We start from the raw sequence: 72,089 nt of genomic DNA on the forward strand, positions 1-72,089 counted from the left end.
GGAGGCCAGTATCATTCTTGCCCAGGGCTTTGGCCAGAATTTGGTGCTCATGTCGGTTCACATGGAAGTTGTAACCGTGCTCCAACTCAGCAATTGCCGATTCAGCGACCTGACTCCAGCGGATACCCTGTTACATCGGGATGCTCTGGCAGGCGGCTACAAAACCCATTGGAAACTCTGTACACATTGCAAATTGTTCTAACTGTGCTCAATCTAGCAGCAATGTTTAAGAAAGAACTGCAGATGCTGGAACAATCGAAGGTAGACAAAAATGCTGTTGAAACTCAGCGGGTGAGGCATCATCTATGGAGCGAAGTGGGATGAAGTTTTCGGTCGAGACCCTGCTTCAGACTGATGAGGGGGGGGGGCAGGAAGAAGAAAGGAAGAGGTGGAGGACAATGGGCTGAGGGAGAGTTGGGAAGGGGAGGGGAAAGAAGGAGAAAGCAAGGACTATCTGAAATTGGAGAAGTCAATGTTCATACCGCTAGGGTGTAAACTACCTAAGCAAAATATGAGGTGCTGCTCCTCCAATTTACGATGGGACTCACTCTGGCCATGGAGGAGACCCAGGACAGAAAGGTTGGATTCGGAATGGGAGGGACAGTTGAAGTGCTGAGCCACCGGGAGATCAGGTTGGTTATTGCGAACCGAGCGGAGGTACATCGAAGGCCGTCACAGTCAGACACACCGATCGCATGCCGGTGTTCTTCTCTGACCACTGCCTCCTGTCACCTACAGGAGGACCGGAAGGCAGGCAGAGGGATGTGGAAGTTAAATGTGAAGCTGTTGACCCCAGAGAACATTGAGAAGCTAAAGAGGGACTACGCATTGTTGGAGAACTGTGAGGCCCCTCTTTGACTCCCCGACACCCTGGTGGGAAGCAACCAAGGAGAACATTTAGAGGGTTTATAGAGCAAGACAGTCAGAGGGAATTGTGTCAACTCCAGACAGATTTGCAGCAACTGCTCTTCTGTAGTCAAGAGGGGTGGATGTGCGGGAGGAACTTAGAGAGTTGAAGGGCCGTGTGAGCTCGGCTCTTTACCTCTGAATCTTCCAAGATCATCTTCCGATCCACGGTCCGCCACGTGTAGCAGGATTAGACGTGCTCACGCTTATTCTTCAAAAAGGTTCACAGGGGGAGCTCTGTGATGAACAGCCTTAGGGAGGAGGACAGCTCTGTAACATCCATGCAGACGGATATGCTGAGGATCTGCAAACCCTTTTATACGGATTTGTATGACAGAAAGGCCACAAACAGCACTGCTTCGCAGAACTTCCTGTCCTCTATCACAGAGGCCTTGGAGGACAGCAAGCGGGAGAGTCTGGACCAACCACTGACCCTAGAGGAGCTGACTGGCTCCATCCGTTCCTTTAACTCAAGTAAAACTCCCGGAAGCGATGGCTTACTGGCCGAGTTGTATTCGGCCCTGTGGGATTGGGTGGGCCCGGACCTGCTGGAAGTGTACAACGACATGCTTCTAGCCGGCAGCATGTTAGACTCCATGAGGAAGGGCAGCATCACCCTAATCTACAAGCAGAAGGGGGAGATGAAGGATATAAAGAATTGGAGACCCATCACATTGTCGAATGTTGATTATAAGATCCTGTCTAAGGCCATCGCCAACCGGGTCAAGTCTGCTCTGGGACGGGTGATCCACCCGGACCAAACTTGTGCTGTACCTGGCAGGAAAATCTCAGACAGCCTGGTGCTGCTGAGAGATACCATTGCCTACATGCAGGACTGATGGGTGGATGCTTGCCTAGTCCACTTTGACCAGGAGAAGGCCTTCGACAGGATATCGCACACGTACATGAGGGACGTGCTCTCCAAAATGGACATTCGGGAGGGAATCAGAAATAGGATCCAACTGCTCTACACCGATATCTGTAGTGCAGTCCAAATCAATGGGTGGGAATCAGCTTTCCCGTCAGGTCTGGAGTCAGGCAGGGTTGCCCTCTTTCCCCTGTCTTGTTCGTCTGTTGTATTGAACCTTTTGCCGAGTCCATCAGGAAGGACGCGAGCATAAGAGGTGACATTGCCAGGCAGTGGTGGCACTCAGGTCAAAACCTCCCTGTACATGGGCGATGTCGCCATCTTCTGCTCGGATCCAGGGTCGGTCCACAGATTGATCAGCATCTGCGACCTGTTGGAGTCGGCCACGGGAGCCAGGGGTGAACCGCAGGAAGAGCGAGGTCATGCTCTTTGACATCTGGCCTGAACGATCTTCCGTCACCTTCAACCACTTGAAGGTGCTGGGGATCTGGTTCGGGGGGGCTGAGGCGTGTGACATGAATTGGCTGGAGCGTATAGCCAAGGTGGGGAAGAAACTGGAACTGTGGAAGCAACGCCTCCTCTCCATAACAGGGTAAAATGTGGTCATCAGGTGTGAGGTGCTCTCGGGGCTGCTGTACTGTGCAAGTGTGGCCTGTCCCTCCCTCCTACGCCACAGGCATCACCCGGGCCGTCTTCCAGTTCATCTGGGGGTCGAGGATGGCCTGGGTGCGACGGCTACAATGCACAAGTCGGCAGACAACGAGGATAAAAGTGTGCCCAACGTCGCCCTCACCCTGATGGCCACCTTTGTGTGTGGCTGCATCAGATGGAGCGGAGAGCCAAGGCACGTGGGCACCAAATGTCACTACCTGCTGAGGTTCTACCTGTCCCTGGTGTTGCGAATGATGGGCCTGGCGCAGATGCCACGCAATGTGCCCGTCAGCTGGACATTGCTGCACCATCTGTCATTCGTGGAAAGGTTCTTCAAGCCAAACACCTTTGACCACAAGTCCATTGGGCAGTGGTCAGCACGGAACATCCTGCAGGCACTGCAGGGAAATGACTCCATGAATCCTGTGGCGTGGTTCCCAGTGCAGGCTGCCCAGCTTGTCTGGCAAAATGCCTCATCGCCAGAACTCACCAACAAGCACCAAGACCTGGCTTTCCTGGTGGTGAGGGGAGCCCTCCATTCAGATCCTTCCTGCACCATCGGAACCTCACTACAAGCTCACACTTCGCTTGATACGGCTGCTATGTAGAGGAGATGGATGCCCACCTCTTTACAGAGTGTGGATTTGTGGAGAGAGTCTGGAGAGGTCTGCAAGTGTTCTTGTCACGGTTTATTTCCGAACAGCTCCATCACAGAGGACTCTGTGATTACGGACTGTTCCCAGGGACGCATTCAGAGACTGACATCGTGTGCTGCTGGAAGGTCATCAACTCGGTGAAAGATGATCTTTGGTCTGCCAGGGCGTTGTTCACCACCCAGCAGAGTGAGATGTCCGTTGGGGAATGTTGCCGACTGGCCCGCTGCAGATTGCAGGAGTACGTGATGAAAGACATACTGAAGCTCGGTGCAGCCAACGCCAAGGCTCGGTGCGGGAGGAACACAGTCTAGGTTCCTTCCGCTGCTGGACATGGGGGGCAGGATGTGGTGGAGACGCCCCTCAAAATAAGGGAAGGGATTCCACGCCAGTGGGCCACATGAGTGGCAAGGATGGGGGATAAATTTGTGAATTTTGAGCAATGTATGTAGACTATATTGAATATTTTGTATAACCTCCGAAAAAAAGTCGGATTAATTTTTTGCACGGTTCATGTATTGTATATTTATTACCTGAATAAAGTCTATTTTGAAATAAATTTTTAAAAAAAGAACTGAGCGGAGGTGTTGGGCGAAGCGATCGCCAAGCCTACGCTTGGTCTCACCGATGTAGAGCAGCTGACACCTAGAGCAGCGGATGCAATAGATGAGGTTGGAGGAGGCAAGTGGGACTAGTGTAGGTAGGACATTGTTGGCCAGTGTGGGCGAGTTGGGCCGAAGGGCCTGTTTCCATACTCTATCACACTATGACACATGAAAGAAACACATATAGTCACAAGGAGAACATGCAGGCTCTGAATAGGCATGACCAGTGATCAGAATTGAGCTTGGGTTACTTGAGCTGTGAGGCAGCAGCTTACCAGCTGTGTTATTATGACACCCTCTCTCATTTGGCAGTCTGTTGATCACTGATATCTGACCATTATGGAGCTTGGGTAAAAATGTGGGCAGAAACTGATCATTATCTTTTCTGTGCCAAATTGCAATAAGTTACAATGTTACCCCATTTTAGATTCCATTCCAATCATAATTCAGAGCACCTCTGCGACTATTGTAGACCCTATGCTGAAGATCTTGCACAGTCACCTTTATACAATCTTTCAATCTTTTCAGCAGTGTATTGCAAATGCAAAATATTTTAGAGCACCAAAAAAAATGCAATAACCTTCCCATGTAATTGATCTTCTTTATTATATTTTTGAGACAAACACTCCTTGAACACCATAAAATGGGCTAAAGTGTCTTCTATTATTCTTGGTATTGGAAGCAAGGGATAGAAAACAGCATTTTTTTGAGTGCCGTCCAGGGAAATCACACCTTACATGAGTACGTAAAGTTGCATAAAAGAGAAAATAACCAGAACATAGAATATAGTGTTACAGGGAAAGGGCAGATATAAAAAGTGCAAGGGCCATAACGAGGTAGATTGGAAGATCAGGAATTTATCTTTAGCATTTGAAAAATCTGTTCAAGAGACTGATAACACCAGGAAAGAAGTTTGTAGAGTCATAGAGTCATACAGCAAGGAAACTGAACCAACTTGTCCATGCAAAACAAGATGCCCCATCTATGTTAGTCCCATCTGCCTGCATTTAGCCTACCTTTATTAAACTTATTGGTTAGTTTAGTTAAGATATACAGCACGGAAACAGGCCCTTCAGCCCACTGTGTCCAAACTGACTAATGACCTGCGCACATTAACACTATCCTACACACACTAGGGACAAATCTTTGCTGGATAGCATGCAAGCAAATGCTTGTCACTGTAGTTGCAGGTGACACAAGTAAACTAAACTAAACTAAACACCCCTTCTTTTCTATAGAGCTGTTCGTACCTTTCTTTCGACTTTTGTATCTTCCATTTTGCAGCTTTTGTAATATTCCTGGCCCAGCTGCATTAAAATTTCATTCTAAAAATGAGAAGTTATGGGATGATATTGAAGTTAGCAAATGCTATGAATATCTCATTGAACAGAATATTACCATTATCCTGCTGCTGTAGAAATGCTGTGAATATATTTATCTCTGCTGGTCCTCTAAAGCCATTCAATTTGCCTGCTATGTTCACCATATGATGCATACAATTTACCGCTGAAATGTGTATGGACACTTTAAGCAGATTGTTGGACGATAGATCTGTGTCCATCTAGATAAAGCTATTTCAGAATTCCGCATCAATTTGCTACAATGCTGTTCAGAGATACAAATATAATTTGTGAGATGCAGCCGATGTTATGACACTTTTCTGAGGGTTGCCACCTTATTATGGTGGAGAAGCTTGAATGCTCCCATGAAAGTGAAACCCCATCTGGAGCTGTACCTCTGGCTGCGTCATCCATGATAATAAGGTTGAGGAGGATGAACCTGACAAAGCACGGCCCAAGAAGAAGACCTCAATAGTGAAACAGGTGGAGGTTGATGGCTGGTCAAGTTGCGGTAGAATAGTGTTAGAGAATGGCGTGATCGCAAGTTGGCATGGACTCGGCGGGCTGAAAGGCCTCTTTCCACACTGTATCTCTAAACTAAACTAAACTAAACTAACAGGGAGACACCTAATTGTAGTGGCTTTCATACCATTTGACCAAGATCTGTCTCTGTCAAGGACCTTAAGCGAGTTCGGTATTCCGTAAAACGCAAGGAATCATGGGATTTGTCAAAGGTTATTCGCCATACAGAAAAAGCGAATGAAGCGCTGGCTGAACAAACTGTGTATAAATTCTTATCTTTATTCATAATTTATGTGTAAAAATATATTTAATCTGAGGAACATGGGTGCCAGGTAGCGGGAGAGCGGGGTATAACAGCGAGAGAGAGAGGGAGACAGGGGAGAAACTGGACCGGTGGAGAGACATTCTCGGCTGCTGTGTGCACAGTCCCGCACCTCATCCATAACCAGGATCGAACTCGGGTCCCCGGCGCCGCAAGCGCTGCCTAACCGCCATTGGACCGTTCCATCCCCCCCGCCCCCGAGTGTCCCATCCCCGCCCGGGGGCCGGCCAGAGACGTCCGGGGTGACCCCGGACTGATGGGACACCGTCCCGGAGCAGCGTCCTACAGGCCCACAGCCAGCGTGGAGAAGAAGCTGCAACTCCAGCCCAATCCTACTCCAACTCCCGAGGAACCCACTCCCCGACTGGCCGGGGACCACCAGCCGCACCCCCTGCCCCACTCAACGGCCGCCGACCACTCTCCCCCTGGCGCCGGCGAAAGCCGAGCACTAGCCATCAATGGGGATATACACAAAGCACTGCAGCAACTCAGCTGGACAGGCAGCATCGCCAGAGAAAAGGAATGGGTGACGTTTCGGGTCGAGACCCTTCTCCAGAGAAGTTGCCTGACCCGCCGAGCCACCGCAGCACCCCACATGCATCCCCCCCGCCAGCACCGAGGGGGCCAACTGACAGCCACTGGACAAGGAGAGAGGTGCAGCCGATGGTCACTGACCCACCAGAGAACAGGCCCCCCAGGAGCCGGAGCAGAGCCGAACTAGAGCCAACATCTCCCCCGCTGACCCGCCGGCCTAGGGCCACCCCGGACACCTCTGGCCACCTCCAGCCACCCCCGGACAGGGACGGGACACCCAGGAGGGGACGGGGATGGCACAGCAGCAACTCAACAGCGCACGCAGCGCCGGAGACCCGGGTCCGACCCTGACCACCATCCCACGAAGCATCACAATCTCGCTTACTCACCGAAGCATAAAGAAATAAAGACAACAAAATCATCATAGTTGTTTACAAAGGAACAATAAATACAACTAAATCATAGTTTGAAAGCTGTGTTTTCTAACCTAGAAGAATCAAAGCTTGAAAATACGGATGAAATGAAGGTCTATATGTACACAGCTGCACTGATTCCAGCAATGTTTACGCAGAGTGACCTATGACCTGGGCATGCGCAGTCGGAATACCGAACTCGCTTTTTGTTCATGCACCAGTCTCCACTCATTAAAATATGGCATTCACGGACATCTACCAGGAAGGAATACCATCTGCACATACGTTGATAAAGTCTGTGGCTCCAGGATGCACTTCTTCAGCCATCTCGGGACCCACAGAAAGGACCACCAACATGTCAAGCCTACTAGACCTCTTGTGATCACCAGTGATGATTATAATGATATATACTGAGGTTTAGTATCAGAGAGGTTGAGGCAGGGCAGAGAGATCTTTACTCTGTCATTGGTAGTATAGTTTGACTGAAAGGAATTTCAGCTGAAGCGAGGTCTTAATCACCTGTCATTATTCACATTAAGTACTCTGCACACAGCTCAAAAATGAGCACTTAAAATAATTTGTAATTTTAATTGTTAATGGGGCAATATATTTGTGCTATCCTGAATATGTCCGCAACCAGAAGAGCAGCCTGTCCTTGTATACATGACCGAGTAGAAGATAATTGACTGCCTCTGAACTATTTATCATTGCTTTCCGTGGCATTGATGGGACTGAAATTATGCCAATGCACGCTCTGCAAAAGTCCATTCACTTTTTATGTATACATCTTTTTACCCATTCATACAAAAACATGTAAAAATAATAAACCTGAATAATATTATTACTGTAAACATATTCTCAGTAAGAACCCATTGGCAGGTGTTTTGTCAGAGGTCTTAGTTTTGCACCTAAACACACATCTTTGCTGTAATTCAGTTTCCTGTACAAGGTGGGTGGCTCAGACGTGTTTCCAGTGAGATGAGTTCCCTTCAGGAAATTCACACTGGAAATTCCACAAGGTTACTGGCAGACAATTGTGTCAAGTCTGTTTGCCTAGTAATTTCCAGAACAGGAGTATGTTTTAAAGTGGAATTAAAAATCCCAAGATAATGCCATTAGTCAAATTGGATCCATTAAGACATAAGTAGAATAAAAAGCTAATCTCTATGTAAGGCAATTTACACAAGAAAGCATTGAACAGGAAAAGGTGTTTATCAAGTGCGATCTTTCCTCAGGTTGCCTACAATCTGTGTTGTAAAATTTCTATCTAATTTCATTTGGGAAGCTAGTGGCAGAGTGGCATGTTGAATGCAAATTAAATGAAACTGCTGAAAAGATACTGACACTAAATCAATACACTTTAGCTTTAACCGGTTTCTTTCCTCGGCTTGATATGTTCAATGTCAGAATAGATCAGGACCCAGCATCTTCTACTTTGCGTTCAGTCATCTATGTATTCTGTGTACATTATTTTTAACAACGTACAAATTTACATTTTTAGTAAATTTTTCCGAAAGGCACTATTGATTTCATTTACTGTGTCACTTCAGATATCAATTTTTGTCCAATTCATGTCTTGCTGGATTTCATATGGCTTTAATTGGTTTCCGGCCAAATTATATGATAGATAATGTAGTTGAATACATTGTGTAGATTGAATACATTTACTACATCATGATATGCTAAAGTTGATTGGAGTAGGAATTAGTGGGCAAAGGACCATCTGGAAACTGCGATGCTTTTAAAAGTGTGATGACAAGAGTTCAGGGCATGCATGAGTGAAGGACAAGACAGGGCTCTGTTAGGGTGAAGGACAAGTCTTCGGTAGGCGGCGCGACTCTCGTCAGCTGCGGCCTCTGCAGTCCGTCTGCGTTTTTATTATTTTATGTCTATGTTTTTATGTAGTTTTTGTTATTTTTGTTGGGGTATGTGTGTGGGGGTGGTGTGGGGGGGTTGGGGGTAACTTTTAAATCTCTCCCTGCACGGGAGACCCGACCTTTTCTTTGTCGGGTCTCCGTTGTCGTTGGGGCTGCAACGAGGAGCGGCCTCCAACAGGAAGACCGGGGGCTGTGGTGCCGACTACTCACCTCACCTCACCGTCGCGGAGCTGGCCGAGTCCAGAGCGGGTGGAGCTGTGGTGGACGCTGCTGCGACCCGACCCCCGGAGATTCGGTGGCTGCAACTGCGGGTTTGGAGGACGGTAACACCGGGAGCCCGCGGGTCCCTGGAGGGAGACCGCTTTTCGGGGCTTCCGCAGCGGCGACTTCTCCCGCCCGAGTTGCGGGGTTGAAGAGTTCCTGGAGCGGGGCCTTACACCACTGCCCCGCGCGGCTTGGAATGGCTGCGGGTCTCTGCGAGCGCACGCCGGGGGCTCTAACATCAAGAACCCGGTGTGCGACCTTGCATCACCCGGCGTGGTTTAATGGCCACGGGACAATCGCCATCGCCCGCCGGGGGCTTTGACTTTGACTGACATCGGGGGGGAGAGTGCAGTGGAGAGAGAAGTTTTTTTGGCCTTCCATCACAGCAATGTGATGGATGTTTATGTAAATTATGTTGTGTCTTGGGTCTATTTGTTTGTAATGTATGGCTGCAGAAACGGCATTTCGTTTGGCCTCAAGGGGTCCAAATGACAATAAATTGAATTGTATTGTATGACAGCTGGGATTAATGGGCCTGTCCCACTTAGGTGACTTTTTAGGCGAATGCAGGAGACTATGCAGTCGCCACATGGTCGCCACATGTTCGCGGATGGTTGCCGGGGAGTCACCTTCATGGTCGTGAGGAGTTCCCACATTCTGGGAACTAGTTGCGGCCTCATTTTGGTCGCCGAGAATTTTTCAACATGTTGAAAAATTAGCGGCGACTAGAATGAAGCCGCCGTGGAGAGTGGTGAGAAATCTCGAGCCGTAGGTGGGTCGCAAGGAGGTCCTAGTGGGTTGCCAGGACGTTGAAGGTTCTCTTAGGTTCTCATACGTTGTAGCTGGTGCTGACCAGCACATTGGGGGGAAAAACGTAAGCAGTAGTTTTCAGAACCAAGGATAACTGACCGGTAATATTAAATGTCCGCCAAACTTCACAGCTGTGCATCTCTGGCTTCTTAAAAGTTGTCTCCACTCTTTCTCACTCCTTCTCCCTCTTTCTCCCCCCTTCCCCCCCCCTCTTTTAAAGGACTTACTGTACACTGTGCTAGCCGGCTTAATTACAGCGCCAACCTTCCTATTCATCGCTGTGTGTGTCTGTATTACCTTGGCTTTGCACCATGTGAATTTCAGACAGCCCCACTTGCCCTGGCCCCCGCCTTTACGATGTGTTTGTGTTTGTGCGTATGTGTGTGTGTGTTCCACTGTGACAGTCGCCGTTCCAGTTCCCGGTTTTTCAGGCGAGTGCCGACTACTTGACAGTCGCCGGCGGTCCGCTGAAAAATCACCTACGTTGGACAGGCCCATGAGGAAGGTTGGATGATAAGGGAAAATTGTGGGACCAGTCAGGAAAAAGGAGGCTTTTGACAGGTAATGGTAACTGGGATCAAGTGTATCCCTGGAGGAGTTTCAGGAACTGAAGAACTGAGGAGAAGATGGAAATCCAGAGGGCAAAAAGCGAGCAGCTGATGGCTCCGTCAGATAATATTAAGAAAAATCGAGAAATATTATATACAATAAGCGAAGGAGGGTATCTAGAGAGAGAAAACCAAAGAGGTCATCTATGTGTGCAGCTGCAGGAGATAGAGAAGATCCTCACTGTGTATTTCTCTGTTTTAATTGTGCAGAAAGACATGAACACTGGCGAACTAAGGACAGTTAATGAGTATGTCGAGGGTAGTGCCTATGAGGTTAAGAGGGTGATGAACATCCTAAGGGGTTTGAAGGTAGATAAATCTCCTGGGCTTGATTAGATCTATCCGAGGATACTGAGAAGCTTGAGAAGAAACTGCAGGCACCCTGGTAGAGATGTATGAATGATCGCTGGACAAGGGTGAGGTGTTTGAAGACTCAATGTTAATGTTGTGCCTCTATTTATGAAGGGCTGCACGGAAAAGCTTGGGAACTGGAAATAACTGAGTCTAACATCTGTGGTAGGCAAGTTACATAGAAACATATAAAATAGGTGGAGGAGGAGGCCATTCGGCCCTTCGAGCCAGCACCGCCATTCATTGTGATCATGGCTGATCGTCCCCAATCAATAACCCGTGCCTGCCTTCTCCCCATGTCCCTTGATTCCACTAGCCCCTAGAGCTCTATCTAACTCTCTCTTAAATCCATCCAGTGACTTGGCCTCCACTGCCCTCTGTGGCAGGGAATTCCACAAATTCACAACTCTCTGGGTGAAAAAGTTTTCACTTTTTCAAAAAGCCTCCCCTTTATTCTAAGACTGTGGCCCTTGGTTCTGGACTCGCCCAACATTGAGACCATTTTTCCTGCATCTAGCTTGTTCACTCCTTTTATAAGTTTGTATGTTTCTATAAGATCCCCCCTCCTCCTCAATACAAGCCTAGTCTTTTCAATCTTTCCTCATATGACAGTCCCGCCATCCCAGGGATCAATCTTGTGAACCTACGCTGCACTGCCTCAATCACAAGTATGTCCTTCCTCAAATTAAGGGGCGGCTGGGCTTGTATACTCTGGAATTTAGAAGGATGAGAGGGATTCTTATTGAAACATATAAGATTATTAAGGGTTTGGACACCCTAGAGGCAGGAAACATGTTCCCGATGTTGGAGGAGTCCAGAACCAGGGGCCACAGTTTAAGAATAAAGGGTAAGCCATTTAGAACGGAGATGAGGAAACACTTTTTCACACAGAGTTGTAAGTCTGTGGAATTCTCTGCCTCAGAGGGCGGTGGAGGCCTGTTCTCTGGATACTTTCAAGGGAGAGCTAGATAGGGCTCTTAAAGGATGCGGAGTCAGGGGATATGGGGAGAAGGCAGGAATGGGGTACTGATTGTGGATGATCCGCCATGATCACGTTGAATGGCGGTGCTGACTCAAAGGGCCGAATGGCCTACTCCTGCACCTATTGTCTATTGCCGGAGAATATTCTGATATATGGATATTCTGATATAAGATATATAGGCATTTGGGTATACAGTGGCTGATTAGGGATATTCAGTAGATTTTGTCTATATGGACTTCAGCAAGCCATTTGATAAGGTTCCAACATGATAGGCTGCTTTGGAAGGTTAGATTAAATGGGATCCAGTGAGAGCTGGTCAACTACATAGAGAATTGGCTTCATGGAAGGAAACAGAGCAAAATGCTGGAAAGGAGTTTCTTTACTATAGCCTGTGACAAGTGGTGTGCCTCAGGGATCAATGCTGGGCCCATTGGTGTTTGTGGTTTATAGCAATGATTTGATGACAATGTAGAAAGCATGATTAGTAAGTTTGCAGATGACATTAAAGTTGGTGGTATTGTAGATATCGAAGTTGGTAATCAAAAATTATATCAGGATATCAGTTGGGCAAGTAGGCGGAGCAATGGTCAATAGTGTATAATGCAGATACGTGTGCAGTGCATTTTTGGAAGTCAAACCAAGTGAGGATCTTCACATGAATGGCTCCTGGGGAGTGTTATAGAGCAGGGTGATCTAGTTATGCAGGTATCTGGGAATGCAGGGCAAAAGTGGCATTACGGGTAGATAGGGTGGTCAAGTGGCTTTCAGTACATTATCCTTCTTCAGCCAGGATATTGAGTATAGAAGTTGGATGTTACCTTACTGTTGTACAAGATGTTGATGAGGCTGCATATGGAATATTGTGATCAATTTGGTCACCTTGCTATAGGAAGGATGTTGTTAAGCTGGAAAGAGTGCAGAGAAGATTTATGAGGATGTTGCCAGGACTTGAGCACCTGAGCTTTAGGAAGAGGTTAGGCAGGCTAGGAATAAATAGGGTAAATCCACAGTCTTAACTAGAGTAAAAAAAAACAAGAATCAGAAGACATAGGTTTAAAGTAAGAGGGGAAAGAATTAATAGGAGCTTGTGGGACAATTTTTTTCACACAGAGGGTGGTGGGTATATGGAAAGAGCTGCCAGAGGAGGTAGTTGAGGCAGGTAGCATAACAACATTTAAGAGACATTTGAATAGGTACATGAATAGGAAATGTTTACAAAAAATATGGACAAATGTGGGCATGTGGGACTCATGTCAATGGGTTACCTTGCTTGGCATGGACACGTTGGGCTGAAGAGCTTGTTTCTATGCTGTATGATCCTATGTTTTTATGAAAAGTGCTATATGAATGCAGTTGCATAATTGTAATGCACAAGATATTTGATAGCATTATATTTTAATTTTGTTTAGATTAGTTTAGATTAGTTTAGTTTACTAGTGTCCCGTGTGGCGAGGCACAATGAAAAGTTTTTTGTTGCGTGCTATCCAGTCAATGAAAAGACTATGCATGATTCCAATCAACCTGTGTGAAGCGTACAGATGCAGGATAAAGGGAATAATGTTTAGTGCAAGGTAAAGTCCAGTAAAGTCTGATAAAAGATAGCCCATGGGCCCCCAATGAGATAGACGGTAGGTCAGGTCGGCTCTAAAGTTGGTGGTAGGATGGTTCAGTTGCCTGATTAGAGCAACTGTCCCTGAATCTGGAGCTATGCATTTTCACACTTCTGTACCTCTTGCATGATGGAAAAAGGGAGAAAAGGAAGTGACCGGGTGAGACTTCCCTTGATTATGCTAGTCACCTAGCCGAGGCAGCGTGAAGTATAGATGGAATCAATGGAAGGGAGATTTGTTTGCATGATGGTCTGGACTACCTTCACAATTCTCTGCAATTTCTTGCAATCTTGGATGGAGCTGTTCCCAAACCGTGATGTAATGCTTCCTGATAAAATGCTTTCTAGGGCACATCTGTGCTAGCCCAAGAGTTGATTTAAAATTACCTGGATTTGGGATATTTCAGATATGTTGAATAGAGATTCAAGCTAGGTGAAATACAATGTTGCATTTTCAGCCATTATACAGCAATAACATCAAACTAATTATGTTCCACCATTTAATTTCTCTAATTTTTAATAACCCTTGAGTTCCCTCTCTCTCCATCTCTCCCCCACCCGAGTTGTCTTGCTAGTTTCACTGTTCGTATCCCTCTGTTATCACCTACTCCACAGCCAACAATGGACCATTGTGGGTTCCTTGGCCATTGGTGCAGGTTCTGATCTGTTCTATACATTTCCATTCCTCTAGTTTCCCTCTCCTCTGACTCTCAATCTGAAGAATGGGCTCAACCTGAAACATCATAGATTATTTTTCTCCGGAGATGCTGCCTGACCCGCTGAGTTACTCCAGCATTTGGTGTCTATCATCGATGTAAACCATCATCTAAAATTCCTTCCTCCACATTTTGTCTGCCTTACTGACTGTCAACTAGGTCGTCAAGTTTATTGTCATATGGATAGTTATGGTGATGTACATGCCTAATGAAAATTGTGCATGCAGCAGCATCACAGGGTACCTCATTATCAAAATACTGAACAGTCCTCACATAATCTAAGGTGTACACCTGATCCTCAATCCTACCTCATTACAGACCTTGGACCTTTTCTCTGTAACTCTAATGATATAATGCTGTGACACTATATTCTACACTCTGGTACTTTTTCTTTGCACTACCTGTTGTACCTGTGTATGATGTTATTGTATTCATGTGTAGCATGATTTGACTGGAAGCATGCAAGTAAAGTATATCGGTACATGTGACGATAAACCAATACCAATATACATAGACACAGCCAAACACACTAAAACATAAATTATACATACATTATGTACACATTATGCAAATGAGAAAAGCACTGTGCAGAAAAACAAGACATTAGTGCAAAACACAATCTATATTAATAAAAGTCTGATCTTGACCACTTCCTGTTGTTCTGTATATTAATTTTAGAAAAAACGCTGCCACTTACGGCTCTGATTTATGGCCATCTTACTGAGAGCCCCCCTCTGTTGCGCAGGGCAAGAGGATTTTTCCCATTGATGAAAAATAAAAGAGTTATTAGTGTTTCAAAAATGTTGAGATTCAGCAAAATCTGAATGAGACCCAGGCTCAATCCTGACTATGGGTGCTGTCTGTTTGAGTTTGTAAGTTCTCCCCGTGACCTGTGTGGGTTTTCTCCAGGATCTCCGGTTTCCTCCCACACTCCAAAGACATGCAGGTTTGTAGGCTAATTGGCTGGGTAAAATTGTAAAGTGTCCTTAGTGCCTGCAGGATAGCATTCGTGTGCAGGGATCACTGGTTGGCAGGACTCAGTGGGCCGTAGGGCCAGTTTCTGCGCTATATCTCTAAGCTAAACTAAAGTAAACTTGATGGCTACAGGAAACATGGTGAACCAGGTCCTACACTACCTGAACCTGGTCGGACCTCATACTTCATATCCGATCATAGCAGGAAGAGGGTTTAGGCAGAATGGTGGGGATCCTTGATGATAGATGCGGGCTTCGTGTGGCCTCATGATTGTGATGTCGATGATGGGCAGGGTATGCCTGTGATAGACTGGGCTATTATGTTCCTGTGTCATTCACACCTTCTGCAGCCTTTCAGTGCAGCAAAATCTGACTGAGAGGCAGGTTTACTTGCCACTTTTACTTGCCACTGCCCCTGTCACTTGAACGGTCCAAAAAATGAGACGGGATTTGTACTGGACTCTGGGGCAAAGGGGTCCAATTGATTGCCTATCTTACGTTCCTGTGCCTTGGAATTGCAATACCAGGCCATGATATAACCATGATACAACTAACAACTAATAAGTCTATGTAAGGTTTATTTTCTGTTCTGGTGTTCTTTTATTACTTTCTGGTCCCAGGGCTGTGTCATTTAATAATGGGCCAGGTTATGAGGGTCCATTTAAAATTCCATGTTCCAATGAAAGCTCACTTTCCATACAGACTAAGGGTAAACATGCATTTGTTTCTGAGTTGTTCATTTTCCAGTTGTGGCAAAAAGCTATGCCTTGAATTACTTATGGTTAATTGTACTTTCATCCAAAATTTCAGTTGTGTTTTGATCTATTTTTGACCTCTTGAGCATTGGACAGAATGGTTCAGGATAACATATGAGTTGCTAAAATAGAAAATGGTCTCATTCTTAACTCCATTTAGCAATGGATCATCATGAAACAAATGGATATAAACAAGTCCATGCCTTACAAAAATTTGATGATATTTTGAGTTCCTGGTCAGTTAATGGGATGCTGAAATATCACTTAAAAGATAGGTGTAATTTAAAATGAGTTGAAATTAGGCCATGACAAATAACATGTTATAAGGTTAATATGAAGTTCCTTGATTCTCTTGTTTACAATGGCCTTTCATCTATTTCCAATTGAGGTTGAAATAAAAAAATAGTAAATATTAGGGCCTAGTTATGATGAATTGTCTTGATTTGAAAAGTTGACTCGGTTTCATTTTCTACAGATGTGACCTGACCTGCTAAATGTTTCGAGCAATTTTTTGGCTTTAATTCAATCTTCCAGCTTTGTTGTAGTTTTCATGATTTTCTAAATGGAGTTGTCTCTTTTCCAGAATAACAGATAAAGAGCATTCCATTGAAGATTTTAGCCAGAGGACTAATTAGTGTAACATTATTTTTGGGGGCAGTTGGAAGAGTAGTGTTCTTTCTGATTTTACAACAACTCTTGTTTCTCACTTCACTTCTGATTTTTCTTCTACCATGGCACCCATTCCAGCTGAACTTTCCCCAATGTCATTTAAATGATCCTGCCTTCTCTGTTTTCCTGATCTGAAATTGGTGAGCTGAAGGTGACACTTTAAAAAAAATGTAGCCGGGAAACAGGCCCTTCAGCCCATCGAGTCCTCTCCGAACATTGATCGCCTGTTCTCACTAGTTTTATGTTACCCCACCCACTACATACCAGGGACAATTTACAGAGGCCAATTAGCCTAAAATTGCATACATCTTTGGGATGTAGGAGGAAACAATAGCACATTCTCAACATTCCACTTCTCTCCAAAATCCTTGATCCTATTGTAGTTTTCCAAATGCCTGCCCACTTTGCTCAGCACTCCCTGATGAAACCCCCTCTAACAGGTTTCCACTAATACCACTAGTGCAGTGGTACATCTGTTAGTACTACTGCCTCACAACTCCAGGGGCATGGTTTCAATCTTGGCCTCAGCTGCTGCCTGTATGTAGTTTGCTCTGCTTGTGTGAGTTTCAACTGGATGATTTGCATTCCTGCCATGTCCTCAAGATGCACTGCTTGTTAAATGACTGTTGTAAATTACCCCTTGGAGAAGACAAGTGGCAAAATGTTAAAGGGGAGTTGATGGGCACTGTGACAAAGAATAAGTTGGAGAATAAGACTGATGGGACTGTTCCACTCAGAGCTGGTATGGACCCAGTGGATTTCTTTTGTGTCATAAATAAGTAACACATCTTCAAATACATTTACTTGTAATTTATTTTGTGAATATGATAACGTGTATTCTTCTCATTACGTTCATCTTGACCTATCTGTAGCCCTTGACAGGGCTGACCACATCAACATTTCTTCTCTGTCCTCCAGAAGGAAGGAACAACATGCTCCTGGTTCCATGCTTATTCCATGCTTATTTGATGCATATTTCATGCTTATTCCATGCTTATTCATCTATTCATGTCACAAACTATCCAGTTATGGATTCTTTACCATTTACCTCTAGGGTACCACATAGATCTATTTTGGGGTTCCTCTACTTTGCAAAGCTTGCTATGTCATTTAAATTCAAAGCTACTTCCAATTGTAATTTACCTCACAATCACCTCTTTCAGTCTTCCCAATGTTTCTAATTTTTCAGACTTTTTGATGTGGCTGATCAAATAAGCACTGGATAGATCAAAGCCATCTTCTTCAATCCCTGAATGCAAAATTATACCTACTTTTTGTAACTCTCCCTGGCTATTGTACAAAAACTAAGCCCATTTGTCATCAATTGTTCATCTAGAAACTTTTTAAATGCTGTCTGAGAAACGACTCTCAACGTTCTCTCTTCTGATCGAAATCCTCCACCCTTGGTGACCAAACCTTCAGCTGCAAACCCACAAAGGGCCAGAATTCTCTTTGCAAATCTCTCCAGCTCTCTACTGCTCTTTGCTCCTGTGAGCTCCTCTTTAGAATTTACAGTTTGACAACAATTTTAGATCATAAGATCATGAGATAGGAGCAGAATTAGACAATTCGGCCCACCAAGTCTACTCCACCATTCATTCATGGCTGATCTATCTTTCCCTTTCAACCCTGTTCTCCTGCCTTTTCCCCATAACCCCTGAGACCTGTACTAATAATGAATCAATCAATATCTACCTTAAAAATATCAATTGCCTAGGCCTAAACAGCTTTCTGTGGCTATGAATTCCACAGATTCACCACTGTCTGACTAGTATTTGTGTATCATTTATTTTTAATTAACCAAAATTGTCATAAACTACCATTCATGGATGCAAAAGCAATGCAAATAATGCTCCTTTGTAAAATAACGTCCTTTTTAATCTTTTTAATTTTTAATCCTCTAACTACTATAGTTCATAGTTTGATTTGATGGTGCTCAAATGAAGCACTGAGATAGTTGTAGCATTAATAGTATATTATAAGTAAAAGTGCTTGTGATAATTGCTCTAGCCATTTTTCTCTGTGGAAATGACCTCCTCTATTGAATGAAGGCATTGAGTCACAAATGGAAACACTCAGGTAGAGCTTCGTGAATTATATTATGACCTGATTGTAATTATAATTTGTATTTATCTGTGAATGTTCTTGTTTCTATAACAACCAGCCTCTGTTAAGCACAGGTTTTTGAGGTAGGTATATTTTAGATTTGTGCAGAACTAACACTTTCAAAGAAACACTCACCATGTACACATCTTACAAATAAATTGAACTTGCAGGAGATTCTCAGCCGTAACAGACTTTAATTTTCTCGAACAGCCAGCGAAATTGTTTTCTTAAAAAAAGTTAAAGTGTGCCAGTGCTATTTTGATTTAGAGATTTATTTTGTATTGATCCCTGTTGATTCAGAATGAAGGAATCCTAGAAGGATTTTCTCACCATAGATCATAACCAGGAGTGCATTATCGAATTCTATAATTAATCTAACGTTGTGTAAGTACCCAGTGCTACATCAACAAACACAATATGAATTGATTTCAATCGCATCTGAGTGGTACATTGAATAGCTGCAGCAAACCATCTGAGCAAAGATTTTATTGATAAAATTGTCTCTAGTGGAGATATACAGCTCTTTCTGCATCAGTCTAACAGAAACCATACAATTTTTCTCTCCTTGCAAGATATTCTCTTGCATCATGCAACTCTGCTGAGATGGGAAAGCAACATGATTTTGAAATGATCTCTATGGATACGATGTATGTTGTTATATTGACAACTCAGTGAAAGAAAGAGCTTCAATAAGGTGTCTGAGAAGGGTGATGTTATGTTGCTAAACCAGTAATCCAGAGTCATTCTTGCAGTAAGTGTTCTATAGCCATGCTTTTTCCCCCAGACACCCTCACATTATTCTCTCTCAGGTGCCAACCCAAATCTCTTTCGAAGGTGCTTAATGATCCTCTTTCCAGCAGTGCAATGCCGATCATAACTGCACAGCATTAAAAATAATCCCTCGTACTTATTGCCCAAAATGTACTGACTCAGTGTGGTCTACTGTCTTACACTTTTATACCTAGTATGATTGTGGTTAATGTATAATAGGATTTGTCACTGAATTATTTGCATTAAAAAAAATACACATGACAATAAAGTATTATCGAACCAGTGAACAAAATTTCACTTCACTTTCCACATTCAACAAGCAAAATCTTTTCTCTCTTCAAAGTATTACTGTTTGGTAGTAAAACAAAATTGGAGTGGAGAGGTAGCAGAAAAGATGCAATGGAATGATGCCTGAGATTAAACGTTTCATTGTAAGAAGTAACTGAATAGGCTGGGTTTGACAAAGAGGAGACTGAGAGGGCAATGGGCCTGTGTCACTTAGTCGACACATGTTCGCGAGTGGTTGCCAGGGAGTTGCCTTCATGGTCGTGAGGAGTTCCCGCATTGTGGGAACTAGTCGCGGCCTCATTAACGTCACCGTGAATTTTTCAACATGTTGAATAATTAACGGCGACTAGTATGAAGCCGCCATGGAGAATAGTGAGAATTCTCGAGCCTTAGGTGGGTCGCCAGGAGGTCCTAATGGGTTGCCAGGAGGTCGAAGGTTCTTGGAGTTTCTCATAGGTTGTAGCCGGTGCTGACCGGTGAATTTCATTGGCTCATTGGGGAAAAAAAAGTTAAGCAGTAGTTTTCAGAACCAAGAATAACCGACCGGTAATGTTAAATGTCCGCCGAGCTTCACTGCCGCGTATCTCTGGCTTCTTAAAAGTTGTCCCCACTCCTTCTCCTTCTCCCCCCCTTCTCCCCCCCTTCTCCCCCCATTCTCCCCCCCCCTTCTCCCCTCTCCCCCCCCCCTTCTCCCCCCCCCCCTTCTCCCTCTTTCAACATGCTGAAAATGTTTCCTCGACCAAACTGATGCCGCGAGTATGCAGGAACTTCCCTCGAGCATGAAGGAGAGTTCCAGTGACCTCATAGGACCTCCTAGGACCACGTGTCAACCATGCTGCGAGTTTGAGTCAAGGGCAAACTCTTCTAAACTCGCAGATTAGGTCTCCGCAATGGGGCAGCCCCTTTAACATTATCCTACACTAACTAGGGACAATTTAACATTTATACCAAGTCAATTAACCTATAAACCTGTACGTATTTGGAGTGTGAGAGGAAACCTAAGATCTCAGAGAAAACCCACGCAGACACGGGGAAAACATACCAACTCTGTACAGACAGCACCTGTATTTGGGATCTGTAAGTGCTGTATGACAACAACTCTACTGCTGTGCCACCGAGGGACCCCAGCTATTTACAATATATATTAATGATCTGGATGAGGGAATTGAAGGCAATATCTCCAAGTTTGCGGATGACACTAAGCTGGGGGGCAGTGTTAGCTGTGAGGAGGATGCTAGGCTGGGTGAGTGGGCAAATGTTTGGCAGATGCAGTATAATGTGGATAAATGTGAGGTTATCCATTTTGGTGGCAAAAACAGGAAAGCAGACTATTATCTAAATGGTGGCCGACTAGGAAAAGGGGAGATGCAGCGAGACCTGGGTGTCATGGTACACCAGTCATTGAAAGTAGGCATGCAGGTGCAGCAGGCAGTGAAGAAAGCGAATGGTATGTTAGCTTTCATAGCAAAAGGATTTGAGTATAGGAGCAGGGAGGTTCTACTGCAGTTGTACAGGGTCTTGGTGAGACCACACCTGGAGTATTGCGTACAGTTTTGGTCTCCAAATCTGAGGAAGGACATTATTGCCATAGAGGGAGTGCAGAGAAGGTTCACCAGACTGATTCCTGGGATGTCAGGACTGTCTTATGAAGAAAGTCTGGATAGACTTGGTTTATACTCTCTAGAATTTAGGAGATTGAGAGGGGATCTTATAGAAACTTATAAAATTCTTAAGGGGTTGGACAGGCTAGATGCAGGAAGATTGCTCCCGATGTTGGGGAAGTCCAGGACAACGGGTCACAGCTTAAGGGTAAGGGGGAAATCCTTTAAAACCGAGATGAGAAGAACTTTTTTCACACAGAGAGTGGTGAATCTCTGGAACTCTCTGCCACAGAGGGTAGTCGAGGCCAGTTCATTGGCTATATTTAAGAGGGAGTTAGATGTGGCCCTTGTGGCTAAGGGGATCAGAGGGTATGGAGAGAAGGCAGGTACGGGATACTGAGTTGGATGATCAGCCATGATCATATTGAATGGCGGTGCAGGCTCGAAGGGCCGAATGGCCTACTCCTGCACCTAATTTCTATGTTTCTATGTTTCTAACCAAGATCTTTACTTTCCTCTCGCAATCTAAAAACATACAGGTTTGTAGGTTATTTGGCTTGTTATAAATGTAAATTGTCACTAGTTTGTGTAAGATAGCGCTAATGTGCAGAGACCGTTGGTTAGTGCGGACTAGTTGTTTAGTCTGTCCTCACCTTCTCCATCATGGTCTGGTTTGGCTCCGCCACCAAGCACGACACCCAGAGGCTGCAGCGAATCGTCTGATCAGCTGAGAAGGTTATTGGCTGCAACCTTCCCTCCATTGACGAACTGTACACTGCAAGGGCCAGGAAGCAAACGGGTAAGATCATCTATGACCCCTCTCACCCTGGCCACAAACTCTTTGAATCACTTCCCTCTGAAAGGCGACTCCGGACTGTCAAAGCTGCCACAGCCAGACATACAGGTAAGAATAGCTTTTTTTCCACGAGTAGTAGCTCTACTCAATAACCAAAAAGCTGTAGCCTCCTTATGCTCTGGTATATTATTTAATTCACATGTTTAATCAATAATGTTTTATTATTAATGTTTAATGTTTTATGTATCACTCTTAACTGTCACTGTATGTCATGTTGTCATTTGCGGGCGGAGCACCAAGGCAAATTCCTTGTATGTGAATACTTGGCCGATAAACTTATTCATTCATTCATTCATTCATTCATTCGACTCGGTGGGCCAAAGGGCCCGTTTCCATACCGTATCTCTAAATTGAACTAAACTAAAATTGCAGATAAATGGGGTTTGTATAGATAGACACTTGACTGTGAGAATAGATGTGGTAGACTGAAGAGTTAGTTTCTACACCATTTGTCTCTATGACCTTATGTTTACGGTATATTAAAATTAATTATAGTTATTGTCAGGTATATATTTGGGCATTAATTTAACCATACTTTGTATTTTCCATATGCTTAGACCCATTTTGCAATCTGTACAAAACTGAACATTCAATTAAAAACTATAAACTAAATTCTCTCTCTTACTTCAGGATATGAAATGTCAAGATCTATTGAGGTATTGCGGTTATGTTTTAGTTTTAGAAGGTTTATTAGATATTTGGACTCAGCAGCTATTTTACCAGATAGGAACTATAGCTTCTCGAATAGCTTTCTCTTGGTTTAAACTGAAGAACAAATAGATTAGGTCCATTCTGTGAGATAAGCTGTTTTTTCTCCTTTCATATCCATGTGCCTCTGCTGAAATCTTTTGCAGAATCTCAGCTTGTTATCTGCATCGGCACATGGATATGAATGGTTTAGAGGTCAAATGAGATTAGCATAGATGGGGCATCTTGTTTGGCATGGATGAGATGGGCCGAAGCACCTGGTTCCAACTCTCTCTAACTTCTACAGATGCACCGTAAAAAACATGTTATCGGGATGCTTCATAGCTTGGTTTGGAAGCAGCAAATAAATTGTAGCAAATTGTGGACACAGCCCAAACCATCACACAAACCAACCTCTCTTCCATTGACTCCATTTATGCCTCATGCTGCCTCGACAAGGCCAGCAGCATAATCAAGGATGAGTCGCACCCTGGCCACTTCCTCTTTTCCCCTCACCCATCGGGCAAAACGCACACCTCCAGATTCGGGGACAGTTTCTTCCCAGCTGTTATCAGGTAACTGAATGATCTTACCACAACTAGAGAGCAGTCCTGAACCACTATCTACCTCATTGGTGACCCTATCGGGCTATCTTTGATCGGACTTTACTGACTTAATCTTGCACTGAACGTTATTCCCTTATCATGTATCTATACATAGTAAATGGCTCGATTGTAATCATGTATTGTCTTTCCACTGGCTGGTTAGCACACAACAAAAGCTTTTCACTGTACTTCGGTACATGTGACAAGAAACTAAACTGACACTGAAACTTGAACTGACTCTACGACTCCATTACCTTCAATGCATAGATGTACACATTTTGCATTCTAACAGGGATGCCCCAAGTTATGAATGACCTAACTTACAGAAATCTGATTTCATGGGCATTCTCCCATACAGTTTTAAATATGTTTTCAAGCTTGTAGTAGTAGTAATAATAATAATAATAATAATAATAATAATTATTATTATTATTATTATTATTATTATTATTATTATTATTATTATTATTATTATTATTATTATTATTATTATTATTATTATTATTATTATTATTATTATTATTATTATTATTATTATTACTACTACTACAAGCTTGAAAACATATTTAAAACTGTATGGGAGAATGCCCATGAAATCAGATTTCTGTAAGTTAGGTCATTCATAACTTGGGGCACCCCTGTTAGAATGCAAAATGTGTACATCTATGCATTGAAGGTAATGGAGTCGTAGAGTCAGTTCAAGTTTCAGTGTCAGTTTAGTTTCTTGTCACATGTACCGAAGTACAGTGAAAAGCTTTTGTTGTGTGCTAACCAGCCAGTGGAAAGATAATAATAATAATAATAATAATAATAATAATAATAATAATAATAATAATAATAATAATAATAATAATAATAATAATAATAATAATAATAATATATTATTATTATTATTATTATTATTATTATTATTATTATTATTATTATTATTACTACTACTACAAGCTTGAAAAATATTTCAAATTATTATTATTATTATTATTATAATGATTATATGTTTTATGGCATTCATTAATGACTGGGTACAATATATTTTCCATTAGTTTAATTGTGGTTAGTGTTAGGGTAATTATAATTAAATGAAATAATTACAGCAAGTGTTTGCAGAATGATACAATATGAGTAGGTGTAGAAAATTGATATTTTTAACTTATGTAGAAATGGGTTTACAGCAACAGAATTCTTACAAAACAGTGTCCCTTACCTCTACAACACTAGGGTTACTTTGACACCTTTCCTTTTTTCAGAACAATGCAAATGTCAGAAGTCTTCAAAACCAAGTCCCGTTTTTTTTCTGTTTTGGGCTGGCAGAATGTGAATGATTGACATTTACCATTGGTTTCAGAGGAGCTTGTGCCTGAGGTGAGTCACTTCCATTATCTGCTGACAAAAGCTCCACGAATAGACTTACCTTTCACAGGTTCCCAATAGCCACATAAATACTGAACATAACCCCAGTGGGGTATCCCTAGCTGCAAGCAAGACAATGCATGGCATACTTCTATCATAAGAGCATGCCAGAACAAGCCCTACCCATCAAATGGCTGAAACATATCTGATGTCTGCTTTAAACCATGCCCCAAAGATTTACCTGCTGTCAAAGTTGCAAGGGGTTGTGAAATTTGCCATGCCATGCATTTACACACAATAACATATTTTATTAACGATACAATTAAAAGAATCTTAAGAGTTATTTAAACTTTAAAGAAGTTAAAAATGAATACATCATTTAAAAGCTATTCTTCATTCTTCAAACACTTGTAAACAACTCAAGAGTCAAGAGAGTTTTATTGCCAAATTTCCCGTAACAGAACAATGAAATTCTTACTTGCAGTAGCACAACGGTCATAGTATTCTGTAAACCCACAATAAACAACAACAAAAAAGCCAAGTATATATATATATATATATATATATATATAAACAAACAGACAAATAAACAAGCAATAATAGTGCAAAGTAAAAAAAAGTGCCCCCAAGTCTATATAGTTCAGAGCCTTCTGGAGGTTGTAGTGTTTAATAGTCTGATGGTTGTAGAAGAAGAACTGCTTCTGAACCTGGACGTTACAATTTTCAGGCTCCTGTTCCTTCTTCCCAATGGCAGGAGTGAAATGAGAGTGCGGCCAGGGTGGTGTGAGTCCCTGATAATGCTGGCTGCATTCCTGTAAATCTCTTTGATGGTGTGGAGGTCTGTACCCATGATAGATAGGGCAGTGTTCACCACTTTTTGCAAACTTCTTTGTTCCTGGGTGTTTGTGTTTCCGAAACAGCCCATGATGTAACCAGTAAATATGATCACTATTGTACATCTGCAGATGTTCAAGAGGGTATTCGTCGACATGCCGAACGTCCTCAATCTTCTAAGGAAGTAGAGGCATTGATGGGCATGAATGTACTGGGTCCAGGGCAGATTTTCAGAAATGTGTTTGGAATGGCAGGAATTTGATGCTTTTGACTCTATCACTACCATCCTGTCAATAATAGCAGGTTTGTGGATCCTCGTCCTTCCTATTCCAAAGTCTGCATTCAGTTCATTGGACTTACTGACATTGAGACTAAGTTTGTTGTTCTGGCGCCATTTGTTTGGTCGATCTGTATTTCGTCCAACAATGGTGGTGTCATCGGCGAACTTGAAGATGGAGTTCGAACTATGTCTAAATATTCAATTAAATTAACCAACCACAATTCTCCCTTCTAGGTGTTCCTCTCCATTCAAATGAATAGGCTCTGCACTAATGAATATCAGCAAGTCTGTGCTGTACCTCTGGATTCCAGTGTTGGAGCCCAACTGGTGGAACCGACCAATGTTTCCTGACATTTAAAGGGATTGAATGATGCCCAATTGACATACAGCTGCCAGGACTTCACAGTAATGTAAGGCTCATAAATTTTTATTAAAGGTAATATGCCTCCATTATGGCAGTTTTGATGAAGGGTCTTCAACCTGAAATGATAACTCTGTATCACTGTCTGAATATAAGCAGTGAGAGTTTCCAGAGTCTTCTATTTTTTTTTGTCTCCGTTATTTTTTGTTATCCATCTTGCCTTGTTTAACTTTATACAATATGAGATGTATTTAAGCTCATTATGTGTGTTGTACAAATTGCTTCCAGCATGATACATTGGATTGTGCCAGTGTTACACAGATGGACAAGATGCATTTTAATTTAACATTAATGATTCAGTGCATTACGTGCTGGATTTAACCTCACATCAGATTAGCGTTAATTAATCTTTGTTGCTCGGATAAGTAGATGAACTATTCATTTATTTCCTGCTCCAAAAACTGGGTTATTATCAGGGTTAGCACGGGTGAAAAATAAATGATTTAGTTCTACTTACAAACATTAACAACATTGTGAAATATTTATATTATTTCATTCACAATGTGAGGCACATTTCCATTAAATAATGAAGTGATGTATTTTTGTCCATTTCCTTTAGTCTGATGGTACACACAAATGCTGGAGAAACTCAGCGGGTGCAGTCTGAAGAAGGGTTTCGCCCCGAAACGTTGCCTATTTCCTTCGCTCCATAGATGCTGCTGCACCCACTGGGTTTCTCCAGCATTTTTGTGTACCTTCGATTTTCCAGCATCTGCAGTTCCTTCTTAATCCTTTAGTTTGATATTGAGTCCATTGTATGAAATGGGCCATAAGAAACATTTTCCAGTCGTGCCAAAACATGAACATAATGTATATTAGCCAGTGCAGAATGAGCTATTCACAACAAGTTGGCAATGTGTACGGCTGATTTATGCTTGCCGGTCTGGACAAGGCATGAGGTTTAGAGTAAGAGGATTAGCTGCCTTATGCCTGTAGGGCAGATGTTAACATTGTATCTCAGGCTACGTGCTATTTTCTTTGCAATAGTGGTAAGTGTTGATAGCCCATGGTCTGAAGCCATGGTTGGAAATGCCAATGTTAGAAAGGTGTATTACAAGTTTCATAAGCAATAGCTAAATAGCCATTTTATCATTAACATCAACATCTCCATTTGATGGTGCCAAATCTGATGCAAGGCCAAAGCAAGGAATGCCTCATATGCTCACTAAGAAGAGGTGATGAGATAAATCAGATATTTGCCAAGGTTTGCTGCCAATAGACAAACTACAAGCAGTGTCCATTTGGCATCTTAAAAATCAGCTTCTCACTTTCTAGATTCCATTTCCCCCCCCACATTAGCAAATACCACTCTAATTTTCTAATAACCCATTATCATTTTTTAGATTTTTAACTTTATATCCATGCAAAAGTTATGAACTGATTAATTTAGAAAGTAGTAGCATTTTAAATTGCATTACGACTTGTCATTGGGTATTACCTTTTCAGCATTCTGTTTTTCTCATTCAGATGCAGCTGTCTGTATCGTTAAAAAAAATGTCACCACTCTTAGCTTTGTTAGGAAGTCGTCACTTTAGCTAGTCTGGCTTCTTTTCTCCTCTTTTGGAAAGTCCACTGGATTACTCTGAAGAAGGATTCTGACCCAACAAGTCACCTGTTCATCTTCTCCCAAGATGCAGCCTGACCTGATGAGATGCTCCAGAATTTTGTGTCTATCTTCGGTGTAAACCAGAATTGCAGTTCCTTTCTACACAGGAGTACTATAGATGGTCTTTTAGTTTTGTATTACGGATGAACCAGCATTACAGATTGTTCAACGGTAGGTATTCACTCCTTTTTGGTTGTTACATAAAGATAATTTGATAGATACCACAGGAAAGCTTTCCCACTTACTACAATGCAGGAGGAGGACATTCAGTCTATCCCGTCTCTACCAGTTTCTGCCAAAGCCACTACAAGAGTTCCAATACCCTCCTTCGTATCTCCCTGTGGTCCTGAAAATTATTCTCTCTCATGCTGTCCATGAACTCTCGTTGGATTCCTTTGCCACCTCTCTTCACTAGGGGTAAAATTCTACAGTTTCATACCAGAATTTCTTTGCGATGCGAGAGAATATTGGAGTACTAAAATATAGGTCCTGATTGTTGACTTCAGTAAGGGACTTGTCTTCATCGATGGGACGGCAGTGGAAAGAATCCACAGCTTCAAGTTCCTTGAGATGCATAACCCTGACGTCAATGGAGCTAGCACATTGATGTAATCATGAAGAAAGCTCATCAATGTCTCTACTTCATCCAAAGTTTGTGAAGATTCGGCATTTTGTCGAATACTCAATCAAATATTTACAGGTGTATGGTAGAGAGCATCGTGACTAGTTGCATCATGACCTAATGCAGTACCTCAAGCACCTCAGTTATAACCTAATTTATGACCTAATTCAGTACCTCAAAAGAATGATAGAGGCTACACTGCCTGGTCCATCACAGTTGACTACGCACCATTAAAGACATCTCCAGGAAGTACTGTCTCAACAAGGCAGCCAATATCATCAAAGACCCGCACCACCCTGACCATACTTCAATTTCACTGTTACCATTGGGAAGAAGGTACAGGATCATGTGAACAATGACCTCCAGGTTCAAGAACAGCATATTTCCACCAATCATCAGGATTTTGTATCACAACCCCAAACAAACCCTACCTCATCACCAACCTACCAAGGACTTTGTACAGATTGCACTACCTACTTTGGTTTGCACAATTATGATCTGGTTACCTAATATTATTAATAATGTATTAATAATGTATTGTATTATTCATTATTGTATTGTATGATATGTTGCGTTCTATTAATGGACTGTAAAACTGCAGCAAGTAAGAATTTAATTGTTCTGTTCCTGGTGCATTTCACACTTAAACACTCTTGAAGGGAAAGTGGTTGCAAATCTGGATTTAAATTTAGGGAATGAAAGTACACAAGTTGAAGGAATAACACTGGGAGGACACTTTGCTAATCATGATCTTGATTCAGTTAGATTTAGCATAGTAATAGAAAAGGATAAAGATAAAAAGATAAAATAGGAATAAAGCTTTTAATTTAATGCATGGGCAATATTGCAAAAGTGCAGAAGTAATTTTGCAAACGTGAAGTAGCAAATTAGGTTGAAAGTAATGTGAAGTATTTAGGAAATTCAGTGGGTCAGGATAAATATGTTTTCACAAAATAATAAATGGCAAATGTAGTGCATCAAACAAAAAGGGGCATGGAGGCTATTTTGAGGATGTGCTCATATAAAGCTCATAAAGAAGAGGCCAGAATAAATCATTGGTGGCAATGTGGTGAAAAACGGAAACGTATTTGTGCTCCACGATAAAAGTGATGATCTTGTTGACATACTTAGGTAAAGCCTGACTATAGAAACATGAGAGACTACAGATGCTGGAATCCTGAGCAACAAACAGTGCTGGAGGAACTCAATGGATCAGGTAGCATTTGTGGCAATGGACTGACAACTAGGTCCAATGGACTGGATAATGTGCACCAGCCCTCCATTTACATGCCTCATAGAACACATTTGGATTCTTATATGTTTCGGCAGCTAATTTTTCCTCATTTGATTTCATACAGCTGATGAAATAGGGAGGTGAAAGTTGTTAAAGAGGTAGGGATGGAATACAACCTGATAGGTAATAGGTGGATTCAGGTGAGGAGAAGTGATTGGTAGAGGGGTGGAGATAGTCGCTTTATGTCTAGGCTTATTATTGTCACATGTACTGAGGTACAGTGAAATACCTTGATTTGCATGCTATCCCAACAGATCATATATAATGTACACAACATATCAAACTCAGGTACAATAGTCAAAGTGAGGAGAAGATAAAGAATGCAGAATTTAGATCTCAACATTGTAGCACATAAATTACATAGACAATGTCCAATGTCTGTAATGGTGTATAGATGAATCGGGCACTAGTCTAGCTTAAGGAAGAACTGATCAGAAGTCTTGTAACAGACGGGAGTAAGCTGTTCCCGAGCCTGGTGGTGCCTGGTTTCAAGCTTCTCTATCTTCAGAAGATAGACACAAAATGCTGGAGTAACACAGCGGGTCAAGCAGCATCTTTAGAGAAAAGGAATAGGTGATCTTTCGGGTCGAGACCCATCTTCAGACTGTATCTCCTGCTGAATGGGAGCAAGGAATAGAAGGAATGATTATGTTGGCTGCTTTTCTGAGGTAACACGAAGGGTAAATAGAGTAAATGGTGGGAAATCTGGTCGGTGTGATAGACTGGGCTGCATCTACAACTCTTTTTGCAGTTTTGGGCAAAGCTGTTCCTGAACCAAGCTGTGAAGCTACCTGGAAATATGCTTTCTATAGTGCATCTGCAGAAGTTTGCAAGTGTAACAAAGAGTGGAGGTGAAAAGGAGTCAATGGGATGTCAAATTAGAGTATTGGGGAAAGGTTTGCCCACCAGGTCTGGGGGTGGGGAGAGGTAATAAGAAGGGAGGTTGGGGAGTCTACTAGAAATTAGAGAATTCAATGTTCATGCCATTGGGTTATATGTTATGTAAGTGAAATATGAGGTGCTGTTCCTCTAGTTTGTCAGTAGCCTCAATCTGGCAGTGAGGAGGCCAAGGACAGAGAGTTTGGTATGGGAATGGGAAGGGAGGTTAAAATAGCTATTAACAAGGTGCTCCAGCAGGTCTTGGCGGGCTGAATATGGAAATAAGTTATTATACTTAGATTTTGGCTATATTGAAGAAACAATGAACTGCAGATGCTGGTTTACAAAAGAAGACACAGAATGCTGGAGTAGCTCAGCGGATCAGGCAGCATCTCAGAAGGACACAGATAGAACATAGATAGAAAACCTTATGGTTTGGGATCCTTCTTCAAACTTTCGTCAGGGTCTGAAGAAGGGCCCCGACCTGAAACATTGCCTATCCCACGTTCTCCTGAGATGCTGCCTGACCCGATGAACTACTCCAGCACTCTGTGGCATATTTCCATGGCTGGATTAAAGCTTGCAATTGACAAATCAAAATGTTCTGACTTTATATAATAAATTAAAAGTGCAGAAATTGCAGAAATTAAAGCATTCGCTCATTAAATGGAGGCAAATCCCAATGTTACAACTTAATTGGATAAAGAGCTAGCAATGTAGTTTATTTCAGGAACTAATTAGAATTAACTGGCAAGCATTTCAGAAAGCTTCATGTGCATAACTTTTGATCTGTTTGAAACAAGTAATTGGCCAGGAAAACATTTTAGACTTCAAACTGTGATATCTAATTAATCTCTTATTAAAAGGCATAGATAGACCCATTCAAAAATGTGCTTGTTAAAAGATTTTGAAGAATTAATGGAAAGTAATAACCATTAGATTGGCAGAAATATCCGTTAGTTCTGTGCTTTCCTGAGTTGATGATTTGATATCGGTAAATTTAAGGTAGCACGGAAAGAACTATAATAGAAACAAGTGTGCAATTTTGCCAATTCCAAGTAAAGTACAAAAAGATAAAAGTAGATCATGAATGCAGTTATAAATGATACCTGGCACAGAGATGGCAGGTGCTGCAATCTGTCACAAAAAAAGTGAATAACTGGAAGAACATGATGGGTCAGGAAGCATTTCTGGAGGGAAATGGACATTCAACATTTCAGGTTGAGACTCTTCATCTGGACTGGAAGAGTAGGGTGGGGTGGGGGGAGGGGGGGGGGGTAGGAGTAAAACAGTATTAAAAAAGAGGTGGGGCAATAGCTAGCAAGCAATAGGTGGCTGTAGGTGAGGAAGGGTTAATTGGAAGATACAATCAGGATGCAGGTAGGGTGATGATACCAATAGAGGCTGGAGGATGATATGTGCAGAACAAAATATGATAGGAATAAGGTGAAGAATGGAACTGAATGAGGGGTGTTTACAAATTGGAACAACAAAGGGCTGGCAGGGGTATGTACAAGTGAGAGGTGTGTCTCTGGGTGGGGTGAAATAAACTGGTTAATAAGGAGAGGTGGGGAGAGGTGGGGAGAAAGGAGTGTGAAAGAGGAACAAGGTAGATAGGAGGAGAGGAGGTGCAATATAACTTGAAAGTGGCAAACAATGCTTCCCTCTCTTAAACATTAAAGGGAGGTTATATAGTTTGAATAGTTGATTTCAACATGACTTTTAGATTTACAAGGGGAAAATAAGTGAAGCATCTGTACAACTGAGAGATAGGGCTGTTGTGATCCCTATTTAACAAATTGCAGGAGACCAACGCGCAAAATGTGCAAATCTCATTTTTAAAATTATAATTGGGTCATTGTGGAACCATTAAATACCTCATCTATAGTAAATCTTATAAAATATTATTATAAATATACAATTAAGCAAACTATTGTTGATTCATTAGCCAAATCAAAATGTATTTTAATTTTTGTATTATTGCTAACGGTGTATACACCTATTATACACTGTTTGCAATATTTTCGTATTAATTTCAGGCTGTTCAACTAGTTGATTAGTGGCCAGTAAATAGCGTTTTTTTAGCACTGAGCCAATATTTGCAGCAGATTGGAAATTGTAAAAAGTATGAATACATTTGTTTTCTGTCCTCACAAAGCACAAGGGATGAATCACATCCAAACACAACTTTTGCATCACTAATATCTTACTGAGCAAACTGCCATGTCCATGCTCTCTCAATTGTTGCTAATCAGATATTTTTTGCTTATTTCCTCTAAATTACTACATGATGTGTCTCTCCTATTTTCCATTCTCTTTCATCAGTGAGATTGTGCTGGTTACATTTCAGTGTCATTATTTTCACATATTTAATTCAGCCATTAGACATTTCTAAGTCAGTAAATATTAATTATTTACATAAATGTGGCATTAACGTGATGTGTAGGCCAGGGTTAATGGGCCTTTAACTGTGTTCAAACATCAACTCTGTAAGAAGGAGGGTTGGGGTCATTGAAAGGACATGGTAAAACTATATTGTCCCATAAATCCTAAATCATTAGAATGATGTATGCTGATTAACCTCACAGTCTTGTCCAGGCCTATAGCTGATCAAAATACAAGATTTTAGGATGTTCAATGAGATGGAAAGTTGAGATCCAGCTATATTATGTTACCATTTAAAATATGTATGACAAGATTATTCCTGATACTCCTTATACACTATGGCACTACTGTGAATGCAGAACCTGCATCTCTGGCTGCTGCATGCTTAGGGTAGAGGTCTCCAGTTTTGTAGGATTAACAAAGGCATTGCACTGAAAAAAACCCAGCTGAGAATCAGACTGATCTCATGTACCCCCCCCCCCCCCCCCATGGTAAATTAGGTGCCCTTAGCTGGAAAAATAAAGTGAAAAAAATATCTTAACACCCATTGGAAAAACTCAGCAATGAATACCCCCAAGAGTTTTGGGCATCTCTTGATGGGACAAAATATATTAAAACAAATTAAAGGAGAAGGGTAGGACTATTTTAGGACTGTACGAGCTTGTGACAGGGTGAGTATTTTATTTTGTGGGAAAACCTAGAATTCTTCTTTCGTGTGGCATGCACAGCCTAAAGTTGTAGGACAACTTGTTCTATTTGATCTTCTGTTTGTGCACATCGAGTTGATTGCATTAGTCGAAACAGGGCAGACCACGTGAAGGTTGCAATCTTCCACCCCACCTAGAATTAAGAATCACTGTTACAAAATGGACTTTGCCATTTTTCCCCTTTGAGTGTTTCAATGTTTCTTCCTTAAAGGGCAGTATATGCAGGGTATTTGCATTTTTCAGAGAAGAGTTCAATAAGCAAGTGGGGACGAGGTCACTGTGGAAAGCAGAGTTGATGTTGCTGTTGAAGCAGCCATCATCTTATTAAATGGACCGAGGGGGCCACGATTCCTGTTCCTAATTTTAATGTTTCTGTGTTCATATGCTTGTATGCTCTTGCATTTAGAATATTCACTGTACCTGATGATTCAATGTAATTAACCAAGCCACCACAAACGATGAAAAGAATAGGGAGAAAAAAAGTAAGGTGGCAGCATTAATGAGGGTGATCGAAGAGTTAAATTATGAGGATTTATTTTGGGAAGTGAGGTTCATTTATCAATGTGTATTTCAGGTCATCAAATAGTCAAGGTAAAACTGAGGTGATGGTCTATAAATTATTCAAAGAGATATATAAAGAACAACAGGGCATTAATATTAATGATTTTAACTAACGACATAGGCTGAAATAAAAGCGAAATGTGAAGTTTATGTGAATTGGATGGCGATATTATTTCCTCTGTGTGCCTTTGCTGTCCCATGATTATCTGAAGGAAAATCATCAGAAACATCAGAGTAATGACAACATTCTTGTTGTCCAGTTTCCCTGGAATTCCATTAACATGCAACAAAGTTAGGAAGGCAAACATGAAGCGGCTGCAGTTCTGGAACCTCTGATTCTCCAGACCTCATGGGAATTTTGATCGCTACTATATCTAATCACATTCTATTTTGCTGAAAATCTTATGGCAGATTAATAATGGAATTGTGAGTAATCATAACAATTGATCTGTTAACAAGTTTATTTCATAGCTGGATTAATGAAAACATTGAGTGATAGAGAGTTTTTCTAAACAACAATCCGGTCGTCCAGTGTAAAATTTTCCGCTTACTGCAAAGGGTTGATTAGGGCGAGTCAGCATGGTTCAGCGGCTGAGAAATTGTCAGAAGTCTCAGAAATATGGTTTTTTTTTTAGAAGAATTATTCAAGAACATTAATGAGGGCAGGGCAATTGACATATACACATTTGCAAGGCCTTTGATAAGGTTCCATATGGTAGGTTGTTATGGAAGGTTAGATTGCATGGGATCCAGGGAGAGGTGGCTAGCTGGATACAGAATTGGCTTAATCTTCGGAAGCAGAGAGTGGTGGTTGCAATTTGTGTTTTTTCAAATTGGAGGCTATGACTTGTGGTGTGCTGGGCACATTGATAAAATAGGTTGAATTCAGCATCGTTCTGTGAAAGGAAGATGATCTTGCCTGATGAACCTGTTGCAATTCTTTCAGGAAGTAAAGAGCAAGACAGACAAAGGAAAGTCAGTAGATGTTGTTTACCTGGATTTTCAGAAACCTTTTGATAAAGTGCTGCACGCGAAGCTGCTAGAGATGAGAGCCCATGGTATCAGAGGGAAGATACTAGCATGGATAACAGGTCGGCAGAATGGCTGAAGGCAAAGAGTGGCAATAAAGGGAGCTTTTTCTGGTTGGCTGCCAGTGACTGGTGGAATTCCACAGGGGCAATGCTGGGACTTGAAGGTCTAAATAGCCTAATTCTATATCATTAATTTGGATGAGAATGCACTAGGCATGATCAATCACTTTGTCGATTATTCTCAGGTTTCCGTTTCTGCTTGTAGGAAGGGAGTAGAAATGTCCACCACGTTTGAGACAGATTGTCTGCTGTGGGAGTGGACTGGCTTGGGCAGTAATCCTTGGAGTTCCCAACATTTGAAACCACTGTATTATTTTTAAAAATTAACTAGTTCTTTGCAATCCCTGAGATTACTCTGGAACAACATAAAGAGTACACTATAGGTTCTTGGTTTCTACAAAACAACCTATCCGTAGAAAATTCAATTTCACAAGTGAGAAATGTATTCTTCTTTAATTGCTATTGGAAATGTTTAAATATAGAAAGACTATTAAAATGAAGGTAGGCCGTCTCATCCCCATCCGTAAATAACCTTACGACTTCCAATGATGACCATGAAGTACCTTGTAAAAAGCTTCTCTCAGGGGAGCTGTAAGCATAAGCTCATTTCAAAGTTCCAATCAATATTTTACTGTGTTGAAGGCAACATCATTCATAGCTGTAATTTATGTGAAAAGAAGCTAATACATATGATTCTGGCTTGACGTTGCAGTAGGTTGGTAAAGTCTCAATATCTGTAATCATGCCATTTGTAGAGTGGGAATGGGGATTCAATCAGCAACATTGGTATTATTCTGCTAAAAATAAATTAACTTAAACTCAATTCATATCCTAGTTACTGTTCTGATATCTATGAGGTGAATACAATGAATGGCCAATCTATATCCAAGATGATGGGAAGACCATCTACTCCCAAGCATTTCTTATTGTTCCTCAGAGCCATCCAATGGTTGAAACGGTCAAAGTGGCAAATTATCTCCAATTTTCTTTGCAAAAATATTTGTGATTCATGTGTCATCTGGCATAACAACATGTCTGAAATTTGGAACTCAAGAAGGATTGTTCACTTTAAGAAACATATCTATGGTGTAATGAGCTGATATAATGAACTGTTTCTTTTCTACCACTTTTTTAACGCTATCAATTAATCCACATAAATCTGTCTGCCCTTACCACAGGTATTACTTAGAGATTGGAGATACAGTGTGGAGATAGATCCTTTGGTCAACCGAGTGCAGGCCGACCATCAATCATCCATACATTGGTTCTATGTTATTCCATTTTTCCATCTTACACACTACGAGCAATTTTACAGAAGTCAATTAATCTAGAAATCTGCACATAGAGACATAGAAAATAGGTGCAGTAGGCCATTCGGCCCTTTGAGCCAGCACGGCCGTTCAATATGATCATAGCTGATCATCTAAAATCAGTACCCTGTTACTGCTTTGAAAAATTTGAGGAAGGACATTCTTGCTATTGAGGTAGTGCAGCGTACGTTTACATGGTTAATTCCCGGGATGGCGGGACTGTCATATGCTGAGAGAATGGCAGCAGCTGGGCTTGTACAGTCTGGAGTTTAGAAGGATGAGAGGATATCTCATTGAAACATATAAGATTGTTAAGGGCTTGGACATGCTAGAGGCAGGAAACATGTTCCCGATGTTGGGGGTGTCCAGAACCAGGGGCCACAGTTTAAGGATAAGGAGTAAGCTATTTAGTCCTTATCCTTATTAAACGGAGACGAGGAAACACTTTTTCTCACAGAGAGTGGTGAGTCTGTGGAATTCTCCGCCTCAGAGGGCGGTGTTCTCTGGATTCTCTGCCTCAGAGGCAGGTTCTCTGGATGCTTTCAAGAGAGAGCTAGATAGGGCTTAAACATAGCGGAGTCAGGGGATATGGGGAGAAGTCAGGAACGGGGTACTGATTGGGGATGATCAGCCATGATCACATTGAATGGCGGTGCTGGCTCGAAGGGCCAAATGGCCTACTCCTGCACCTATTGTCTATAATGTCTATTGTCTATTTTTCCCCATATCCCTTGGTTCCTTTAGCCCTAAGAACTAAAGCTAACTCTCTCTTGAAAACATCCAGTGAATTGGCCTTCATTGTCTTCTGTGGCAGAGAATTCCGCAGATTCACAGCTTCTTATTCTTCCTCTTAAGCCCTTTGTTCCTCTAGGGAGCATAGGCCATTGACAAATGTCTTCCACCTCACTCGGATTTGGGCAGTTTTTTGAGATATCCCCAGTTGAGCCCACTCTCAGACATTTCTGTCTGGCCACCTCTTCTCCAGCTGTTCCTGGGGCGACCTCTTTTACTTTTTCCTTGGGGGTTCCATTTCCGGTCTTGCCTGGTGACGTTTGTGGCAGGTTTCCTGAGGGTGTGTCCAATCCAACTCCATTTTCTCCTTCAAATTTGTAAGTCAATGGTCTCCTGGCTTGTTCTTTTCCGCAGGTCCACATTGCTTACTTTGTCTCTTTACCAGATACTTTACCAGATGTTAAGAATTCTCCTAAGGCAGGTGTTAATGATTGTTTGCAGCCTGTTGGCAGTGTGTTTTGTTGTTTTCCATGTCTCTGATCCATACAGCATCACCTGTTTCACATTTGAGTTAAAGATGCGTATTTTGGTTTTGATTGAGATGTGTTTTGAGCTCCAGATCTTCCTGAGCATGTTAAACATCACCTTAGCCTTATTGATTCTACTATTTAAGTCTGCCTCTGCCCTTCTGGTGATGTCCACAACACTGCCTAGGTATGTGAATGTTTCTACCTCATCTGTATCAGTGCTGTGCATAAGGATAGGGTTGCTGGTTTTAGAGTGGATCCTCATCACCTGTGTCTTTACTGTATTAGGTGTAAGACCAAGATTCACAACTCTCTGGGTGAAAAGGTTTTTCTCATCTCAGTCCTATATGGTCTACCCCTTATTCTTAAACTGAGACCCCTGGGGAATTGGATGACCAACTTTGGGTATTAGAGGAATTTTTAGCACCTGGATAAAACCCAGGAGAACATACAAACACTGCACAGAGAGCACCTGTAGTCAGGATTGAATCAAGGTCTCTGGCGCAGTAAGACAGCAGCTCTACTGCAGCACCACTGTGTCACTCTAATGGATTAAACTATAGAATGGAATCTTATTTATGTTTTTTACAGGGGTATAAACATTACATGTTTTGCAAATTGGGTTGTGATTGTTCTAATCTAATTTGCTCCTTTAGTATTTTCTTAAATGTGTCTGTTCCTTAAGGGCCTGTCCCACTTGGGCAGCTTCTTTGGCATGTTTAGGAGACTCTGCGCTCGCCACAAGATCACCACATGGTCGCAGGTGGTCTCCTTCCTGGTCGGGAGGAGTTCCCGCATTCTGGGAACTAATTGCGGCCTCAATATGGTGGCCGAAAAACTTTCAACATGTTGAACGTTTTTCTGCGACCAAACATTGGTCGCCATGGCGAAAATCAATACATTTGTAGTCGTAGGTCTAGTCGTAGTGGGTCATCATGTTATCGTAGGTAATCGTAGGTAGTCGTGATGGTCGTAGGTAGTCTTAGTTAATCACCTTTGCTGACCAGTCATTTTCATTGGCTCATTGAGAAAAAAAAGGTATGTAAACAGCAGCACGTGATGCGTTGTCATTCCAGTGCGCGGTAATTGCGCAATTTTTCTTTCAATGGATCAGACGGTGTGAGACATGGCTCCGAGGAGAAGGCTTCAGCGCAGGGGCAGGGCACAACCCTCAACACCACCCACTAGGCTGTTGTCAACATTTGTTTGTTTATAATACTTTTGTATGTTTCATTACCAATAAAGGAAATCCCTGACTTTTTAACCTCAAATTTAATGTATTAATATAATTCTTTTTCATAGGTTCCTCATGCCATCACTTACATCTCATTTTTCATTTCTCATATATTTAGATCATTGAAACACACACAAACGCAAGGAAGGAATGCACTGTATTTAAAGTTTGACTTTTCACATTTATTTTGATGAAGAAAACAGACACAAGCACTTCAAATGAACTGCATTTAAAATAATTTATTTTTATACATCTTGAACAAGCAATACACTGAATTGAAAAGAACATGTTTAAAAAATCTAACTTTTTTTTAGGTGATCTTACGACTATAGAGTCGTAGCTTGTCGTAGCTTGCTTTCTGTGATCGTGGGTATAGTCGTCTGTAAGTCAAAGGTGATCGTCTTCAGTCCCCACTATTGGGTTGCCAATTGTCACGAGTGCATCAGTGATTAAGTCGTAGATAGTCATAGCTTGTCCTGCATAGTCGTAGGATGCGTTTGATGCATTCACTTTTTCAGCAATTCAACAAGACTATGACACTCGCAAAAGAAGTTGCCTAAGTGGGAAAGGCCCTTAATATGTTTTAAGAGTAATTCATGTGCTGCAGACAGGTACTACAGCAGCTATCTCTGGGACTTGGTCAGGATGAGTTAAATTTACTGACAGCTATTTCAGTTCCTCCTGGGTCTGGCTGTACAACACTGAGCTACTCACAATTCAGATCTAATTAGAGAGTCTAACTCAGAAGAGCTGGAAGGATGACCACCGTCAACACGTAAGTGCCAGACAGGGTAGACACAAAATGCTGGAGTAACTCAGTGGGACAGGCAGCATCTCTGGAGAGAAAGAATGGGTGACGTTTCGGGTTGAGACCCTTCTTCGGTCTGAAGAAGGGTCTCGACCCAAAAGGGCACCTTCAGCCTGAAAAAGGGTCTCGACCCAAAAAGTTACCCATTCTTTCTCTCCAGAGATGCTGTCTGTCCCGTTCAGTTACTCCTGCATTTTGTGTCTATCTTCAATTTAAACCAGCATCTGCAGTTTTCTCTTACACATGTGCCAGAGAGTTTGGGGTCACGTTATTGGGGCAAATAGAGGGAACTTTGCACTGCATCTCGCACATCTTGGTGGAACATTTAATCTGGGATTCTAAATGATGCCATATAATGGGGGGAAAAGAGGCAAAACACTCTATTCCCACTGATTGTCCCTCTGAGTTTCTCCAGCACATTGAGTCTATCTTTGGTGTAAACCAGCAGCTGCAGTTCCTTCCTACACTATTCATTATATAAAAATGGCTACAATATTCACCCCAACGTAACTTCAAAATCATTGCAGTAATCATGTTTTTTTTTTCGGACAAACATTATTTCAGAATCACCTAAAGGAAATAAAGAAAGAAATAAAAACATTGAAATAGCTGAATGGTCTCCCGCATCCACAATTCACATCACAAATACAAACAGACAATCTGTCTGAAGAATTGACGCTAATAATCCAACTCCACAGTAATTCATGCTGATCAGTTGTTTGTTTGAAATGTTAAGAAAAGCAGCATCTAATTATAGAAACCATGCTTGTTCACTACAATTGTTCTCTGATTTAATTTTTAGCTATTATTTCTGCTTCAGCTACTTTTACATTTATAATTCAACTAAAATAGGGTATCTGGTATTTCAAATATATTTTTTAAATGATTAGCAAGTATTTGTTTTCCACCTGTGGGAAATTACTAACACCATCTTCATATATTATATCTTCGTATATTATAGTGATTAATATCTCTTTGTTGAAATTACCCCAAATGTTGGCACTCATGCTGGTAACATCCATAATAAAATACATTAAAGCAAGATCTTACAACATTTATGTAATTATTTATGAGATTTATGCAAAGCAGAGGGACAGAATTTGGTTGTTAAATTTCTCAAGCCTATTCTGCTGTTTGATGACATCATAATTAATAGGGGATCATAATCTATAATTCAACCTTCATACTTTTGCCTTACAAAGAGTCTCAAAACCTGTGCGGACCAATTGGCTGAAGTTTTTGCGGACATCTTCAACACCTCATTTACTGAGGTATGAGGTTCCCACCTAGTTTAACCAGACATCAATAATACCAATGCCCAAGAGGAGTAATGTAATGTGCTTCAGTGACTACCGACTGGTGGCACTAACGTCAATGGTGATGAAGTACTTTGAGAGGTTTGTTATGGCACAAATCAACTACCTTATCAAGAACCTGGACCCATTACAATTTGCCTACTGCCGCAATAGATCAAGGGAGGAAACGATCTTGCTGGCTCTCCACTCTGCACTACAACAGTTGGACAATATTAAACATACGCCACATTGTTATTTATCATCAACAGCTCAGTGTTCAACACCATCAACCATTCTAAACTTGTTATCAAACTCAAAGAACCGCGTCTCTGTGCATCTTTTGACAACTGGATCCTTGACCTCCTCATCAACCACTATCGGTATGAAATAGCAACAACATTTCCTCAATAACCAGGGGCACCTCAGGGCTTTGTGCTCAGTTGGCCACTCTACTCACTCTATACCCATGACTGTGTAGCCGAACACAGGTCCAACTCCATCTTTAAGTTTGCCAGCGACAACATCATTATTGTTCGTCTTCTTATCGAGTCCACAGACAAGACTAGAAGTTGTTCAGCCAGAGATGAACGCACTTCTCGGCATCTGTGTTACGACTCCCGAATGCAGGTACTTCAGAGCCGCGTAACATAATTCAAAAACCAGGTTCAAGTTCAAAAATAGTTTTAATTTTTCAATGGAACACAAAACCCAAACCTGATTCAAACAACCCAGTCAGGGATATGGATGGACTAACAAACAATTAAACAGTGCTACAGCCAGCCACGTAATGGGCCGTCGAACCGGAGACTCTAAAACCTGCCTTAAGAGATATAACCCTGAAACAAAATACCCGAAAACACTAAGGTCAGCCCTTATCCGTCCCAATTCAATATTTGTTAACAAGTAATGGTGAAAGTACACAAAGTTCTATGCCATGTGGCCAGGCCTTCCTCAGCTCACACCAGCAGGCTGCTCATAAGTCAGGGTCTACGAAGAAGAGAGAGAATCCTGGGAAACTCTGGTATTTAAGCTTCAGATGAGTCACCCGTCACCTGACGCAGCTTGGCCAATCGGGTACAGGAGCCTTTAACCCTTGATTCCAGACTCACAGCCACGAGGCCTGTACTCGGGAAAGATACAGAGAAAGGTAAGTACATGGCATTCACCAGGGGGGGGAGCGCCTAACAATCTGCATGCAATGGTGTCTGTCTTGCACTTCTTGTGGTTCTTGTGCGTGGTGGTGGAAAGATTGGTGAAAACAGGATCGCGACGTGAACGCTCTTTCTTGACCCCTTGTTGAATTATAGGTAATGATGAGTCAGAGTAGATTGAGGTAGATTGATCATCTGATTGAATGGTGCCAGAAAAACAATCTTGTTCACAATGTCAGTAAGACCAAGGAGCAGATAGATGACGTTAGAAGAGGAAGGCCCAGGATCTATAAACCTGCCTTCATCAACAGGTCGATGGTGGAATGAGTCAAAAACTTCAATTTTCTGTGCATGCATATCTTTGAGGATCTGTCCTGGACCCAACAATCATAAAGAAAGCCTGTCAATGCTTCTACTTCCTGAGAAGATTGAGGACATTTGATATGTCGACAATTACACACTTGAACTCCTACAAGCATAGTGTAGAGAGCATATTGGTTGATTGCATCATGGCCTGATTCGGCATCTCAAATGCCCAGGAATGAATAAGACTACAAAATGTTATAAAGCGCTACCCCAAAGAGGCCACATTCCACCCTGACCACACTCTCATTTTACCCCCTGCTATCAAGAGGAAGGTATAGGAATCTGAAATCCTTGACCTCCAGTTTCAAGAACGGCTTCTTCCCAACAACCATCAGGCTATCGGACACTATAAATACCAACTAAACTCCGAATTACAGAATGTCTTGGTTGCACTAAGGATTTCAAGCTTTTGTTTTTTTTTGCAGCAATATTAAGTTTATAATTATTTATTGAACTTCTTATTTTTTGTTTTTTGACACTAAAGTAGGCAGTATCATAGATAGTGACAATGGTTATCAAATATTACAGCAGGATCTTGATTGGCTGGGAAAGTTGGGTGAGAAATGGCTAATTGATTTTAATGCAGATAACTATACTTTGGAATGCAGGAGGCTGAGAGGCGATCTTATAAAAATGTATAACATCATAAAGGGAATAGCTAGGGTTATTCCGCTGAGTTCCTCCAGTACTTTGTGGCTTTCTCTGTAAACCAGCATTTGCAGTCCCTTGTGAATACAGATAATGGATACAATGTCCTTCTGCAGTTGTACAGAGCCATAGTGACGCCACACCTGGAGTATTGTGTGCAGTTTTGGTCCCCTAATTTGAGGAAGGACATTCTTGCTATTGAGGGAGTGTAGCGTAGGCTTACAAGGTAAATTCCCAGGATAGCGGGACAGTCATATGCTGAGAGAATGGAGCAGCTGGGCTTGTACACTCTGGAGTTTAGAAGGATGAGAGGCGATCTCATTGAAACATATAAGATTGTTAAGGGCTTGGACACGCTAGAGGCAGGAAACATGTTCCCGATGTTGGGGGAGTCCAGAACCAGCGGCCACAGTTTAAGAATAAGGAGTAAGCCATTTAGAACGGAGACGAGGAAACACTTTTTCTCACAGAGAATGGTGAGTCTGTGGAATTCTCTGCCTCTAGGGCAGTGGAGGCAGGTTATCTGGATGCTTTGAAGAGAGAGCTAAATAGGGCTCTTAAAAATAGCGGAGTCAGGGGATTTGGGGAGAAGGCAGGAATGGGGTACTGATTGGGGATGATCAGCCATGATCACAATGAATGGCGGTGCTGGCTTGAAGGGCCAAATGGCCGGCTCCTGCACCTATTGTCTATTGTCTATTGTCTTACTGGATACAGAATGGCCTTCATGTTAGCATGCAGAAGGTGGTTGTGGAAGCTGTTTTATTTTGACTGAAAGCCTGTGACTAGTGGTGTGTCTCAGGGATGTGTGCTAGCTCCATTGCTGTTTGTTATCTATATCAACAATTTGGGTGAGAATGTATAAAGCATCTTTATTTGACTCATTGACTCATTGAATTGATCACAAAAAGATAAATTGTCTGCACCATAAATAATGATGTCAACCTTACAATTTGAATCTTATTTCACATCCTTCACCAAAGTACGGCCTGGTTCAGCAACTCGAATGCCCAGGAACGAAGGACATTATGGAAATTGGTAGACAGTGCCCGATCCATCATGGGTACTGACCTCTTCACTGTCAAAGGGATCTAGAGGTTTTGCTGCCTTAAAAAGGAAATCAGCATCATCAAAGACCCACACCACACTGGCCACACTCTCATTTTGTTCCTACCTTTGTGGAGAAGGTACAAGAGTCTGAAAAATGTGACCTCCAGATTCAAGAACAGGTCGTTTCCAGCAACCAAGGCTCTTGAACCAAACACAACTCTAATCTCAGCAAATATGATCTTCTATGCATTATGTTTTTGATTGCTTAACAGGCATTGTTTATCTTGCATTATTATGGTTACCTGGTATTGTGGTTATTAATTTATTGTATTGTTTATTATTGGATATTATCTGTGTATTATTGTGTTTTCAAGCCTGTTAAATTGCAGCATAGAGAATTAATTGCTTTATTGATGGTACATGTGACAATAAAATACTTGACATTTGATGTCATGCTTACTAATATTATCAGCATCATTGTTCATTTAAAGAACAGAAATGTAATTATGTGCGCATTGAAGTGGTAATTGTGAACATGTAAAGCAGTGTTTAATGGTAAATGTTCCTGAACACTTCACAGGGATAAAATCAATGTTGTGTAAAGAAACAAATAATAATTTACAGCATTAGATCAAAAAAAAAGATTGGCGTGAGGAATCTTTCAATGTTATGAAAATGTGTGGAGATTTAAAGGAGTTAAAAGTATAACAGAAATAACTGAATGGTTGTAATCAACAATAGATTATGGAAAGCGTGGGATGTGCCAAATAATGGGATCACTTTCATTAACGACATTTAAATGGTAAACTGCTGGATCAGTTTGACCCTTGTTCTGAAACGCACCTCATGCCCATGTGAAAGCAGTAGAATTGAAAGCTATAAACCAACCCATAATGAGCGCTGCTGGGGTCTGGTATCCATGGGGTCTGGTATCCATGTGGTGAATGTGAAAGTGATCTCCTGCATAATTTTAAGTAAAATAACAGGATGAGATGGATTAGTAATTCTGCAGGACAAAAACTCCAAAGATTATGATGCATTCATAGCGATGGAATGTTAACAACATGAAAACATTTAGGCACAGCACAGTGGAAACTATTTCACCATCAATTTGCAAATCCTTTCATTCCAGCAGGACATAGTATGGTTTGGTAATTTACGACCTAAAATGGGAAAGGAACAAAACAAGTTATGAAACATAAAACAACCTCAAGTCATTTGTAGAAAAAAATATACATAAAAAGCTGGAAATACTTTGCAGATCAGGCAGTATCTTGGGGTGAGAAACAGAGTTAATATTCCAATGTGGCAAAATGTTAATTTTATAACTGTCTGCAAGTGATGGCTGACCTGTTGATTAGTTACTGAATTTTTGGTTCCGTTTTCATATTTCTATCATCTGAAGTTTATACTACTTGATTGCTGGCAAAATTAACAATTGGGACACTTGCCAAACACTCCGAATTATTATCTGAATTTGACTTGATAGGAATGAAATCGCTATTGTACAGTGTAGATTCAAGAAAATGGTGCAAAGACGAGGAAATAACATAAAAGATTTGTTTAGTGAATTTTTGCAAATTGTAATAGTTTCCCCGTTACTTTCCTGCTATTTTATTTTCATTGGCAGCAAACAAACACATTAATATCTGCGGTTATGAATACCACGGACTGAAGAGGAGTTGCCTGCTAACTTCTCAAATTAGTGCAGAATAGAAATAAATTGATGGGATAGAAGCTAATAAATCAGATTGCAATAAAAGAGATTAAATGTTTAATGCATTTTTTAGACTTCTGGTAAAGTGCAGACACAATATTGTTTCCTTTAAATTGCTTCATCATGCAGAGCTTTGCTTGTGGTGTTTTCAAATTTTGTCCAGAAACGCTGCAAGACAGCAATACAGTTGCACCATTTCACTAAAGCCACCGTCAGTCTTAAAGGAACTTATTTGGTCCATTGAATCAATGCTGGTGTTTTCAATAACCTGCTGCAAACATATCTTCCATCAAATATTTATATATTTCCATTTGGAAGGATACTGTTGAATCTTTTCCCAATATGTATCCCTAATTCTAACTTCTTATTTCTCATATCAACCCTGGTAGTTATTCTTGTCACTTTAGCCCTTTGGTTATGACCCTTAAGGTATTGGAAACAATTTTGGTTTATTCACGCTGTCTAAATCATTCCTGAATTTAAATACCTCTATAGATTTTCTCTGAGTATTTTCCATAGCTGTAATTCCTCATCCCTGTAAACACTCTCATAAATCTCTTCAGAACCCTTTCCAAGGCCTTCAATTCTTTCCTAATGTAATGCTCAGAAATGGACATTATATTCTAGCAAATGCAGAGATATAACTTCAGAGGAATTTAAGATATTATTGTGCATGCTATGGATTCTTATAAATCTTGGAATTCCAAAAGCTTTGTTGATAACTGTTGAACCTTTACACTTCAAAGGTTTGCTCACATATTTTCCCAGCTCTGAACTTTTTTTGCATCCTGTTTGCAATTGTATATTTTATCCTATATTGGCCTTCAGCTGTCTTCTTATAAAAATCAACTCACCCATCTCCCTATTGAATTGCATCAATCATACTTCTGTTTATTCCACACACCTGCCTTTAACCTGAAACCCATCAGTATTACTGAGTTTTGTGCTGCCATCAAATTTCAATTATGTCCCACCGTTCCCTTAAGCCAAAGAGATTTGTTGTTATCAAAAGTTGCAGATGTCCCTTGTTCTGAACCATGGGACTTCAACTTCCTCCATCTGGAAGGAGTGATTTCCTCAAGCTACTGGCTTCTGCCTGCATTTGAAAGTGTAAATGCCAACCTTCAGTTGCTCAGCAAAGGATGAGAGGCAAGAAGTGGCTGGGGAGAGACAGGTCATCATCTCATCCCCGAGGAGGGTGAATAATGGAAAGTATTTTTATGCAGTATTTTGAAAAGGACTGTGCAGTATTCTTATAGAATCCATTCCTTTTGGATTCATAGAAACTCCAGTTGCCAAAAATGTTGATCTTTTTTTCAGAATTTGATCTGGTACCAAGACGCCATCGTTTATCATTTCAGTTCATTGAACCCGAGTCAGTTTATTTATCATATCCTTTCACAACTTTCAGGAATGAGTAGGTTAACATATGATGAGCGTTTGATGGCACTGGGCCTATACTCGCTGGAGTTTCAAAGAATGAGGGGGAACCTCATTGAAATGTATCGAATATTGAAAGGCTTGGATAGAGTGGATGTGGCGAGGATGTTTCCACCAGTGGTAGAGTCTAGGAACAGAGGTCATAACCTCAGAATTAAAGGACGTTCCTTTTGGAAGGAGATGAGGAGCAATTTCTTGTCAGAGGGTGGTAAATCTGTGGAATTCTTTGTCAAAGAAGGCTGTGGAGGCCAAGTCAATGAATATTTTTAAGGCAGAGTGTTGAGCTCTGCTGTCGGAATAACTTAAGTCAGGCACAGTGATTGAGATCCAAAGACTTTATTAGCATTACAGCATAGGTTACTTCATCTTAACACGTAACTCAAGACTGAGGGAGAAAGGGAAGAGAAGATTTATGTTAAACTGGTGGGCGGAGCTACAAAGTATGACTCATAACAAGAGTGACACTGATCTACATCGTCCCTCTTAAAGAATTAAATGTCAGTACAAAACCATTGACTAAATAAGGCATGCATAGCAATTGATAATAAGCTGGAGGAAAGTCAAACATAGCCCGGGTACTTCACGGTGGGCTTGCAAACACGACCAGAACATATGCGATAAAAACCATCTCCGTCTTTCCCCACCGGGGACAGAGTCGGTGGCTTGACTGGTGACGGAGATTAAAACAACATTCCCGGTGATGAAACAGGGGACTGTAGCACAGGTGGAGGGGGCGTCGTCCCTGGCAGAGCAGTCGCTCCAGAAGTGGGTTGTTGTGCCGGTGCAGGCAGACGGAAGTACACTTGTTACGTCTGGATAATATGAAGGTGGAGCCGGCTCATTTATAGGCAGGATATGTTGTCTGTTACGCCTGTAGGTGCCTCTATCAGCACTGACCAGATATGAGCGTGGCTCAGATGCAGTTCCAGAAATTACATCGCTACGGTCATGGCCTTTGTCAGTTTGCCACCTGCCCCTTGGTTAATGGTGGCAGCGGTCTACTTGTTTTGTCATACCACTGTTTTTGAATGTCACACTTTTGTTGCAGCCTGGACTGGACTTCCAATGATGGAACCACCTGCGCGATGAATGCCTGATCTGCCACAGGCACCGTGGCATGGGTCTGCCTTGACAATAAACGTTGAGCAGGTGAAACCAAAATGGGGTGGCGAGGGATGTTGCGTAGGTTAAACAGGTCCAGGTACACATCAGAATTAGCTCTATGCGACCGTTCCATAAGCTGTTTGGCACTCTTGACAGCCCGCTCAGCTAGACCATTCGACTGTGGATATTAAGGGCTGCTGGTGATGTGGCGAAAACCCCATAGTGCAGCAAATTCCTTGAAGTGTTGGCTGATAAATTGACTGCCGTTATCAGATAACAGTATGCACGGAGCTCCGTGGTCTGCAAAATGCAAGAAGGCTTTAAAACTACCCCGTGAGAAGTGGGGCTGCCAAGAAAATCGATGTTAAACCATCTGGAATATGAATCGACTAGCACAGTGGCTCCAGCGCCTGGGTGCCCTGCACGGACAGCGTTAAAATACTTGTTGTGCAGCGAAACAGGGACCACAGCCTTATGGCCTTTTACAATAATGCCACCCGGCAGTACTAGCTCATTGTGGTTGGCAAAGAAAGGCCGAACTGGCAGCGGTACATTGTAGTGTTTGTCTGGCCAGCCGCGTTTAATGATTGATTGATTGATAGAATTTATTAATCCCCTTATTCAGGGGAAATTCTGATGTCCTTGCAGCACACTAATAAAAATACAACACAGTATTCATGAAGAAATTCAACACCAAGACATAAAAACATCCCCCCACAGTGATTCCCACTGTGGGGGAAGGCACAAAGTCCAGTCCCCATCCTCTTGTCCACCCAAAGTCGGGCCTATTGAGGCCTCCACAGTCGCCGCCACGGCGCCCGATGTTCTCACCGGGTGATGGTACTCCGGCATCGGGAGAACCCCCAGCGGCTTGGAGTGCCAGGAACGGCCGCCTTCCCACCGGAGCCTGCGGCTTCCAAGCCAACAGACCACGCCAGACGGAGCTCCGCACACTGGTGATCTCGGCGAGATTTAAGTTCAACGTCGCAGCTGGCCGCTCCGCAGAACCGCGGCTCCACGATGTTTTCCTCGGCGGTACCAAGCATAATGGAGTCCCAGCGCGGCGACCCAGGAAAGGCATCGCCCGCTCCACGACAGCGCTCCAGCGCTGCGCCGCCGCCAAAGCCGATGTTCTGCGCCGCCGCCAACGCCGATGTTCTGCGCCGCCACCAAAGCCGATGTTCTGCGCCGCCACCAAAGCCGATGTTCTGGCCAGGTCCCCTCAAGGAAACATCGCTCCAGGACCCGCTGGTAGGCCGCGAGGACAGGTCGAAGACGCTGCTCGGAGGAAGGCAACCCCTCCGACCAGGTAGGGACTTAGAAAATAAGTTTCCCCCTTCCCCCCCACCACCCCCCACACATAAAAAGATTTAGACCTCCTGACTGTACACTTAACAAACTAAAAATAATAAAAAAGAAGGGAAAAAAACGGACAGCTGCAGGACAGGCAGCCGTTCAGGACAGCGCCTCATCCGAAAATGAATGACCGGTACGTACTGTCAGCAGCAGTATGGGCAACCAGGTCTTCCACACTCGATGAGGGAATAAAGGAAACAATCATTACGACAAAGTAATCATCCAGTGAGGACGGACCCTCACAGGTCTTTCGGGGAGCATGTGAGAGAGTATCTGCCAGGTACATATCCTTACTACATTTGTAGGTCAGAACAATGTCATATTTTTGAAGTTGCAGCAGCATCTGCTGCGAGCATCCTGGAGAGGCATTAATTCGGTTTGTTAAAGATGTTAACCAGAGGTTGGTGCTCAGTTTCAATCATGACCGTATGTCCGAAGATAAAGTCATTAAATTTCTTGCAGGCGAAAACAACCGCTAGTAGCTCTTTTTCAATTTGGGCATAGCGTTGTTCTGTGTCAGTCATGGTGCGCGAGGCATAGGCAACAGGCTTATTGCCGCTACCGTCATTTGGAAGACATGCTGCGCCAAGTCCATGCTGTGAAGCGTCACAAGTCAGTGTGACTGGTCGTTTAGGATCAAAGTAAGCGAGAGTAGGAGGCGCTAGAAATCTGCTGCTTAAGAATGTCGAACGCCCTCTGCTGTTGCTCGTACCAGGTCCAAACAATGTCTTCGTGTGTAAGCCGGCGCAACAGGGATGATATTTACGGAATAGATTTACTCAAGTAGTTAACCATGCCAAGGAATCTCTGCTGACCGAGCATGTCTTTGGGTGCTGGGAGCTCGTTAATGGCACTAGTTTTCACCAGATCAGATTTCAGGCCGTCCTTAGTGAACACATGTCCTATGTATTTCACCTCACTTAACCTGAATTTGCATTTTTTAGGGTTTATCTTGAGCTTAATGGCCTTGGCGCGATCCACGATCTTCGTCAGATTAGCATTGTGTTCTTCGATAATTCATCCAGCAACAAGGATGACATCCACTACAATGGAGCATGGGTAACCTGCAAACAACGGCTCCATAGCTCATTAAAATACTTCACTAGCAGAGCTTATGCCAAAAGGCATGCAAAGAAATCTGTATCACCTGAACGGTGTGCTGAAGGTAGTTAGAGGAATTGCGTTCCAGCAAAATCTGCCAGAATGAACTCTTGGCATCTAGTACTGTAAATACAGTTGCTACAGCCATCTGCGCTGCAATCTCGTCAACAGTGCGCATGGGATAGTGAGGTCGTTTAATGGCTGTGTTTAAGTCCTTGGGATTGATACAAATCCGTATTTCGTCTTTATTCTTCTTTGTTGCCACAACCATGGTGGGAACCCAATCCGAGGGGTCAGCTACGGGAGAAATTGCACCTAGAGACACCATCCTGTTGAGTTCACTTTGAACATGGTCCCGCATAGCATGGGGAATCTTGTGTGCTGGATGGACAACTGGAATTACCTCAGGGTTAATGGTAATTGTGTACTTAATGGGCAATCTGCCCAACTTGTCATCAAATAAAGTTTTATATTTTGTCAGGATTTGTTGAGTGAAGTCACAGTAGTGGTCAGATGACAAACAGAAGGGCTGAAAGAGACAAACCCTAGGTTGCGACAAGCATTGACACCCAGCAGGGATGGCACATCCTCATGAACAACATAGAAACTCGGGTTGTGGACACGTAAGCAGTGTAACTCGACTTGACCGATAGGGTCTACTGGATCTCCTGCAAATGGGAGAAGGCAGGCAGCTGTAGGAGTGACAGTCTCTGTTTTTTGTATCTTTTTCAACTCAGCAAGCCACCTTACATTACACATGGCCCCTGTGTCAACTTTGAGATAAAATTCTTGCCATTAATGAGCAAAGCGACCTTGGGATCTAGTAGTTTTTGCAGTAAATCAGACAAGGAGTGAACAGCCACGTCAAAATCAACACCACCAATCCGTGGGAGTTGGTTGAGAGCATTCAGAGAGCAGGTTCTCATGGCCAAGTGAATTAACGGACTGTCTCGTTTGAACTCTGTTCCTATGCGAGCGGCAGCATCTGAAGAAATGGGTCCTTTTGTTACAAAATCGATACAATTTTCCATACGCAGGGCAATGGTCACGAGCAGCATCATGTGAACCACCACAGTTAAAACAATTGTCTATTAGTCCAACGATAGAGCTGTCGGGCACTTGAGCAGAACGGAGAGAGATTTGATAAGACGTGCCGGCAAAATTAATGTCATTAATTAGCATCACTGTTACACAACAATCAAGAACGCATATCGCTCTGTTCCCCGGGAGGGGCTAGGTCTCTCTGATCATTGCATAGTTCACCTTATTCCGACCTACAGGCAGAAACTAAAAGCTGCTAAACCTGTGGTCAGAACAACGAAAAGGTGGACAAGCGAGGGCATTGAGAACCTACAATCCTGCTTTGACCGCACGGATTGGAATGTCCTCAGGGAAGCAACCACAAGCCTCTTTGAATATACGGACATTGTATCATCATATGTCAGCTTTTGCGAAGACAGTTGCATTCCAATTAAGACCCGGATATGGTTCAACAACAACAAGCCCTGGTTCACTGCAGAACTCAGACAGCTCCGAAGGTCTAAAGAGGAGGCCTACAGGAGCAGGGATGCAGACCTCTACAGGCAAGCCAAGGACAAGCTGAGAAGAGGAATCAGAGCTGCCAAGGAAAGGTATTCTGAGAAGTTGAGGAGCATGTTCTCAGCTAGTGACTCTTTGGAATGACTTGCAAGAAATTACCAGCTACGAGGAAATCCCCCCGCTCTGTGGACAATCGTCAGCTGACCAACGACCTGAATGAGTTTTACTGCAGGTTTGAAAATCAGAAACATAACCCTGGTACCCCCTCCCCAACCAACACAGCCAGACCCCAGTCTACAAAGAATGGACCCTGCACTCTCTCCTTCCCATTCACCACTTCACACCTACTTAAGGCAAGACTCCAGTATGAAAAGACTGGATCATTTCCCACCCCAACCAACACTTCGCACCCACTTACAGCCTGACCTCAGTCTGCAAAGACTGTGCCTTTCTACACACACCCCCCTCCTCCAATCACCATTTCACACCCAATCATCCACACCCTCTGTGCTGCACAACATAACTTATCAAATATCAACAATAAAAATAGAGGAGGTGGAGAGGCTTTTCAGAGGACAAAAGAGCCAGAAATCTCCAGGACCTGACAATGTTTCCCCTCTACTCTTAAGTTCTGTGCCAAACAGATGGCACCGGTATATACAGACATTTTTAACCAGTACCTGCAAACATGTACTGTCCCTGCCTGCTTCAAAGTCTCCACTATTGTCCCTGTACCCAAAAAGGCAAGGATTACTTGTCTTAATGACTACAGGCCTGTCGCACTGACCTCTGTAGTCATGAAGACACTCGAAAGGCTTGTGCTGGCCAAGCTGAAAAATATCACAAACTCCCTGCTGGACCCTCTGCAGTTTGCATGTCGGCCAATAGATCTGTGGATGATGCAGTCAACCTGGGCCTGCACTTCATCGTACAGCACCTAAACTGCCAGGGGACCTATGTGAGGATCCTGTTTGTTGATTTTAGCTCAGCATTCAACACCATTGTGCCAGAGCTACTACACTCCAAACTTTCCGAGTTGACTGTGCCTGAACCCCTCTGTCAGTGGATCACCAACTTCCTGACAGACAGGAAGCAGCATGTGAGGCTGGGCAAGCACATCTCGGACCCGCACACACTTAGCATAGGAGCACTGCAAGGCTGCATACTCTCTCCTCTCCTCTACTCTCTCTACACCAACGACTGCACCTCCACAGCCACCTCTGCCAAGCTTCTCAAGTTTGCAGATGACACAACCCTGATTGGATTGATCCAGGATGGGGAGGAATCTGCCTACAGACAGGAAGTGTCACAACTGGTGTCCTGGTCCCATCGCAACAACTTAGAGTTCAATGCTGTTAAGACAGTGGAAGTGATTGTGGACTTCAGGAGAGCCCCCTCCCCTCACCCCACTCACCATCAACAAAACCACAGTCACATCTGTGGAGTCTTTTAAGTTCCTGGGAACCATCATCTCCAAGGACCTTAAGTGGGGGGCTACCATCGACTCCACAGTCAAAAAGGCACAACAGAGGATGTACTTCCTGTGGCAGCTACGGAAGCACAATCTGCCACAGACAATGATGGTCCAATACTACACGGCCATCATAGAGTCTGTTCTCATCATCTCCATCATGGTCTGGTTTGGCTCAGCCACCAATCACGACACCTGGAGGCTGCAGCGAATCGTCCGATCAGCAGAGAAGATTATTGGCTGCAACATTCCCTCCATTGATGAACTATACACTGCAAGGACCAGGAAGCGAGCGGGCAAGATCATCTCTGACCCCTCTCACCCTGGCCACAATCTCTGGAAGGCGATTCTGGACTGTCAAAGCTGCCACAGCCAGACATAAAAACTGTTTTTATCCACGAGTAGTTGCTCTACTCAACAGCCAAAAATCTGTAGCCTCCCTTTGATCTGGTATTTTGTTGGTTCAGATGCTTGATCAATGGTGTTTTATCATTAATGCTTTATTATTATTAATGTTTAGTGTTTTCTGAGTCATTCGTAACTGTCACTGTATGTCATGTTGTTACTTGTGGGTGGAGCACCAAGGCAAATTCCTTGTATGTGAATACTTGGCCAATAAACTAACTTACTTACTTACTCACTCACTCACTCACTCACTCACTCACTCACTCACTCACGCACTCACTCACTCACTCACTCACTCACTCACTCACTCACTCACTCACTCACTCACTCACTCACTTACTTACTTACTTACTTACTTACTTACTTACTTACCTTACTTACCTTACTTACTTACTTACTTACTTACTTACCTTACTTACTTACTTACTTACTTACTTACTTACTTACTTACTTACTTACTTACTTACTTACCTTACTTACCTTACTTACCTTACTTACTTTACTTACTTACTTACTTATAATCCCTCCCCCTCCCGTCAGAATGGGCGTGACTTTCATGGCGTGATTGACTGGAGAGAGATTCTCAACATTTTTTTAAACACTTTTATTTTTCATTGATGGGAAGAATCCTCTGCACCTGATGAGCGGAGGGAGGCTGAGTAAGATGGCCAAAAATCACAGCTGTAAGTGGTAGCGTTTTATCTAAAATCAATATACAGTGCAAACAGGATGTTGTGCAGTTACCACCAACAACACCATTTGCAATGCAGCATTTCAAAGCCGTTACCACCACCAACAACCATTTGCAGTGCAAACAGGAAGTTGTGCAGTTACCACCACCAACAACCATTTGCAGTGCAGCATTTCAAAGCAGTTACGACCACCAACAACCATTTGCAGTGCAACATTTCAAAGCATTTACCACCACCAACAACCATTTGCAGTGCAGCATTTCAAAGCAGTTACCACCACCAACAACCATTTGCAGTGCAGTATTTCAAAGCAGTTACCACCACCAACAACCATTTGCAGTGCAGCATTTCAGAGCAGTTACCACCACCAACAACCATTTGCAGTGCATCATTTCAAAGCAACCACATTTTCATTTTCAAACCACATTAAGGGCACTCACAGTTGAGTAGACATGTGTTCTGTGTTATTCACAGCTCAGAGAAACGTGACCCTCTCGCTTCCTCCATCTTGTAGAGACTGAGTGAGGCACAACACTTCCGGGTTTTATAGTCCCTTCCCCCTCCCACCAGCAGGGGCAGCCGAGAGAATGTCAACATTTTTAAAACATTAATAACTCATTTATTTTTACTCAATGGGAAAAATCCCCTTGTCCTGCACAGTGGAGAGGGATTCTGAGTAAGATGGCCAAAAATCACAGCTGTAACTGGCAGCATTTTTTCAAAAATTATGAAAAAGAAAAACAGGAAGTGGTCAAGTTCTTACTTTTAGTAATATAGATATATATGAGACTAAGTTGAACCCGTTGGGTCACATTTACACATGGGAGGGCTGGTCCCCAACGCAATATTTCACGTCTCCATCAATTCCAATATTGGTGGCCAGTGGGGGAGGGGGATTTCTGGAGCCATGTGTAGGTATTGTGGGCCGAAGGGACTGGTTTCCAGAGGGCTAGTATGGACATTGTGGGCCGAATGGATTCTTGAACTCCGAGTTCAGTCACTCACGGCTGGTGGACTCACAGTTCAGTCATTCACAGCTGGTGGACTCACAGCTCAGTCACTCACGGCTGGTGGACTCACAGTTCAGTCACTCACAACTGGTGGACTCACAGTTCAGTCACTCATGGCTGGTGGACTCACAGTTCAGTCACTCATGGCTGGTGGATGCCGTCCTGTACGGTATGGCTGCCCAGCCTGCAGCTTTCCGTTTTTCATCTCTTTTTTTTAATTTTTAGTTAGTTGAGTTTTTGTTTTTCGGAGCACTAGTCTTTTTTATGTGGGGGTGGGGGGTGGGGGGGGGGGGGTGGGGAAGGGGGAAACTACTTTTCAGGGTCCCTACCTGGTTGGAGAGGCTGCACTTTCGACCGTCCTCGCGACCTAACAGCGGGCCTGGAGTGGCGTTTCCTGAGGGGACCGCCCAGAACCTCGGCTTCGGCAGCGGAGCAGTGCTGGAGCGCTATCGCGGAGCAGGCAATGCCTTGCCCGGGTCGCCACGCTGGAACTCCGGTGATGCAACATCGTAGAGATGCGGGACTGTGGAGCGGCCAGCTGCGGGTGGCAGCGCTGAACCTTTCATCGGGAACCTGGGATCTCTCGCCGAGATCACCAGTGGTGAAGCTCCATCCAGCGCGGCCTGTCGGCTTCGGAATCCGCGGTCTCCAGTAAGGAAGCGGCCGCTCCAGGTGTACCAAGCAGCTTTGAGGATTCTCCCGACGCCGGAGCACCATCACCCGACGAGAACGGCCTGGAACATCGGGCCGCCGTAACGGCGACTGCGGAGGCCTCAATAGGCCCGACTATGGGTGGACAAGGGGATGTGGACTGGACTTTGTGCCTTCCTCCTCAGTGGGAACCATTGTGGGGGGATGTTTTATGTTTATTGTTAAATTCTTTAATGTTGTGTCTTATTTTTATCTGTGTGCTTCATGGCAAGTCAAATTTCACTACACCAGTTGGTGTATGTGACAATAACTGTCCTTTGTCCTTGCTCTTTGTCCTTTGTCCTTGTCCTTTGTCCTTGTCCTTTGTCCTTTGTCCTTTGTCCTTTGTCCTTTGTCCTTTGTCTCACAGTTCAGTCACTCACAGCTGGTGGACTCACAGTTCAGTCACTCACGGCTGGTGGACTCACAGTTCAGTCACTCACGGCTGGTGGCTCACAGTTCAGTCACTCACGGCTGGTGGACAGTTCACTCACAGCTGGTGGACTCACAGTTCAGTCACTCACGGCTGGTGGACACACAGTTCAGTCACTCATGGCTGGTGGACTCACAATTCAGTCACTCACGGCTGGTGGACCCAGTTCACTCACTCACGGCTGGTGGACTCACAGTTCACTCACTCTCGGCTGGTGGATTCACAGTTCAGTCACTCATGGCTGCTGGACTCACAGTTAACTCAATCACGGCTGGTGGGCTCACAGTTCAGTCACTCATGGCTGGTGGGCTCACAGTTCAGTCACTCACGGCTGGTGGACCCAGTTCACTCACTCACGGCTGGTGGACTCACAGTTCAGTCACTCATGTTTGGTGGACTCATAGTTCACTCATTCACGGCTGGTGGACTCACAGTTCACTCACTCACAGCTGGTGGACTCACATTTCAGTCACTCACGGTTGGTGGACACAGTCCACTACTCACGTCCGGTGGACTCACAATTCACTCATGGCTGATGGACTCACAGTTCACTCACTCACGGCTGGTGGACTCACAGTTCACTCACTCATGGCTGGTGGACAAACAGTTCACTCACGGCTGGTGGACTCACAGTTGACTTACTCACAGCTGGTGGACTCACAATTCACTCACTCACGGCTGGTGGACTCACAGTTCACTCACTCATGGCTGGTGGACTGACAGTTCAGTCACTCATGGCTGGTGGACTCACAGTTCAGTCACTCACGGCTGGTGGACTCACAGTTCAGTCACTCACGGCTGGTGGACACACAGTTCAGTCACTCACGGCTGGTGGACTCATAGATCAGTCATTCACGACTGTTGGAAACACAGTTCAGTCACTCACGGATGGTGGACTCACAGTTCACTCACTCACGGCTGGTTGACTCATCCATCACACACACACACACACACATACACCCTCCATCACACACACACACACAATCTCCATCACACACACACTCCATCACACACGCACACACCCTCCATCACACACACACATACCCTCCATCACACACACCATCCATCACACACCCACACACACCCTCCATTTCACACACACACACACACACACCCTCCATCTCAAACACTTACACCCTCCATCTCTCTCCCACACACACACACACATTATCTCTCACACACCCTCCATCTCACATCCACAGAGCTTCCACCTCTCTCACACACACTCACACATGCACACCCACCATCTCTCACATCCACACACACATACACACACACACACACACTCACACACACACCCCCTCCATCTCTCACACACTAACACACACACACACACCCGCCATCTCACACACACACACACACTCCCTCCATCTCACACACACACACCCTCCATCTCACACACACACGCTCCATCTCACACACACACACACCCTCCATCTCACACACACACACCCTCCATCTCTCTCTCTCTCACACACACACACACACACACATACACCTCTGGACTGTGCGCGACTTCCGGACTGAGGGCGACTTCCGGACTGAGCGCAACTTCTGGACCTAGCCACGGCTCGTAGACTCGCAGTTCACTCACTCACGGCTTGTAGACTCACAGTTCACTCACTAACGGCTTGTAGACACACAGTCCTGGACTCTCACTCATGCTTCAGGGCTGACTGACTCACGCCCGGCCTCCAGGGCTTTATTCTCCTCGCCCCCGGAAGGGGCGTTCCCTACATGGTGACTGACAGCCGAGAAGATCATTCTGCTGATCTCACGATTTTTTAAACCTTCATAACTTTTCTAATATTTAACCGATCTGAACAAAACTTGGAGGAGAACAGTGAGTAAGGTGGGGGAAAAATCCTAGCGATATAAGGTAGCGTTTTTGTGCAAATTTAAGTGGTCAAGATGAGAGTTTTAGTAATAGTATAGATAGATATATCCCAAACAACAGAGATTGCTGGGGAACTCCACTGGTCACAGACCACGAGCCTGAATGTTGCCCTTCCACTATAACCATCCATCTTCTGCCAGTTCTGAACCCATATGAGTAAGTCACAGTTAACCACGTATATCATGATTATCTTTTGGATCATGTAATCTTCTGGATCATTCTACCAAATGAGACTTTATCAAATACCCTACTAATATCCATGTAGACAACATCTACCACCCTACCTGCATTGACCACCTTCATCCAAAACCTAGGATGAATTGTGCAGAAAGACAGATTGTACTTTACCTGCCATCATCCTTTGGTCAATCATCTCACTAAAGCCTCTTGAGCCAAAGTCTGAGTACAATACTTGCCCTCAAACTGGATACTCCACCTCAACACAGCCTCTCTGCCCCAACATGCTGCTCCCTATAGGCCACTCAGCTAAACCTTCTCTTATTTTTATTGACCACTGGGCCTCTCACTGAGCCAACCAATTGCCTGCTTTTTAAATGTCTCTCTTTTTATTTGAGAAAAAGCCCTTTGGAACCCCAAAGGCTCTTTCTCTCAAAAGTCCCATCAATTTTTCAAAAATGTCTCTTTCGTCTCAAAATGGCTACTGACTAACACTCTCTTCAACTTCTGAGGATAAAAAAAACAATTGCTTTGGTGATTCTCCTGTCCTTCCATCAAACCAAACAATACATTCAGTAATCACCAGTCATCACATAATATTCAGGAACTGTCGTACTGTTAATTAATTCCGTTTGTTAATCCATAACTAAAATCTGATATTGCTTAGTCAACTCAATAGCATATTCTTCCAGAAAACTGTTTTGCAAACATCGGATTTTTTTTCTTTTGCCTTTGGTACTTGAACTGTGCTTCTTTCAGTATTTGCGAAAAGTAAATTGAAATCTCTCAATGTTATCACACTTTTGATAGACGTATCAACCTCACCTCTTCAGTACTTCCAGGAGATATGTAGAAAATCCTTTCAACTGTTCTAAAATATTTATCTTCCTTCTTCCTGCTGATGCTTCTTTGCCCTTATTTATGTCCTTTTGTCAAATGCCGGGATTGTGCCTTAGTGACAGCAAGAATTTCATCATATGCCTGGCTGAAATGCGTAGTAGGTATTCAGTTCTGCAGGGCCAACATCTTTCACCTCAATGAGCACATACAGACAAACAAAAAATAATTTGAAAAATTGTTTGGAATCATGAATGATTCATGTTAAATAAAACCTGAGGTATCTTTCAACTATTATTCTGAATTTTCTCCCCGCAAGGCACATCCTTAAATTTCAGTGCAAATACTTGACTTATCCACATGCAAAAACTGTCTATTTTACAGAAGACAGGGAGAAATGTGGAATAAATCCATATATATGTCGAGCAATGAATTCACTTTTCTTTGCAAGGGATCAATGGTCATTTTATAGCATTAGAATGAGAGGGTGAACTTGCTCAAGCCATCTACAATTGCTTATTTGTTTTACCTTATACCTTGAAAAATAACTCGCAGATTGAGATTATTGGTGCTCCAATGACCACCACAGATGTTAATTTGTGTTGTTGGAGCATAGGACGCAATTGACCTCTGAAATAATATCCATAAGCTATTTAATGTTTAATCATCTTGTTCCATAGTGTCTTTGTTGAGAAGTAAAGAATATGTCAAAACACTGATATTTCATTAATACCTATTCCAACATGAATTGATTTACAGCCAATAAAGTACTCTTAAACAGTGTTTTAATGAAATAAATAGGTAATAGGAAGCACAGGAGCCAAAATGTGCACAGCAAAATCCCTCAAATTTGGGATCAAAGACCAGATAAATAACTGCTTTAAAAGAGGATAATCTCCCTTTTCTTTAGGGTAGTTAGAAAGTCAAATAGTTATACAGAATAGAAATAAGCTCTTTGGCACAACTTGTCCATAACAGCCAACCTATGTGAGCTAGTCACATTTGCCTGTGTTTGAGTCATATCCCTCTAGACCTTTTCTTTCCATTTAGCTATCCAAATGCGATTTAAACATTGTAATTGTACGCAAGTCTACAGCTTCCTCTGGCAGCTTTTTCCACATACCCACTGTCTCCTAGGTGAAAAAAGGTTGCCTCTCAGGTCCCTCTTAAATCTCACCTTAAATCTATGCTCTCCCGTTTTAGACTCCACAAACCTGGAAAAAAAGACTGTGCCTATTCAACCTCCTGCTGATTTTATATATCTCCATAAAGCTCCTGTGCAAGCAATCCTATGTAGGAAAAGTGATTTCTCAAATGTCAGGCAAATTACTCCACACCTTCTGACCTACCCAGCTACACTGGGACCGTCAGACCTCGCGGCAAAAGGGACAGTCGGGCCGTGGCCATATAACAATGGCCCTTGTGGCTAAAGGGATCAGGGGGTATGGAGAGAAGGCAGGGATGGGATACTGAGTTGGATGATCAGCCATGATCATATTGAATGGCGGTGCAGGCTCGAAGGGCCGAATGACCTACTCCTGCACCTATTTTCTATGTTTCTATGCTAACAGCAGCAGGCCTGCTCACCCGCAGTGGAACTGGGAATCCTACATGGAGAGAGAAGCCACCAGAGGACTGGAGAACCAGAGAGGAGGGTGGATGGTGTCAGAAACGGCGGACCCAGGACTGAAAGGGTGGTAAGAAGAACTGGGGTCTTACCGTCCGCACCATCAAGGTAGGCTGCAGGAGGCACATGGGCACAGAGGCTGAATGGTGGCCGGGTGAGGAGAGGGACAACGGATCGCCGGGCATCCCGGATGGAGGAGATTTCTCTCTGCCATCAACATCCAATTGCTTTCTCCTCCCCCACCACCTTTATCTGCTCATCAACCACCCCTCTCTACTTAGGATTCCCCTTTTAACTTAATACACACCACCCCACCCTTTGGTTCTATGTTTCACTCCCCACTTTTTTTGATCAGATCCAACCATTTATCCAGCGCCCTTTTATCTTTCCAATTGCCACTTCCATCCTTGGTTGTTATCTTCACCCTTCTCTGTCCCCCCTGTCTCATCTGCTAATCATCCCATCCTTGCATGGATCATCCGATCACCTGTCAGAATAATTCTCAACAGCCGTGCCCCACAGGCCTGCATCCTCAGTCCCCACATACTCCCTATACACGCACGACTGTGTGGCCAAGTTCAGCACTAACTCCATCACCAAGTTTGCAGATGTTTCCATTGTGGTGGGCCAGATCATGAACAATGACAAGATAGTGTACAGGAAGGAGAAAGAGAACTTGGTAACCTGACATCCCTTAATGTCAATCAAATGAAGGAGCCAGTTATTGACTGCAGGGTGTACGTTGGAGCACAGGCGCCAATCATCATCAATGGTGCTGAAGTGGAAATAGTCGGCAGAGGAGCGATAGATGAAGGAGTGATTGCGGGGACTGGCTGAGAAGGGGAGCGGCCTGTCGGGGAGCGGTCTTGTCGAGGGAAGTGCAGCATAGGTTCACAAGGTTAATTCCCGGGATGGCGGTACTGTCATATGCTGAGAGAATGGAGCGGCTGGGCTTGTACACTCTGGAGTTTAGAAAGATAAGAAGGGATCTTATTGAAACATATAAGATTATTAAGGGTTTGGACATGCTAGAGGCAGGAAATATGTTCCCGATTTTGGGGGAGTCCAGAACCAGGGGCCACAGTTTAAGAATAAGGGATATACCGTTTAGAATGGAGATGAGGAAACACTTTTTCACACAGAGAGTTGTGAGTCTGTGGAATTCTCTGCCTCAGAGGGCGGTGAAGGCCAGTTCTCTGGATACTTTCAAGAGAGAGCTAGATAGGACTCTTAAAGATAGCGGAGTCAGGGGATATGGGGAGAAGCAGGAACGGGGTACTGATTGTGGATGATCAGCCATGATCAAATTGAATGGTGGTGCTGGCTCAAAGGGCCGAATGGCCTACTCCTGCACCTATTGTCTATTGTCTATGTGCCTTGTGAGAAAAGTGCAAGTATTTGGCTCGAGATTCTTTGGCGAGGAGGCTGAGGGAGGAGACTACGCCAAAAGTTGGAGAGGGTGAGACACATTGAAGAAATGACAGATAAGCAAATTCCGTGTGAGGCTTGCAGGTGTGGGAGGTCAGGGACACAGCTGGTATCTCTGGCTGCTACAACTGTGGAAAATGTGTCCAGGTTCAGCTCCTGAGGGGATATACCTCTTGAAAACAGGTTTACCCTCTTGGAAGTTGTCGGGACAGAAGACACTGCCAGTCTGAGCGGCGGACAGGTCTGCGAGTCAAAATGTGGTGTTGAAGCAAAGCCGAAGAGACAGACGTGAGGCAGAGCTGTGGTAGTAAGGGACTCCAGAGTGACAGGTACAGACAGGGGTTTCTGCGGCAACAGGCGGGATTCAAGGATGGTGTGTTGCCTACCTGGTGCCAGGATCCAGGACGTCACAGACCAATTGCAGGGCATCCTCAAGGGTGAAAGTGAGTAGCCTTCCTCAAGGGTGAAGGTGAGCAGAAGGGTAGTGCATATCGGCACAAATGACGTCGGGAAGAAGAGGAAATAAATTCTGCAGTGTGACTTTAGAGAGCTCGGACGAAGGCTGAAAAGCAGGACTTCCAGGGTGGTTATCTCCAGTTTGGCTCCAGTTCCTCATGCAGGTGAGGGCAAGAACAGGGAGATAGGGGATCTAAATGTGTGGCTGAGGAGCTGGTGCAAGGGGCAGGGATTTAGATTCTTAGATCACTGGGATCTGTTTGGCAATCACCGAGGTACAGTGTTGAGTAATGTAACAGCCGCAGGGAAGAAGCTGTTCCTGGACCTGCTGGTCCGGCAACGGAGAGACCTGTAGCGCCTCCGGATGGTAGGGGGGTAAACAGTCTGTGGTTGGGGTGAGAGCAGTCCTTGACGATGCTGAGCGCCCTTCGCAGACACCGCTTGCTTTGGACAGACTCAATGGAGGGGAGTGAGGAACCGGTGATGCGTTGTGCAATTTTCACCACCCTCTGCATTGCTTTCCGGTCGGAGACAGAGCAGTTGCCATACCATACTGTGATACAGTTGGTAAGGATGCTCTCGATGGTGCAGCGGTAGAAGTTCACCAGAATCTGTGGAGACAAATGGACCTTCTTTAGTCTCCTCAGGAAGAAGAGACGCTGGTGAGCCTTCTTGACCAGAGTTGAGGTATTGTGGGTCAAAGAGAGGTCATCTGAGATGTTGACTCACAGGAAACTGAAGCTGGAAACACGTTCCATCTCCGTCCCGTTAATGTGGATGGGGGTGTGCATGCCTCCCCTAGACTTTCTGAAGTCTACAATGAGCTCCTTGGTCTTCTTGGAGTTAAGGGCCAGGTTGTTGTCAGCGCACCATGCTGCTAGGAGCTGGACCTCCTCCCTATAGGCCGACTCATTGTTATTGCTGATGAGGCCAATCACCGTTGTATCTGCATACTTGATGATGGTGTTAGTACCATGTACAGGTGTGCAGTCGTAGGTGAAGAGGGAGTAGAGGAGGGGGGCTCAGCACACAGCCCTGTGGAACGCCGGTGTTCAGGGTGAGGGTTGAAGAGGTGTGCTTGTCTAACCTAACAGACTGGGGTCTGTTGGTTAGAAAGTCCAGTATCCAGTTGCAGAGGGAGGGGTCAATGCCCAGGTCACCGAGTTTGGTGATCAGTTTAGAAGGTATAATTGTGTTGAATGCTGAGCTGTAATCGATGAACAGCATTCTTACGTAAGTGTCTCTGTTGTCGAGGTGGGAGAGGGCGGAGTGAAGTGCCGTTGAGATGGCATCCTCCGTACTCCTGTTCTTGCGGTAGGCGAACTGATAGGGATCCAATGTGGGGGGTAGGCAGCCTTTGAGGTGTGCCTGGACCAATCTCTCGAAGCAGTTGGTGATGATGGGAGTAAGTTCAACTGGGCGGAAGTCGTTGAGGCTTGCCGCAGTGGAGTGTTTTGGCACTGGCACGATGGAGGTGGCTTTAAGGCGCGTGGGGACAACTGCTTGGGCAAGTGACAGGTTGAAGATGTCAGTCCAGACTTCTGTCAGCTGCGCAGCACAGGCCCTGAGGATGCGCCCGGGGATGCCGTCAGGGCCAGCAGCCTTACGTGAATTGATCCTGCTCAGTGCCATGTACACGTCGTAGGGGGTGAGTGTGAGGGGCTGGTGATCGGCAGGGAGCACAGCCTTGATGGCCATCTCTAGATTGTCCCTGTCAAAGCGGCCATAGAAGTGGTTAAGCTCCTCAAGGAAGGAGGTGTCGCTGGATGTGGGGGTGGTGTTGGTGGATCTATAGTCCGTGATGGCCTGGATGCCTTGCCACATGCGTCGGGGGTCTGAGTTGTTGTTGAAGTGCTCCTCAATCCTGAACTTATGGCAGTGCTTGGCCTTCTTGATGCCCCTCTTCAGGTTAGCCCTGGATGAACTGTAGGCTCGGGCATCGCCTGACCTGAAAGTGGTGTCCCGTGCTTTCAGCAGTAGCCTGACCTCGCTGTTCATCCATGGCTTCTGATTCGGGAATATGGTCACCCGTTTGAGGGTGGTGACACTGTTGATGGTGGAGTTTATAAAGTCCAGAACAGAGGATGTATAGGAATCAATGTCCATGTGGGAGTCAAGTGTGGCCTGGGCTGCAAACACCTTCCAGTCAGTGTTTCCAAAACACTGCTGAAGTGTGGAGTCCGGCTCCTCTGACCAGACTTTAACTGTCTTCACAGTAAGAAGACACTAATGTGTATCATCTACAGTCCCCCAAACAGTAGCCTGGATATAGGGTGCAAGTTGCAGCAGGAGTTAAAATTGGTATATAACAAAGGTAATGCCACTGTGGTTATAGGAGATTTCAATATGCAGGTAGACTGGGAAAATCAGGTTGGTTCTGGACCCTAAGAAAGGGAGTTTGTAGAGTGCCTCCGAGATGGATTATTTGAGCAGCTTGTACTGGAGCCTGCCAGAGAGAAGGCAATTCTGGATTTAGTGTTGTCTAATGAACCAGATTTAATAAGGGAACTCAAGGTAAAGGAACCGCTAGGAGCTAATGACCATAATATGACTTTAATCTGCAATTTTTTGAGGGAGAAGGTTAAATCAGAAGTGTCAGTGTTGCAGATTAACAAAGGGGACTATGGAGCCATGAGGGAGGAGCTGGCCAAGGTTGACTGGAAAAGGATCCTAGCAGGAATGACGGTGGAACAGCAATGGTAGGAATTTCTGGGCATAATACAGAAGATGCAGGATAATTTCATTCCAAAGAGGAAGAAAGATTCTAAGGGTAGTAAGAGGCATCCATGGCAGACAAGGGAAGTTAGTGATGGAATAAAACTAAAAGAAAAGGTGTATAAAATAGCAAAGAGTAGCGGGAAGCTAGAGAATTTGGAAACTTTCAAAGGGCAACAGAAGGTAACAAAAAGAGCATAACGGGGAGAAAAGATGAAGTACCAGGGTAAGCTGGCCAAGAATATAAAGAAGGATAGTAAAAGCTTCTTTAGGTATGTTAAGAGAAAAAGATTAGTAAAGACAAATGTGGGCCCCTTGAAGGCAGAAACAGGTGAAATTATTGGGGGGGGGAAAGGAAATGGCAGAAGAGTTGAACAGGTACTTTGGTTCTGTCTTCATTAAGGAAGAAAACATCAAATTATAGACCAGCTAGCCTGACATCGGTGGTGGGGAAGATGCTGGAGTCAATTATTAAAGAAGTAATAACGGCGCATTTGGATAGCAGTAAAAGGATTGATCCAAGTCAGCATGGATTTATGAAGGGGAAATCCTGCTTGACTAATCTGGACTTTTTTGGGGATGTGACACGTAAAATGGATGAAGGAGAGCCAGTGGATGTAGTGTATCTGGACTTACAGAAAGCATTTGATAAGGTCCCACAAAGGAGATTAGTGGGCAAAATTAGAGCACATGATATTGGGGTAGAGTATTGACATGGATAGAGAATTGGTTGGCAGACAGGAAACAAAGAGTAGGAATAAACGGGTCCCTGTCAGAATAGCAGGCAGTGGCAAGTGGAGTGCCGCAAGGCTCGGTGCTGGGGCCGCAACTATTTACAATATATTAATGAATTAGATGATGGGATTGCAAGTAACATTAGCAAATTTGCAGATGGCACAAAGCTGGGTGCCAGTGTGAACTGCGAAGAGGATGCTAGGAGGTTGCAGGGTGACTTGGACAGGTTGAGTGAGTGGGCAGATGCGTGGCAGATACAATATAATGTTGATAAATATGAGGTTATCCACTTTAGTGGCAAGAACAAGAAGGCAGATTATTATCTCAATGGTGTCAGGTTAGGTAAAAGGGAAGTGCAACAAGACCTGTGTATCTTTGCACACCAGTCTCTGAAAATAAAAATGCAGGTACAGCAGGCAGTGAAGAAAGTTAATGGCATGTTGGCCTTCATAATGAGAGGATTTGAGTATTGGAGTAAAGAGGTCCTTCTGCAGTTGTACAGGGCCCTGGTGAGACCACATCTGGATTATTATGTGCAGTTTTGGTCTCCTAATTTGAGGAAGGACATCCTTGCTATTGAGGCAGTGCAGCATAGGTTCACAACGTTAATCCCCGTGATGGCGGGACTATCATATGAGGAAAGATTGGAAAGACTGTGCTTGTATTCACTGGAATTTAGAAGGATGAGGGGATCAAGCTAGATGCAGGAAAAAATGTTCCCAATGTTGGGGGGGGGGGGGGGGGGGGGGGGGGGGTTGGGGGGGGGGGGGGGTTGGGGGGGGGTTCCAGAACCAGGGGCCACAGTCTAAGAATAAAGGGGAGGCCATTTAAAACTGAGATGAGAAAAACTTTTTCACCCAGACAGTTGTGAATTTGTGGAATTCTCTGCCACGGAAGGCAGTAGAGGCCAATTCACTGGATGAATTTTAAAAGAGAGTTAGATAGAGCTCTAGGGGCTAGCAGAATCAAGGGGTAAATGGGAGAAGGCCGGCACGAGTTACTGATTGTGGATGATCAGCCATGATCACAGTGAATGGCGGTGCAGGCTCGAAGGGCCAAATGGCCTCCCCGTGCACCTATTTTCTATGTTTCTACGTTTCTATGAAAGCTACCAGGTTCTTGCTGTAAATTTGACAAATGATCTATTGTGGTCCAACCACATGGAAGTGATAGACGAGAAGGCACCCCTATTTGAGACAGAGTATATTTGGCACGTCTCCAATTAATCATAAACTTCTACAGATGTCATTTAGAAAGCCTTACTGTTGGGTGCATCACAGTTTGGTTTGGGAACTGATCTGCCCAATACCGCAAGAGAGTTGTAGATGTAGCCCATTCCATCACACAGATCAGACTTCTACCAATGACTACATCTACATTTCAAACTGCCTCAGGAAAGCAGCCAATATAATAACAGTTCTTTCCCACTCTGGTCATTCATTCTTCTCCACGCCTCCCAGTGGATAGAATATCTCTTTATTTATGTATTCAGTTAATCTCACAATAAACAATACCATTTTGTTATCTTTTCCATTTACTTGCTAACTGCATATCTAACTTTATTCAAACCATACAATTGGACTACCCAGATTTTTTCTGGATCTCGTTCTTACAATCTCACTTCGCTTTGATAAAATACTTTTTTTTTTAAATTCTGCCAAAATGGACATGGTTTATTATTATCACATACATCATAATGCAATGAAAAGCTTTTGTTTGTATCTTTCAAATCAGATAATATTATGCAGTATCAGATATACATATCATCAGACAATGCTTGCCAAACACCAGACAGACAGGTGGAACAAAGTGAAAAATACCAGTGCAGAATATAATTTCTCCACATTGTAGCGAAAAGTTGACTCTTGAAGGGTTAAGAGTGTTTTATTGTCATACAGTATGTCCTGAATCAGAATGAGAAAAAGTCCAATGTCTGCAATGAGGTGGAGGTGTATTGGACAATGCCCTAGCATATGGAAGGACCGTTCTGAAGCCTGGTTTCAGAAAAAGCTTTTCCTGAGTCTAGTGGAGCATGTTTTCAAGCTTCTGTTTCTTCTGGCTGATGGGAGCTGGGAAAAGAAGGAATGGCCGGTGTGGCACAAGTCTTTGATTATGTTGGCTGTTGATGTAAGGCAGTGTGAAGTTTAGATGAAATCTAAGACGGGGATTCTGGTCTATATGATGGACTGGGATACATCCACAAATCTCTGCAGTTTCTTGTGGTCTTGGACAGAGCTGTTTCTAAACCAAGTTGTGATGCAAAACAACAATATGCTTTCAATGGTGCATAGTAAAAGTTGGAGATGACTCCTGAGGAAAGTAGAGACACTTAGAGAGCCTTTTAGGCAATACTGTGGCTTCAATGTGGTTGTTGTGGCATTGAGAAGGAGGTGATGGGATCCTTGTGATGGATTGGATCGTTGGTGAAGCTACATCACAAACTGACAATCCATGAGCCATATACAGTCATAACTGCATTAGCACAGAAAAGGCAATTGGGCAAACATCTCTCAGGCTCTGACCGAGAAGTAATTTTAATCCCATTATTATTTGGAGAATGATAAAAGTAAATTATGCATTTCACTTTGAGCTGAGCACCATATCTTTATCCAAAGATACCATGTTCGATACGCTGATGCTTCTCAGCATAAGACAAGCTTCATGAATAAGCAGAAAGTTAAATTACAGCTCTTCCATCATTATCAACTGTGTGGTTCGGTAACTGTGACTTCTAACTCCATTTCCTCAGGATTTGTCAAAAAAAAAAGCAACAAAAGGCAGAAATATATAAAAAAGAGATAGGAAATATAAACAAAAGTATATGAATGCCACAAAATAGAACATAATTCTTTACCTTAAAATTGTATTTATTTTTCATTTACATAAGACCTGATTATTACATATATATGTATTTGCTTTACTATAAAATGAATACAAATATGGTAACTCATAATGTTCTCTATCTGAACAGTTCAATTTAACCTGTGACTACAACACATGCTATGTAGGAAGGAATGGCAGATGCTGGTTTAAATCGAAGATAGACACAAAATGCTGGAGTAACTACAACACATGTTTACTATTTGAACACATTTCAGGATTATTTTCAGATTCCCTCAAGTTCATGTCTACTGGAATCAGTTCGATTTGCAATAAAATCATTGAATCAGGAAAATATGGTATTAGGCAATAAATATTCTTGATTTTACTTCGGAGTCACGTAAGTGACTACGTGAAGAACCCGTCCAGCACGCATGCGCGACATGAGCGTTCACGCAGTGTAACAGCGACGAACGGGAGTACGGGCGCTCCCGCTACAAGCTTGAAAGAACGGACCGTTAGGTAAGTGCTTACCCACAGGTTCGATTTGACAAACTTTGCTCTTCTTTGTGCACCAGATTGAAAGCTGGAAAGACCAAAGCAGCACAGGGAAAAACCGCCCCCGTTCGACTCCAGGGAAGGAGCGTTCCATCAGTGGGGGGGGGGGCGAGAGGCGGCACCTGGACCGCACACGCTGCGGTCCACAGTCACGGATACCGAGACGAGCCCAGTCCGCTAGTGCTGCCTGACCAACAGCAGCGGACTGGAGGCAAATCAAGACTCAGACCGGCCGGTAATTCCTGCATACTCCGACAAGGAGACTCGCCGCCCGAGAACGGCAGAGGCAGCCGCCTGAGCAAAGTTGGCGACCAATCACAGCGGGCTGGAGACAGACACACGGAAGACGGACAGGCCGGCTCATTCAGCAGAGCAGGCACTGTAAACTACCGCCCAAGAGCGAGAAAGTGTCTGTTTTCAAGCCTTAGAGAAGGTCATGGAGTAAAACTCCAGCGAGACTTGCCTCGGAAGCTGGGGCAAGCTCGCCAAGGGAGCACAAACACTCCCGCTCCAGTGCACTATCAGCACTGGCCATCGCATCTTCCTCATCAGATGGGATCGTTGGCGACCAGGGATGGGCTGGTCAAGAAGAAGGGTCACTGGCTGAACAACATCGGGAATATGCTGAGGTACAGGACCAGGAAGAGCTGCTGGGTGTGAGAAACCGCTACGTGGCTACACCATGAGCGAGATGGCCGTTACAGCCTAATCTGGTGGCCAGCTTACTACCTGTCTTTTAAAACCTCTCCCAGACAGGTAGTCATGAGGCGTTGGATTTTATCACGCCTCCACAAAATTGCATTTGCATAAAGTGCCTACCATTACTGGGGGTACATTGAGCAGGGCATTTAAAACCCAAAAACTTAAAATTGCAATATTGATACCCCTGACGTTGGCTATCACTTCGCATGCTCATTCCAGAGGCGCAGGGTAGACTTGGCAAAACACCCTGACCCTACTGTACAACACAGTATGTGATCCGCAACCTCTGGAAAGAAGTCATAAAACCTGCCCTCAACCTAAAAAAATTCACAGGACTGTGAGCACGCAGACCTCAGAACCACAGATCCTGCTATCTGGCAAAGTTACCAAATCAAGCCTGAAAACTGGACGAAGTATCCAAGATATTTGGCCTCATGAGGGCAGGACCTGGAATGAGCAAACCACACAAAACCAGACAGCAGTACCTCCATGCATGCACCAGTAGGCGTCTACTTCATGGTACTGGTGAAAGCTCGGGGCCCGCATGTCATCACCGCAAGTCTTTCAGGACAGGGCCCAGAGCGGGCCCCATGACAATGCGCAACCCCCCAACAACGCCACCCCGACAGACAAGGAACCAGAAACCAAAGGATGAATACCACCAAAACAACAGTGAAGGTAGGTG

This window comes from Amblyraja radiata, chromosome 1 (assembly GCF_010909765.2).
Source record: "Amblyraja radiata isolate CabotCenter1 chromosome 1, sAmbRad1.1.pri, whole genome shotgun sequence".
NCBI classification, from domain to species: Eukaryota; Metazoa; Chordata; class Chondrichthyes; order Rajiformes; family Rajidae; genus Amblyraja; species Amblyraja radiata.